Here is a 70,435-nt window from a genome sequence, read left to right as displayed (position 1 = left end):
CCACAACAGATCGGTTCAGTGTCCGCATCACTGCCCCAATCCATCTGTCGATCGCCTGCTCCCTTCTTCCTTGACTTGTGAACAAGACCCTGAGATACTTAAATTCCTCCACTTGAGGCAGGACCTCTCTCCTGACCCAGAGTTGGCAAGCCACCCTTTTCTGGTCAAGAACCATGGTCTCAGATTTGGAGGTGCTGATCCTCATTCCAGTCGCTTCACACTTGGCTGCGAACCTAACCAGCAAGAGCTGAAGGTCAGAGCCTGATGAATCTAGGAGGACCACATAATCCGCAAAAAGCAGAGACGAGATTCTCCTGCCATCCAACTAGACACCCTCCACACCATGGCTGCACCTACAAATTCTGTCCATATAGGTTATGACAAAGGGCAGCCCTGGCAGAGTCCAACCCTCACCGGGAACAGGTCCGACTTACTGCTGGCTATGCGGACCAAACTCACGCTCCTCTGGTACAGGGACTGAATGGCCCTTAACAAAAGGCCATCCCCATACTACTGGAGCGCCCCCCCCATAGTGTGCCCCTGGACACACATGGTCATTAGCCTTCTCCAAATTCACAAAACACATGTGGATTGCTTAGGCAAACTCCCATGCCCCCTGCATCACCCTAGCAAGGGTAAAGAGCTGGTTCACAGTTCCACGGCCAGGACAAAAACCACATTGCTCCTCCTTAATCTGAGATTCAACTATCGACCGGACCCTCCTCTCCTGTACCTTGGAGTAGATCTTTCCAGGGAGACTGAGGAGTGTGATCCCCTATAGTTGGAACACACCCTCTGGTCCCCCTTCTTAAAAACGGGGACCACCACCCCAGTCTGCCACTCCACCGGAACTGTCCCCGATGTCCACACAATGTTGCAGAGACGTCTCAACCATGACAGCCCTACAACATCCATGAGATACCCAGGATGGCTCCCATCCATCCCCAGGGCTCATCTGCTATGTAGCTGTTTGACTACCTCAGCAACTTCTGCCCCAGAGATCGGACAGTCTATACCCAATCATCGGGACTCCAAAAAGGGTGGGTATTCTGAGCTGTTATTCGGTGCATAAGCACAGACAAAAGTCAGCACCATTTCCTTGACCCGAAGGCACAGGGAAGCTACCCTCTTGTCCCCCAGGGTAAACCCCAACAAACAGGCTGAGCGTCTTGAGGCTAACAAAAAGCAAACGCCTCTAACCCGGAGCAACTCAAGCTAAGGAGAGTGTCCAACCTCTCTCAAGGACTGAGTCCGAATATATCTAGCCGGTACCGCTCAACCTCTTCCACAAGCTCCAGCTCTTTCCCCACCAGAGAGGTGACATTCCATGTCCCAATAGCCCAAAGCTCCCGCCTCAGTCTGCCACCCAACCGGACCCTTCATGTTCCTCTTGCGGGTGGTGGGTCTACAGTTGGATGAGCCCATGTATCCAGTTTGGGCTAGGACCGGGGACCTATGTGCCGGGTACACTGACTCTGATGTTTTTTCCATGAAAAAACAGTTCCAGCTGGTTCAAAACCAGGGTTCTTTAAGAAAATATTCAAGAAAATATGACCACATGGTTCTGAACCATTATTTGTCTCGCCCTTTATCTGAGACCTATTTGCCATGGGAGACCCTACCAGGGGCACCAAGTGCCCCCGACAGCATAGCTGTGGTGGAGGGCTCTCAAACACCTCCACCACGATAAGGTGACGGTTCAAGGAGGAGCAAATGTATATCAGATCCAGCCAAAATAACATAAGACCATTGAGGGATTTACCACTAAATTTCCCTTTTATACTGACTGTATGTGAGAAATGTTGTATTGCAAAAGATAGAAGACAAGCATCAAATAGTACAGAAAATGGTTTTATGCAAAGTTTATATGTCATGATAATGCAATGGGTCTCATAAAAGCATGTCTCAAATATGTTACCTAAGGCATTAAAGGGTTAAATAGCCCTGTATTTTTTTGGGAGACATGTATGCAACTGCAAAAATGATCACAGATCCATACTGGCACCCCACTGGCTCAGCCACTGATGACATGGTGAAAAGGTGACATGATTTGTGGGCTGGAAACACAAACAACAAAAGCACTAGAACATGTAGCACACATGCAGTCAAGTAAGAAATGACAAAATGAGTGAGGGAAGACACAAATTAAATCCACTTTCTAATTACAACTTTCTGTAAATAGGAAAACAATAATGAGTTGGTGTCACCTGGTGGTCCACAAGCCACCCATAGGCAAGACATATCAGTTACTGCAGGAGAAGGCAGGGGTGAAGAGTCGTCACTCAGATGATGAGACAAAGACCAGCTGGTGGCAATGGTTTACAGAAAGGGATGGCAAAGTTGGTGTTCTTAATGAAAAGTAAGATGTTTATTAGTAAGCAGTAATGAACAAATGAGAAATCCTGGTTGAGGAATTGTGGTTAGTAGAGATTAATGAAATCATTTTGAAATAATTTTTTCAAAGTAGGAGGGTAAAGACTGTAGACACACCACAATTGCTTGTATATTTCTGATGTCTTAATAATGTTACCCTGATATTATTTCTGCAAAGAGCTCATATTGTCTGACTGAGTTGTGTTTTAATTGTGCCGGAAACAGACCACCAGCCAGTGGCAGTTCTTGATCATGGTGGCACCGGCATCATGGGCATCACCATTTTTATTGTGCAAGCCCATGAAGCCCTGACATCATGCCGGCACATTACTTGATTGAGGGAAGTGGTTATGGTGGGGGTTTTCACATGTTTTTCTATCACACCCATATATGTGGGAACTGAGCACAAGAACCTCAGTGCGCCTGCTTTCTTCTGCTGCTGGGCTGAAGTCTCACACACAACCTGTTTGAAGGGGAAGGGGCGGTGTTATTCCAAATAGAGCACATTTCATTCCTAATACTGTCAGTCCAAGCTCATTATGTCACAATTAATTTGTCCTGGGTTGTGTGGAATAAAAAACCTGAATCTGAAACTGATCTGTTATTCACTTGAATACTATGCAAACTAGATTATTCTGAGGCTGTGGTCAGGATCATTTTGTTATGTTGTATTATAAATGACAGTGACAAAAGGTCACACTATCTTAAAGTTGTGTTTATTTATTCCATCTCCTCAATATGACAAATGACATTGCCACTGTTATCCCTTTAAGCACTGTGTTGGGGTAAAAATAAAAATTGCCATTCTTTAAGCAAAAAGCTTTTTTTTACGCCAAATGTTTCATGTTTATTCACTGGATTGAATGTCACCTTGTCAAACATGTGGTGGTGCAAATTCCATGGGAGGGCATGTGACATAAACAGCAAGGACATTATCATTATCTAATAGAAAAGGTAACACTAAATAACTGGATCCAATAAACCTATTCCTCATTTTATTCATGTATAATATATCACAATTTTATTCTTGCATTACATTCCAATCCACAGTTTATACTGGTATGGAATAAACTTTAAATCTATGCACCCCACTATATATCTGTCAAGCTGGATGAAGTTCATCACATCTTTAAACTGATCAAGTGTGTTGTAAGTGATTATTGTACCTCTCTGTTTTCCGTTTTTTCTTCTATCTCACTGAACAAGTTCCAGCTGATTCAAAACCAGGGTTCTTTAAGAAAATATTCAAGAAAATATGACCACATCACTCCAGTATTGTCTTCCTGTGCTGGCTTCCAGTTACAGTAAGTACTGTGTTGACTTTAAGATCATTCTTTTTACTTACAAGTATACTTTCTTGTGGATTATCATAGTGTCCCACCTGGATCCCTTTGTGTGACTGGAGCTGGCTTACTTACTGTCCCGCGTGTACGCAAAGACACAGCTGGAAATAGAGCATTTCCTTGCAGAGCCACAAAACTATGGAATAACCTTCCATGGAGTATTCGGCCACCACACACAGTCTCAATATCTAAGTCTAAACTAAGAACACATCTATGCAGTAAAGAGTTTAAAGCTAGTAAATTTCTCCATACATGTAGTGCTATCCTGATGTCTTTTGGTAATCTTATTAACTTTATACAAGTGATACATGTTATACATGTCAATCTTCCTGTTGACATCTGCATGGTCTCTCAAGCCATATGCTAATTTACTACCCAGATGGACTACTGACCTACTGGACTTTCCCACCAATCCCTGTGTAAAATGGGAATTTACAAGCAGGGAATTTCCCTGCTTGTATCTATCAAACTGCAACGCCCCCAAGCAGGAGATGTCAAAAGCCAGTAAATGGCCTGAGGTACCATGATGGAAAAGTCTTGTGGGGGGCTGGATGACCACTGTTTCCCTGTATCTGTTTGGATATCAGACATAAAAGGACAATCTGATTTGTCTGTCTCTCTACATTTATTTCTGCAGGTCCAGGCTGCCTCTCTGAAGCCTGGATCCTGGCTTTTCTCTCTCCTCCTCTATCCCTTTTTCTCTTGTCTATTAATTTGGGTTTTTCTGTAGCATTGGTACCCTTTTATATACAATATTTCCATGTAACTGCAATAGAAATCTACCCGGGTTAATAAATTAGAATCTGTTCATTCTTGTAACTTCGACTGTGCAATGCTTCTTTATGTCCAGGAAACATTCATTTAAATAGTTTTTTATAGCTTTTTTTATACCTGGATGTAGCAAACACTGCACTAGTACATGAACAACCCAAAGTAATCCAGTGCTGACCAGAGGAGGATGTGTTCTCTTTGCTGGGCCTTGGATCCTCTCAATGTTTCTTCCTTGCCACTGTCACCTTTGGCTTGCTCACTGGGCTCCTTGTTCTGATGTGAGGCACTTTGTGCCAATGTGCATTGTAAAAGGTTTTATACAAAAATGGTTTGATTTGTGTATCAGATATGAGAAAAATAATAAATGGAATGTACCTTAAACAGCATAAAGTATAATTAAACCGTTTTGAGAGATTTGAAACATGCATAATTAACTGTTCATTAATCAAAGTGCACTTATTTATGAAAGAATAAATGTTTCATAAAGTGGGATGTTTGAGTGATATGTGTGCACAACCTCACCAATTGACCAAGGGCTGTAAAGCTCACACACATTGGCCCACTTAGGTTAGCATCATTTACATTTACATTTACAGTATTTATCAGACGCCCTTATCCAGAGCGACTTACAATCAGTAGTTACAGGGACAGTCTCCCTGGAGCAACTTAAGGTTAAGTGTCTTGCTCAGGGACACAATGGTAGTAAGTGGGATTTGAACCCGGGTCTTCTTACCCACTAGGCTACTACTACCATCATATTGATTTAGGGGTGATAATAACTTTGGGAGGGTAGGTGGTAGCACGGCAGTTTGCATTGTGACCTCACACCTCCAAGGTTGTGAGTTTGTGTATGTGGAGTTTGCATGTTCTCCTCATATTCTTCTTTCCACAGGTTTTCCTGCTTGCTCCTGTCAGGTCTTCCTATAGAGCCCATCAAATGTTTACTGTATAGACCAATCATTTTATGCTAAGAAAATTTTCCTCTTCAGATCACAGGAGTTTCTTTTGAAGAAGAATTACATTAAAAATTCTATTTACAGAATTCTAAATCGAATCTACCCCTTTGCATCTTTTATCCATGTTATCTGTTTATTGTCTGAAAATATATTAATGAACATCATAAATGTTCTTCCAGTGCAACATATTCAGTCTGACTAGAAGCAACCTGGTGCGATTAACCTTTAAATCGCAGCACTGCTGTTTATGTGGAAGGAAATTAAGCACTTTCAGTCGATAAAGGTCATCATGACTATGTGAGAGTCACTGTTTTTCTACCACATGTTACGTCCCCGGTCTAGGGTCAGGGACATAACAAATGGGACATATGGAGTATCAACTCCAAAACGACGCAACAACACTTAAGGCTAATACTTTATTACAAGCAAAGACATTTAAACAACAAAACAAACACAAAACAGGTCTGGGCAGTCTAAGTCTTATCTTCTGGTCACACTCCTTCACTTCACCAACAACATTCTTCACTCACATCAACATTCTATCTTCACCAACAACGTCCTCTTTTCTTCCTCACACCACCTTCTCCTTTTCACCCTCCTCTTGTCCCAAAGCAGCCACCATTTTGAATCCTCTTCCCTATTACAGCCTACCAATCATGGCAGGAATCATGGGCTGATGAGGAGCCACCCTCATCAGGTTAAGTGTCTTGCTCAGGGACAAAATGGTAGTAAGTGGGATTTGAACCCGGGTCTTCTGGTTCACAGGCGAGTGTCTTACCCACTAGGCTACTACCACCTTGAAAGAGAGAGAGACACACACACACACACACAACAGAAAACACCCATAGTCTGCCACGGGACGTCACACACATGATTTTAAAAATATATATTTTTTGAGCATATATATATATATTTTGAGAATATATATGTTTTGAGTTCTGGCAATCGGCACACGCCTGCGGGCTCGTTTTTGTTGTTCCCCCTTATTTCCCTTTTCGGCCACCGCGCCATTGTTTATTTGTATTTATTGTTTATTTTATAATAAAACCCCTTCCTAGAATGTCCCACCCCTGCGCTTCCTTCCCCCGTCAGTCCGTACGTAGTCGTGACAGGATATCCCAGGTGTGGTGCACCGTTCACTCACAAAGTCACACTTACAGACATATAGTGCCACCATTCCTACCTGTGGAGGGCATCAGAAAATCAGAGAACTCGGAGGGAACCCATGCCAACTCCACACACAGACACATGAAGAGTCACAACCTTTGATGTATGACCAACCGCCATGCCACTGTGCAGCCTTACTTTTAAGTCATAAATGAAAAAACAAATGATTTAGGCTTCAAGCTGAGAAACATTGCTGTGTCATTTCTCAGAGCTTGTATGAGTGCTGAATTTAATTAAAGAGAAGTAGGGTATGATATTGGTGCTAAATTGTTTGATACAGTTGTCCTGTTGAGCTACTGAACCTCCGCATCTGCTGGGATTTCTCAGATGATTTTATATTTGTGGTTTTAAAATTCAATGCCAAAGTCAACTTTATTATCCTCTCCTCATATACAAGTACACAAGATTGTGAAGCTTTGGAGAGTCACAGGGTGAAAAAAGACATGGAATAACACAAAAAAATAGTATCAGATTTAAATGTGAATGTCACAGTTCATGTGTCTGTAATCTATCTTCTTGTTTAAATGAACAGTCGTCAGTGTTCAAGGATACAGTAACTCACCCCTTCCATTAAATCCAATCAACGAAGAAACTGAGCTTTTTGGAGGCAGCTACCTGTGGACCTTCTATAAGCACTGTCTCTTTACACTTTTAATGTATATTGTGCAATATCAACATACACAAATTGTAACAAAAATAGTAAATAGGACTGAAGATTGGTGAAATTCCTCAAATTTTCTCTTCTAAACATTTTACTTCTCTGTTGTTACATGTCTATGCACACACTGTTCTGCACTTTACCTGTAATGTGTTCAACCCTGACAGGGAGGTTCAGGCTAATTTGCCTTAAATACACCTGCTAGCTACCAGACCTCAACACCTATAATCATCAGAAATGGGCTGTAATATCACAGTCAGAGCACTTTTTTCTCACCTCAGATCACCCTGGATCCACAGACAGGGTCATAGACCACTCTGCAGGAAGAAGATTGAAGAAGTCACATCACAGATTCATGTCTTTGTTACTGAAATGTCTTTCATGTCAGTTTCAGTCTATGTACAGTTTTTGTCCTCTCTCATACAACACTATGCACCTCTGACAGAATTTAATGAAAGGTCCAGAGTGTAATTGTGTTAAAATGTGAGGTATTCTATTCACCTTTGTAAAAACACGTTAATCAGCCATTTCTAATTGTTCATCCTGCAATTGTAATGAATGTTAATTACAAAAAGTTATACCTTAAGGGTGGTTAATGCGATATGTCACAGTGACTATAGTTTTTGTTTGAGTTCATATTTGAGGCTGTCTTTAGTTACCACATGATGGGATGGACAGTTTAAAGATAAATGGCCAGAGAAACTACCAATGCAGCCACTAAAAAGGCATCCATGTATGCATCAACTTTACTCTGTGCCGTTACAGAAATATTATACATTTGTATCACAGGCTAGGACCTGGGGCGCAAGTGTAGCTGGTGCCAGATTGTAAGAGGTTGCTCGGGAGCAGGAGATAGACAAAGGAGCAGGACGTACAGTGGAGAACTGGTAGCAGAAATCAGCAGGACATAACCATGTTGGACAGGCATAGGTTGGGCCAGGAGTGGAGGCGTTGTCAAAGAATGAGAAGAAATCAAAAACAGGAACAGAATGGGCAGTCGGCAACATCAAGGTCAAACAATAATCCAATGGGCAATCCGGAGAGCATAGTCAGGGGAAGAAGGCAGTGGGTGTGACATAACCCCAGATCAGAAGAAGCATCTTACAAAAAACATTATACTGGATTGACAAATGAGTTTGCCTTGTTGTGTCATCTTTTCATGTCTGTATTTCACCTCTGGTATGCATCAGGGTTGATGTGGTGGTGGACGGGAGGGTAATGGGGACCCAGTTTCTTATCATTGTAAGGCATGAGCAAGCAATGGGTGGACACCCAGACCCGGTCACCTGGATGTAGGACGAGGACGGGACGTCATCTTCGGCATGTCTTGGTGTTACGGAACCCTGGGAAGTATGAGAGGGTGTATTCAAATCTAGAGAAGAATAGTGTCCACCTGGCTTGCCTAGGATTGAGACAACATGCCTCCTGAATGTAAATTAGATTCTCATGGTCTGTGAGTACGAAGAATGGGTGGGCTGCCCTTCCAGCCAGTGGTGCCATTCCTCCAGGGTCAAGTGGATAACCAGCGCTTATCATTTGCTAATTTCATAGTTCCATTTAGTTGGGCTGAGTCCCTTGGAAAAGGAGGCTGAGGGGTGCATTTTGATGTCCGACGGTTGTCGCTGAGAGAGGACCGCCATGGTCAAATGTGTCGACCTCTGCTACAAATGGAAGCAGGGGATCAGGATGACTGAGAATAGGGGCCATGGTAAAATATTGCTTGAGGTCGTCAGCAGGGTTTCCATAGAAGTCAAGTGGGTATATCTTGCAGCAAGAAGGTGAGGGGCTGTGCCACCTGGCAGTAGGCAGAGATAAAGTGGCAGTAAGAAGTCTGTCACTGTAGAGGTCTGAGCTGAATCTATCGTTACCCCCTAGGGACTGAGGATGAATCCCAAAAAGGTTGTATGGGTCACGTGGAAGAAACTCTTCCCTAATTTGTTGAACTGGAGATAGGTATTAGGCATAGGCATAGCTTAGGTCAAGGGCGTGGTTTGGTCATGGGAGTGGCTTGATGGAGCGTGGTTGTCTTGACATGTGTCAAGTTGTGTGGTTTTGCAGGGTGGCACTAAGCAGGTCATTGGTCTGGGGGCGTTGCCTAATCTGACCACAGCAACCTCATGGGTGTGCTCTTGGGGTGGTTATCATTGCAGCTGGCACCCCACTTTTGGATTGAACAGGTGGACCATTGGATGTTGGGTTTGTGGGTTTGTGGGTATCCGAGAATGATGGGGTTGTGAGGGGTTGCCATTAGGTAGAACAGTTGTCTTTTTGTGTGTGGGTTCAATGTGCAGTTGAGTAGGCTTGGTTTAAAACAGAATATGTCCTGTGCCCAGCGGACAGCCATCTAGGCCCATAATAGCGTGAGGAAATTCACAACAGGTGGTAGGAAGGCAGAGTCGGGTGGCCAGGTTGACGTTGCTGTTTTCCGTTGATGGGGGTTTGGGTAATCAGCTTGGACAATTACAACTGAAATGATTGCTGCCCCCACATTAATAGCACAGGTCTTGTTCCAGTATTTGTCATTCCTGTGGGATAAGAAGGCTGTGGGCATGCTCGAGTTGCATGGGTTCCTTTATCGTGGTTGGGGGGGTATGGCGTGGTGAGTCGTTTGAGCATGGTTGCTGGGGGTGTGAAGTTCGAGGATGATGGTTGCATTGACACTCTGACATTTAATTTATAATGAACCTTATCAGGGTTGGTCTTTATCATGTGGAAAAATATCTACTTAATAAACACATACTCGTCCAAAATGTGTTCTCATATTTACTTGCTGTTGAAACCTGACAAGTTCAGCTGTCTGGCAGAAGAAAGATGAGAGACCAGCGAGAGTCTGGAAGGAAGTAACTGCTGAACCTCCCAAGGCAGTGGCATGCACAGGACTACTGTGTAGCCAGCCATGGTATCAGGGTCCTCCTTTTGGACTGGATAAGTGGAACCTGGGAACTCTGAGTATCTCTCTCTGCTATTCTAGGAAACTGGTTCCCCAGACCTTTAGTACATGTCTTCTCTGGTTTCAGGTCATGAACCTGCCATCTCATTGGTCCAGCCTTCCCGAACTACAAGGCTGTCTGAGAGTTTAAACAGGGAACCGGAGTAATACAGACCTCCTTTCCTGCACGGAGACAGGATATGGACAGATGGAGAGAATAAGATGTCATAGAAAAAATGGAGACAAACACATTTTAACACTTACCTGTTTTCATTAGCTCTTGGATCTGCTTGAGTATTAGTTATTAATCAATGTTAATTTATAAATCCTGATAAATTAAATAATAGAAATAAACTTTACCTATATAGGATGCAACGATGCATTTTCCTGCGTTCAGCATTAAATAAGTTACATGATATTCAAATACATGTTCATTTGCATTTCATGTTAATTTCCATTATATTTATTATTCTATTTACAACATGTTTTTTTCGTAGTGGTTTTTGTTGTTAATTTAAATAAATATTTAGACAGTTTTTGACATATAATGTGTTAAATATGCACTAAAATTTATTTTTATTTTACATATTTATTTATGTATTGCCAACCATCAACATTACATTGCTTTACACACATTACTGACAGACCCTTTGACCATTCCTATTAAGGTCATGACTCTGGAACCATCTTGCATGTAGTGCAGGAGCTGAAATGAGCTGCTGCATATGGAGAAGACATCTTTGTCAGCCACTCTAGAAACTGAATTCAGAGATGTCAGCTGATGGACGACCCACCCTGCTCCTCCGGCCAGATCTGCCCACCCCTCATAAACGTTATCAGCAGCTGAAGGTGAATCTGATGATGACTCACACTGCTGCTCATTTGACTTGAGTTACTGCAGTTCCTTTGCTCCACCTCTTTACCTCAGTGAGGAAGAAGTGCAGGAACGGAACAATAATGATAAAAGCATGCATTTGAACTGCCACACCCTACAAGTAGGCATGGTTCACCTGATGTACACTTTTGAACCTTAGATGGAGAGTTGCACCCGAGTAACAAATTGTTATTGACATTGTTAATTCCTGCATAACAGTGCGGGATGGTGATAGTGGCGGCAAATTGTGATTCATGCTTTCCAGAGCGCGCATAATGCAGTACTCCACATGGCATGAAAATCAGCATCCAATTTCCCAGAGTAAACACCCCCAGCTGCCTGGTCCAGAATAACAGAGGTGCCCATCATCTTCCGTCTGTGTCGGAATCAACATGGGGGGAGGTGCAGCCGCCGCGTACATTGGCGGCGATCTTTTCCCATTGTGTGTGTTTTGGTGCGTTTTTCTGTAAATCACTGGGGGCTGCTGGCAGCGAGAAAATCACCTCTAATGCAGGCTGTTGTTCTGTGTTCTTCTGTCCTTCTGCGTGGTCCTGCTTCTGTGGAATTGGCAGAGCATGTGCGTCGCGTGATTCTTGCTGTGAGGTCTGTAGTAAGAATGAAGTAAGTAGCATGAGTGAATATAATGGTTGGGAGGTCTGTGAATGGATGTCTGATTTTGACAATGTGTCACTGCCATCTAGTGTTTTCAACATCAATACTTCCTACTATACATTTCTCCTGTCAGGACCAAGTTGCTCAGCTCTGCACCTTCTCTGACTTGATGTTTTCAGGTTGTCATCCTTCTGTCCTATTCTAATGTATATGAATGTTTTGACACGTGTGCATTTGAACAGGTTAGATTTTGGTGACAAAGGGTTAAAGCTGAAGAAAACCATGACTTCATATGCATCCCATTTTTGAGAATGCAATATTCCAATAATGCAATTTGGAATAAAATTTGGTGCAGAAGTTTACTCTGACTCCAGGCTGAACTGGTGAGATGAGATGCTGGTGCTGGTGCTGGTGCCAGTGCTTGGCTGGTGGTGAGATTGGGAACAAGTGAGGACTGGCCTGCATTTCCACTGATTTGATGACAACACTGCACACGCTTCATACACAAGGCCGCAATGGCTGAATATATTCATTCCTTTTAACTCTTCCATTTCCTTTAATGCATTCATTTTTGCTGCATTCCACTGTTTTCTTCAGCTGCAGTTACCTCACCTATTACACCCACGTCTTGTGATGTCACAAGTTCTTGGTTTCCGAGCAGAAAATTGCTGATTCCGGTTCTGAGCATTTCTTTCTCAGTGGAGAAACGCAGTGCCAAATAGGAAACAGTTACCATAGACAATAAGTAGATGACCTCACAATACATCAATGCAATTGAATCATGAATTGCCCCAAACTGAAACTGGTCACCTTTCCGAATGTTCTCAGAATGACTATCTGGAACTGGAAAATGAAGTGCCAGCTGCCACTGCAGGTTATGCGTGAGCCATTGTTTACACTGCGAGGAGCCGCATGGCATCACCCAGTTGTTTGTGGACCACAAGATGATTATGCAACTTACTCACGCCTTGCAAATAAGCAATCACAATCCATAATTCACACTACGATACTACATAAGCTGATGGCTGGTGAATCATTGAACGCTGCTGCTGCATTCTGGGTACAAGTACCAGCACCCACTCCTTTGAGGGCTCTTGTTGTGCCTGTGGGCAGTTCTGCGTTTATTTTAGTTCATACTCTGGACCCTCTGCTAGAAACACCAGGCGGATGTTATATTTGAGCACTGTTCACACAGTGGTTGTGTTGTGGTGTGAAGAGCAAATCCCTCTTTGAGTGGTTCAACAATTCACCTGCATTAACACAGATGGTGGAAAATGAACTTTGTGCCACGGTGCATTTTGGTGACCACATTTAAAAGTGTCATTTATCAGATATCTTTCTGCATGAACACTACATTCTGACAAGTTGACTTGCTACAGTATTACATGAGGCATTTTGGAAAGAAGGAGATCAAATCAAAGTCCGCTGAGCCACAGTAACCTGCAGTTACTTATTCTTCAGTTATCATTGTTTTGTTAAAACTTCATACTGGGGGGATTTGTGATATCTATAAAGCATCTTTTTTTAGCTTTTGCACTGCTGGTAGTGCCATTTTAATTATTTTGGCTTGGAAAGCCAAAATCTTTTCTTCCACTTCTTAGTTTTCTTATTCTACTGACGTTTTTTCAAAGAACACCTCCAGTTTTCACCCTACATCCTCCAAACTTCACACATGTATCAGGCCTATGGCCATGGGGTGCGCTTGTGCTTTTCTAAGGGTTATGTGGTTCTGCCCACCTGCCACACCCACTTTTCTGACCCATTTTTCCCATTGACTTAACATTGGACCACTTTTTGACAGGCTCTCACAACCACAATTTTCACCCTAGACACCAACATCCAGCATCTCCATGACTCTCCACGCCCCTGACGACAACCACGCCCCTTGCACAAAAACCACGCCCCCCAAAAATTTACCATGGGGGCCAAATTCAACAAACAACATCCCCCATGAGAGGCAACACCCCCTGGCAAACCACGCCCCCTTGAACAAAAAACACGCCCCCAGAAACTAAAAATGGCCAAATTCACTTTGCTGGACAGCCAAAACTCAACATGTAGCATCTCCATGACCCCCTCTTTCCCCAGTGGCCACGCCCACACTCCTCCCATTCACATTGGCAAACCACAAACGTGACCACGCCCCCAGCAAATCGCAAATAGCCCAAACAACTTTGCCAGTCAACAGACAACAACACTCAGCAAAAACCACACCCCTTTGCTCTCTTTGTCCTTTTCTCTTTTAACCTTTTTACGCTTTCCAAGCCAAAATCGAAGTTTGTTCACAAACTTCCCTTTTCTTGTTTGGACTGTGTTTACATAAGAATGTGAAGAGATTTCATAGAAAAGACTTCATAACATTTTATTATGTTAAAACTTATGTTATGCAATATGTAAGAGTACTGTATTGCCTGTTATACAATACTAGAAAATATACAGTAGTTTGATTTGCAAGAAAAAAACATTACCAGCTGAATTCAAATGAGCAACAAGGCAATAGCCTTTGATTTGTTAATTACTGCATTGATTTATTTCAGCTATTGTATCATCTGATGCAGTGAACTGTGGTGGGCTGGTGTCTCGCTGTGAGTGAGTCCATGCCCTGTGCCTGATGTCCAGAGTAAGGAGAGAAGTGTATGAGGTGGCATGCCCATCATGCATAGTCTCGACTGTACAAGCCTGTTGAGGCACTCTGTTGCTATCTGGAGCTTCTACATTTGATCAGATCTGGGATCAGCAACGTGACATGATAATGATATAAAGTCTACCTGCATGTACTGAGCGATCACACTTTTCCAATGAATCAATCAATCAATCAATGGATCCCTCTGTGAAAAATGAATCCAACTCTGTCCTGAAATAAATGTGAAAACATTGCATATGTTTATTAAAATGGTGCCACAGTGAATGCATGCTGTAATCCAAATATTTTGTGCACATTAACATTAAAAGCATTTATCAGACATCCTTATCCAGAGCAACTTACAATCAGTAGTTACAGGGACAGTCCCCCCCTGGAGCAACTTAGGGTTAAGTGTCTTGCTCAGGGACACAATAGTCGTAAACGTACCAGGATAATTTTTTTACACATATTTTTTGTGCATAATAATGGCACAATTGTCTGAAATAGTAGATATGGTCTTTGTCCTCTTTTATTAGATTGTCTCTTCAAAAAGCACATTAAGGCAATTGCATTATGTGAATCCTTCCTGTTAATGTTCATCTGCTGTCCTCATGCAGATCAGTTTGATCAGCCAAACTGGCAGGGCCTAATGGCCCCGATTCTACCACTGTGAGCGTGGCCTCCGACTGACTGGTGATGTCTGTTTCACCCTGGCAATGTCTGCTTATTTGCATGAGCAATTAGACTGTGGAGACGCCGACGCGGCTTGGATATTAACGACACTCAGCTCAGCCACTTGGCATCTGATGCTCTTCTGCTGCCTTCTGAGCCTCTGCTCTGCTCCTCTGCAGCAAAACTCAGGAGGATATTATGGCTCATGAGATCCTGTCCCCTGACAAAAAAGTAAGGATGTTTACACACTGAAAATATGTTTTTCACCACTTCACACCACATCTGATGGAAATTAACATTTTGTTCTTAAGGAATATTTTAGGGTTATGAATAGACCCATTATATTAATCCCAGAGGATCTGTGATAAGACATGTGAAATATGACATGGAACATATGTCGGTGAAGTCACACTAGTTATGAACTGGACACAACCCGCCATCTCTTTTCTTTTTTTTGGAACCACTGAAAAGGAGTCGTATCGGTTATATTTGGCATTGGTGCTTCTTTCTTTGCTAAGTCTATGGTTTAGTGGATCAGCTACATGCTGAAAATTGGCTTCTGTCACCCCTGAGGTCAGGAGTGGCACCCGTAGACTGGTAGTATTTACTAAACGTGTGTCAGTCCTGCTAATGACAGCATGAGCAACAGTTGGTGGGGGGAGTTCTGAAATGAGAGCATATTCAGCAGCATATATCATACCTTCAGCCAGCCATGTACCACGCCCAACCACACCCTGTTGCACACATGGAAGCCTCTGAAAATGGCTGTGAATGAACGGACTATTGTGCAACACTGCCATCTACTGTTCAAATCCAAGAGACACGTCATAAGTGCCCGCCCACATCCAACAGGTCACACACCCACTACTTCATTTGGGTGGCTTTTGAATAGAATAGTTTAATGTATACTGTTCAACTATAACCTTTCACACCAATTAACATGAAAACCGGAAGACGATCATTGATCGTCACATCCGTAAATGACAAGTGTTTAGGGTCATATTATTAGCCCAGATGTAGATGTTGATCTTTGTGATTTTTATAGCTATACGTTTAGAATATGAAGGTAATTTTTTTATTACAATCCTCTAAAACAATGCTGTTCATGTATGTATGTTTTTGTGTTTTCTGAATCTGGGTTCTGTGCTCTCTGCGGTGTTGATTAACCTGTTTCAGTCTTACAGGTTATGTCCTGTAAGTGCAATAAGAATCGTAGGCCTGCAGCGCAGTTTCATGACGTGTATTGCCAGTTGAAACACCATGTGTCTCTGCTGCTGCATGTCCTGCTCTCCCTGCACCTCTGGTTCTGCAGTCAAATTTGCCAAGATGATTCAGAGATGATTTGAGTGTGAGAGAATAAATAAATGCATGGGTGGGGATATAGGGGACATTGGGGACAGATATATTTTTAAATACCAAACATGTTGTTTTGCTAATTTTTAGTAAAGACTACATGGATACAACCAAACCTTGTTGTTTAGTAAAATGCCATATATCAAGAAAAGCTTGCACGTACACCACATTTCCTCGCACATGTACATAAAAAGCTTGCACATACACTACCTTTTCCTCACGCATATACAAAGAAACCTGCACATGCACCACTTTTGTTTTGTACGTGCATACCCCCCCACACACACTATACGCCTCAATAATGTACCGTGAGATGTGCACGATAAATGAGGTGAAGGTAACATTGTAATGAGGGATCATGCAGAGAGCATTGTCATTGGCGGCCCGCACTTAATGGTTGTGGAACTCCAGAGAGCACAGCGACAGCGACAGCGACAACTTTGCAGGACCCAGTCGAGAGGAAGCACTGAATCAAGCCATTGATTTAATTAATAGCATAACGACAACTTAACGAATGGCACCTTAAATGCCTCTTGGCGTGCTGCAATGCCCTTTTTTTCGCCTGCAGGGGTGTAAATTCAATGAGAAATACCAGAAAATATCGTTATAGGAAATAAAGAACGTATGTGGTGATAATCTGTGTCCTTTATGTCCAGAATCCTTTGTAGATTAGCCTTTTTATAATCGAATATGTGTAAAAAAAAATACTATTAATATCGAAAGGATTGGTACAATTTTTTTGTATATTGTATTTACATCACATTCAAAGCTCTTCCATTGCGCCAAGCATGAGTTGAATGTAAGCGGCATGTAATTCCCCAATTTGTCCAGTAGGTGGTGGTAGAAAACTCTACTCATCTGGTGTACGGTACTGATCCTAAATTTAAATTTAAAGACAAATAACTGCATTTACATGGCCAGATGAGATAGCGTGACATTAAAATACATCCGCAAGCTATCTGGATTTACAAAATGTTTGCCAGATCGTGAAGGGAAAAAAACAAAAAAAATTAGCAGAGGATGGTTTCGATCCATCGACCTCTGGGTTATGGGCCCAGCACGCTTCCGCTGCGCCACTCTGCTCGAAAGATAAAAGGGCTCAAAATTATATTCAGCCTTAACTAATTAATTTATAATTATTTTTAGGCATTTTACACAACTTTAAATTCGCGCTAAATAGCTGTCAAGCTCATTTCTTGTGACGCTTTACATTTTTTTTTTTTTTTTTTGGTGCAGTGATTAAAAAAAAGCTTTGTTTTTAACATACCAGTAGTAAAGGTTGGAAGTAAAGGGAATACGCAGCCAGCTAAACGCCGATCAAAAGAGATTTACTCTCCACTTCTCTTTCCTTACCATCATATGGAACATTTTAGGCAGAAATGTAATTCAACTAAATAGTGCCAGGCGGTAATATTACCATTTACAATATTACAATCATCTGGCTTGGGTGAGAAATTAAACAATGTGCTTTTGCAGCCACAATCAAGAACACACATTTTATTAAACAGATACCATTTTACTAAATACTGTGGTGGGTGCCAGCTCTGTCTCCCAGGATGGCAGCCACGACCCTGTTAAGGAGAAAGAGTTTTTACAACATTGACTTTTTTTTACTAAATATTGTGTGTTCCTGACAGCCCTTCAGTGTCAAAATTACTTTAAAATACCCACAACACATTGCTGACCAAAAAGCTCAATTGTGAACAATGGATCCAAAAACCCACTGACTGTACTGGATGAAACGGATGCAAAATAAAACATTTCAGTGGTGTTTCAACGTATGCTGGTTCTCAGTCTTTCATTTGCCCAAAATTGCAGTTCCCATGAACTGGTCACATGGCCCGCGAGGACAGACACTGGTTCACCACCTCCAGGAGCTGAGAGTTCTCCAGAGCCGCGGCGACTCTTTCTTTGTCAGCAAGCTGCTTATTAACTGGAAAGAAGAAGAAGAAGTGTGCAATTAAGATCGCTAGATTTTACATGCAGCAATCCAGCCTTCTGACAAGCACGCACCTGCATCCTCTGAAGCGTGTGTTCCGGGTGTGATGTGCACATCAATCTGGAAAGAATGACCAGCCACATTTACATGGTGCTATTGATATTTATTGCACGGGCAGTGTGCACTATGTATCAAAGCACAGATTGATCATCTATCTGGATGTTTGATTTGATAGTGGAGGTGCTCAAGATCCCACTTGTTGGCCCTTTTGCCTTCACTCTGTGGTCCAGCTCACCCCAAACCATCAGGTCCGGTGACTGTGGAGGCCAGATCTCCACTTTTTGTTAAGTACATAACTCCACATGTGTTCATTCATAGTTTTGATGCCTTCAGTGAGAATCTACCAAGGTAAATGGTCATGAAAATACATTGAGTGAGAAGGTGTGTCCAAACTTGTGCTGTACTTTTACTTAGATTTTTTCAGCAACCCTCATCTGATGCCTCCCAGAAACATCCAGACTGACTCCTCCTACTAATTACTAGATCCAAAATGGCAGGGTGGGTTATATATTAAGCTAGCAAGTATGACAGTGTGACTGCCGGCCACCTCACCTTAAACCTGCCTGGCAGCGAGCGCAGTAGCTTGACTTTGATGGAAAGTCCTATCAGCGTGGCCATGCTGCAGTGGGGGATTGTAGGGGTGAACTCCACCGCCACCGTGCTGTCCTGGTCATTAACCTGGAGTTTGTGTCGCACACCAGGTTAGGCCTCGGGGGCCATGTCACCAAAATGAACAGCGTAACTACAACACTCTTCCGACTCACGTTAACGCGCAGCTGCTCCACAACATTCAACTCTTCAAGAGACAGAGGGTGCTCCGGGTCATTAATCGACCTAATAAGATGTAGGCAAAATTAAGGACAAATATATATACCAACCGGTCAGGGTTTCCTGTGTACTACAGGGCAACGCGCGAAAATAAAAACTGCACAATGTGCACGTAAACAGCCTGCTATCGTGACGTGCCAAGCCATTTTCACAATAAAACCCTCCGAAATGTTAATTATTTTAACCCACACTGGCTAAGAACTGTACGTATAAGGATATCAAAAATCTCCCTGTCATCAATGGGGTCGGCGACGTTCTCGTCTTCGTCGGTGGCGGTCAAGAGTCTCTCCCCTGATCTCTGAAAAACCAGGGGATTCGCGTTTTCTAGACGAGTCCCCCCAGACATCTGGAGACCAGGCGCGTTTTTAAGAAACGTAAAACACAACGACACGCGTCCAACGTCACAGCGACGGCTCCCACCGTACAAAACGGCCACCGGAAGCGGATCGGTACTTCCAGCAGGTCTACGGCAAGCAAAAATGGTCAAAAAGTTTCAGTATTGTCGAAGCGCTTTTGCGGTGATTTGAAGTGCTCGGGAAGAGAGGGCGAATTGTGTCGTCTTCGCACATGTGTATAAGTACAGATAACAATATTACAACAACAACATTTATTTCTTATAGAGCCCATAATCACATACAGTACGTCTCAACGGGCTTTGACAGGTCCCACAGTTGACAACCCCCACACTTGACCTTTCTGCACACAAGGAAAACTCCATAAAAAAAAACTCTAGGAGAGAGAAGAAAAAGGAAGAAACCTTGGGAAGGAGTGATAAAGAGAGGGACAGAGCAGGGTTGGTGATTATTTGTCCAAGAAAAGAAAAAAAGTCATTCAGTAGTAGTTGTGGAAAAGTCCAAAGTCCAGTGTAGAGGAAAGTAATGAATTACATTTGAATTGCTGTAATTGTGTGTTTTTTGTGAGTAATTTAAAGTTGTTTTTAAAATAGGTAATTTTACTTTTACCCAAGTGCACTGGGTAAAACATTGAAAACCCCCGACCCCCTTTCCCTCCCCCGATACTGAGTAAAACATTAAATGCCGAGGAATAAAACCTGCAAACTGAACTGAAAGGAATATTTCTCAGACCGCGGACAGCAGCGCCTCACAAGCACAAAGCGTTTCCTGTGGGTCATAGTGCCGGTCGAATATCGGCCAATCAAAAAAGAACAGGTCTACACAATAGCCAATCAGAACATAGCAGTGCTGTATCTGGGCTCGACTCATTGGGTGTACGGTACTGATCCTAAATTTGAATTTAAAGACAAATAACTGCATTAACTTGGCCAGATGAGATAGCGTGACATTAAAATACATCCAAAAGCTGTCTGGATTTTCAAAATGTTTGCCAGATCGTGAAAAGGGAAAAAAAAGAACCGTTGGCAGAGGATGGTTTCGATCCATCAATTAATTAATCAATTAATTAATTAATTTTAAGCGTTTTACACAACTTTAAATTCGCGCTAAATAGCTGTCAAGCTAATTTCTTTTGACGCTTTATGTTTTTTTTTGTGCAGTGATTAAAAAAAGCTTTGTTTTTAACATACCAGTAGTAAAGGTTGGAAGTAAAGGGAATACGCAGCCAGCTACACGCCGATCAAAAGAGATTTACTCTCCGCTTCTCTTTCCTTGCCATCATGTGGAACATTTTAAGCAGAAATGTAATTCAACTAAATAGTGGCAGGCAGTAATATTACCATTTACAATATTACAATCATCTGGCTTGGGTGAGAAATTAAACAATGTGCTTTTGCAGCCACAAACAAGAACACACATTTTATTAAACAGATACCATTTTACTAAATACTGTGGTCTCCCAGGATGGCAGCCACGAGCCTGTTAAGGAGAAAGCGTTTTTACAACATTAACTTTTTTTACTAAATATTGTGTGTTCCTGACAGCCCTTCAGTGTCAAAATTACTTTAAAATACCCACAACACATTGCTGACCAAAAAGCTTAATTGTGAACAAGTACATAACTCCACATGTGTTCATTCATAGTTTTGATGCCTTTAGTGAGAATCTACCAATGTAAATGGTCATGAAAATAAAGAAAACATATTGAATGAGAATGTGTGTCCAAAGTTTTGGTCTGTCCTGTACTTTTACTTAATTAGATTTTTTCAGCATCCCTCATCTCCACACAATAAAGAACGAGGGCCGATAGAAGACAGTTGATTTCTGTGGAAAGGAAGCTTGGCTGGAGAGGGAAGGGAAGTCCTGTCCACGTGGTCCGGCGGACGTCAGCAGCAGCAGCGGCGGCGGCGGCTCAGGTGCGGCGGGCCGGACTCGAGTTAGAAAGCAGCGCCAGGTGCCCGACCGACCGCGTTGTGTGTCCGGCGTCATGTTCTCCGCGGCTCTCCGGCTTGCTGCGTCTGGTGTGCGGAGCGCGGCGCGGACGCGGCCCCGCTGTACAGGTAACGCTGAACGCGGCGCGGTCCCCCGCTTTTCTGGTTCCGTGAATGTAGCCAGCAGGCTAACGGAGCAGGACTCTCCGGGCTACTAGAGGTCAGCGCCAGACTGAATGAAATAGTCTCGCATTGTTGTGCGTCGTTTGATTTGGTAGATGTAATGAGTTATGCGTTGACTAGAAATAGTATTTTTTTTAGTATTTGGAGAAATCTCATTATCAAAGCAAACCACTTAACGAATGACAGTTAGACAACTTAGCCTAGCCTAGCTTAGCATCGTGAGCAGGTCGGTCATCGGTTACTGTCAATGTCAAGTTGCACCACAAAACACAACTCTCTTCGGGCAAAATCGTGTTGCGTATTGTTTCGATTTTAAATTGTTAGCAAATATGCTTTACGGAGCCCTGCATTTCTGGTTATTATACTGGAGGGGTGTGTGCCCTTGCGGTGACCGGCGGCGTTTCGCGGTTCGTCACCACCACAGTGGCCGTGTGCAGACGTGCTAGATAATGTGCATTCTGAATATTTGCCTGCAGCGCCTCTCGCTTCGCGTTGCTACTCTCATGCCAAAGCAGAGACGGACGAGGAGTTTGATGCCCGTTGGGTGACCTACTTCAGCAAACCTGACATTGATGCCTGGGAACTGAGAAAAGGTAAGAATTTTGTTGTTCAGATGAAAGAAAGAAAGTGAAGTGATTGTCACATGTGATACACAGCAGCACAGCACACGGTGCACACAGTGAAATGTGTCCTCTGCATTTAACCCATCACCCTGAGTGAGCAGTGGGCAGCCATGACAGGCGCCCGGGGAGCAGTGTGTGGCACCATGGCAGATCAGGATTCGAACCAGCAACCTTCTGATTATGGGGCCTCTTCCTTAACCGCTAGGCTGCTACTGCCCCAGATGAGTGGTGTTGGAAGTATGGTACCAGCATCTTAAAAGAGAAATTCTTACACACGCAATATCCATTCTGAAAATCTGCTCCAACGACACGAATCATTGACTGTGCATATTATATTTTATAATGCAACTTGTACCTACAGAACAGATCATGTTCAGCAAGGAAACTGAAGCACTGCATTATGGTACCTGTAGTTTGTGTGTTATCAGTGCTTCATGTCACAGGGCCATAATAATATATGACTATATGTTACATCGTGCATTGATTGGCTGTAAAGGCAGGTGAGACGACTGTAAATAAACAAGCCAAGTATGACTTGCCAACCAAATGAAAACAGAGATCTGTACTTTGTATTTATGAAATAACTTATAATATACCCCATAAAATGAAGGGGTAAAATTGTTTAGAATGATCAATTGTATGTTGCTTAGAGGGTAAACTTACGCTATGTCTGGCAACACTGAACATGTGTAAGATCCTTGATTCTCCATCTGTGATACTCAGGCTCTGTCTAGTGGTCTGCAGTGTAGTACAAGTCATAAACCACATTTGTATTAATAGGGAAATTGCCACCTTTGTAATGTTATCAATGTTTTTTTTTTTATTTTTTTTTTATTTTTTTGTTTTTTTTTTATAAATTTGGGCTCAATGCCAGTCCTTCAAGAGCCATGTATTTTAAGAGGTAATTTAATTTACATGCCCTTAAAATCATTAACTGCTGAAAATGGGGTTGATTAGGCTATTCACATAACCTGTGCTTTGTTGTAAACCATTTCATTTAAATTGTAATGTCTTTTTTTTTTTTTTTTCTTCCCCTCGTGAAGGTATGAACACCTTGATTGGCTATGACCTGGTTCCTGAACCTAAGATTCTGGATTCAGCGCTGAGGGCTTGTCGGAGGTTGAACGATTTAGCCAGTGCAATCCGTATCTTGGAGGCTGTTAAGGTAAGGCACAGACCTTTGTAGGTTTACTCTTCGAATGTAAATGTTTTGTGAATGTTTACCCATTTAAAACCCATTCAATGGGGAGTGAAGCATATTCAGCCTAAATTCACTGCATATACTTAATTCTTTTTAACTAGGCATGCATTCCTGATTATTGGTTTTTATATTTTTGCAATAGAATCTACGGTCCTAAAGTCAAGCTTTTAGTTGCAAAGATTTCAACATTCATTATGTTATGAAATTTTATTAAAAGTTTTAAAATGATCAAAGTAGTTGTGTAATAAGCTAATTAATACTCTACTGTATATTAATCAGTAAGGCTTCTAAATTAACAGTTAACATGTTTTTTTTTTATAATTTAAGTAGAGAAATATATTGGGATTGTCTAAACATGTCTGCCATTGGTGCTTTGTGACTTACAATCATGTTCTTTTTGTACAGGACAAATCTGGTCCCCACAAGGAAATCTACCCTTACGTGATCCAAGAACTGCGCCCCACCTTGCAGGAGCTTGGCATCTCTACACCTGAAGAGCTTGGCATTGATAAAATATAAACATGTGTTTTTGGTACGTTTTCATTAATTAACATAGAATTTGGTTTACAGCACCCTGTAAAGTTCTTTATTTCAAAAGTAGCCTATATTGTCAGTATATCATTGACTAAGAGTTAATTTGGGTGTGAAATATATTATAAATTACACTTGATAAAGAGAATCTTTTATATGGGTTCATTTTAGTTTCCCTTCTCATTGTTGCAATGGCCATTTTAGAAATGTGAAATAATTGGAAATAATTTTCTTTTCAGGGCTAGGAGTCTGCCTTTTACCTCTGCATATGTGATGAAGAATCAGCCCGTCTGGTCGTGTTATGTGTAAAGATGGACCTAATAAATGAGCAATATGTACTGAGTGCGTGGCCTTGTTTGTGTTTTTATTGATCACCGTGCACGTCTGCATGTTTACAACCGTGTATTCATGTAAACGGAGGTATTTGGGGGAAAAAAACACCGCATAACTCGCACGGCGCGCAGACCGGAAGCGGAACCGCAGGCGGCTCGAGCGGAAACATGGCGACCGCCGGGCTGCTCAGCTAGCGCGGGGTCAGGGCGCTGGTTCAGCGGCATGTCGCCCCTTCCCGCCGAGCTCCGGGCCAGCATGTGATTTTTGTCCGAGGCGCCGCCATGAACGACATTCTGGAGGAGCCGGAGAGAGGCGGCCTGCTGTCCGTACCCGAGGCGCGGGTGTTGACCGTGAGTAGCGGCTAACAACAAATGTCGCCGGACAGGCGTGCAAACGAGTCCGTTCGTAATGTTCCACTCGTTTGCATGTTGGTGGACGTGTTTACAGTCGCCTGGCCGCTGTGGCCCGCAATAATAACATTAAACATGCAGCGGTGCTGCAAACCACGTCGTGCATCGTTCACCAAATGATCTCAGCGCTGGACACGGTCGTGCATTCGATGCGTGACGTGGCGCATGTGGCGATACGGTCAGAAACGCGGAATGGATCTGGTGCGGTTGCAGTTAGACGAGAGCTACAGGCGCAGGCATGACCACGCAGTCCAGGCGTTTCAAGTGCACTACATACTGCAGGTGCAACAGAATGTTATCCGAACCAGCATGCAATGAGGAATATTTGAACATTTTCTGAATTAATTATATGAAACATCGTTGCATGTGCAAGTTGCTTTCATAATACATCATGTCATCACTGGGACATACATTTAGCCAATGAGTGATCAATATGAGTAGGCATGGAATTCCTAATAAAAGGTATGTTGGGGGGAGTTTGTCACTTAAATAAGGGAGCTGTAGTTGTCTTTTATTAACTAATGTGTTTTTGATGACTTAAGGGAGCAGGCAACAGCAGGCCCAAGCCTATGGATGGGGCAGTCCGGCAGGTAGAGAAGAGGGGGCCATATATCATGTCCAAGGCACCAGCTATTCACATGAAATTGCGTAAGTGACCATGACCTTCTTCAACAATGACTATACTAACACAAGCATGGCGAAAATGGCTTTTCTGTATCTGTAGAAAAACACCGGGAGATGGCCAGGAAAGCCCTGAAGAAGAAAGGCCTGACCACTGGCGCTCCCATCATGCAGCAGGGCAGACATGGCAGCAAGAAGTAGGTGCAAGCCAACAAGATGCATCACGGATTTAAGGACAACTATGTCTCATTTCAGTTCATTCAGAACATGCAATTTTTTAACTAGCGTAGTTTTAAAAATGAGCTCCTTCCCTCTCCACATTTCAAAGATCACCTATAATATCTGAATAATTCTAAAATTGCTATTCCACAAAATAATCAGTCTGTAAATCCACCATGTGGTGGTGGCCTAAAGGGTAAGTAGGCTGCCCACTGCTCACTAAGGGTCATGGTTAAATGCAGATGACACATTTTGTTGTGTCACTGTGTGATGTGCTGTGTATCACAGTGACAAAAACAACCACTTAAAATTTCCAGCTATGTGAAAATTGTCTGCTGGTTCTTAAATGAAATAAAATTACTTTAGATCAACACTGTCTGTTTTCTTACACAAGTCAGCAAGTCAGAAAAAGCAGTGAAGACGGTGTTGTGAATGGCCTCAGTGTCTCAGCAGGATATATATACAGTACAGGCCAAAAGTTTGGACACCTTTTCATTCAATGTGTTTTCTTTATTATGACCATTTACGTTGGTAGATTCTCACTGAAGGCATCAAAACTATGAATGAACACATGTGGAGTTATGTACTTAACAAAAAAAGGTGAAATTACTGAAAACATGTTTTATATTCTAGTTTCTTCAAAATAGCCGCCCTTTGCTCTGGTTACTGCTTTGCACACTCTTGGCGTTCTCTCGATGAGCTTCAAGACGTCGTCACCTGAAATGGTTTTCCAACAGTCTTGAAGGAGTTCCCAGAGGTGTTTAGCACTTGTTGGCCCCTTTGCCTTCACTCTGCGGTCCAGCTCACCACAAACCATCTCGATTGGGTTCAGGTCCGGTGACTGTGGAGGCCAGGTCTCCACTTTTTGTTAAGTACATAACTCCACATGTGTTCATTCATAGTTTTGATGCCTTCAGTGAGAATCTACCAATGTAAATGGTCATGAAAATAAAGAAAACACATTGAATGAGAAGATGTGTCCAAACGTTTGGCCTGTAATCTATATTTATCATCACTTTGTAGTAGTTCATTATGTGTGCAGGGTTATTGAGAAATGTTGGTTCAAAAAGTTATTGGTTTATTATTGGAACAATTTAAATAACATTATTTACTGATTATCTAGAATTGAAAATCCAGTTTTCATACTGGAACAGCTCAAATTGTATATGTCCCTGTTTTTCATTATGTTCGTTTTCGTATTTTGGGACTATTTTGAATCCCTGGTTAACGGATTTCATGTCTACTCTAGTCCTGTTACATGTTGTAATAGATTTGTCTAAATCATGTCTATATTCTTTGTTTATTACTTTGCTACTTACGCTTTCTCTTCCCTTGTGCTTCTTCTTCTATATAATCATAGAAGTGTTAAGTTCAACAAGGGTTATGCTGCTCTGAGCCAGAATGCAGATGAGACGCTGGTGTCTTTGGACTCAGACAGGTAAATCAGCCGCCTTTGGCTGGGATAAAATAGTGTGAAATGACTTTGCCTCGGGGATGAGTTGTGTTGCGGTCATGGCAAATGAAAGAAATGCAGAGTAAAGCCTCTAACGTTTACAGCTTCAACATATCTGTACTTATGCACTGCATATGTTGACACCTATCAGTGTCCCATTTGGGGACATTGTATGCAGCTGATTAAGCCAAGGGGAGGAGTTAGCCCCAACGTTCTCTTTCCTATTGTGGTTTGTCTAGTCAGTGCTGCATTCTGAAAGACGCCATTATTGCCAGATAACTTAAATCTGTTACTCGGTCGCACTGTTTACCAAACAGCTATTGCCCTTAGGGTGCTGGATAGTTCTAGATAGCCTGGTCTCTTAACTTGCAATTTTCAGTTCTGAATTATTCCATGAATTTATGTGCATTGTTCTTCCCCGTAGCGACGCTGAGCTGGAGTCCCAGTATTCATCTGGATACTCCTCTGCAGAGGTTAGTCATGGAGGAGCACAGATCCTATCACATGGTGGCATGCAGAGGTCAAAGGGGGCTCTTCCTGTCATCGGGCTGTACAGCGGCATTTGGTGCAAATATGCTGCTACATCAGTAATATGAAATACACACAAAGGACAAAAGGTCACCATCAGTTCAAAACTGTTCCAGTCAAGGATAATATGCAAAACTAACAGTTTAATAAGAAAATGTTAGTTTTTTCTAACCAGAACAGAATTGATTAGGTGACCATCCAAAAAAAGTGTCGTGTTAAGTGGTTAAGTGTCTTGTTCAGGGACACAGTGGTAGTATTCCTTGAATTCACAGTTTGTTTGTCCTTTTAACTAAATGTATTCAATTCTCTCAAAATGTGCATGTATTAGTACTTTGTTAACGTTCGCTCTGACAGAGACATGCGGGGCAGTGTTGGCCTAGTGGGTAAGGAAGCAGACCCGTAATCGGAAGGTTATGGGTTCAAATCCCAAACCGCCATGGAGCCCATGTCCCCTTGAGGTACCATTTCCACACCCTGCTCCACCGGGCACCTGTCATGGCTGCCCGCTGCTCACCAAGGTGGTGGGTTAAATGAAGGGGACACATTTCGTTGTGTCACCGTGTGATGACGATCACTTCACTTTCACTTGATGATACCATACAAAAAAACATGCATTACATTTTTCAGCTACCACTCTGTTGTCGGACAAACTTGTTCTTATTCAATTTCTTTTTGGGTTCCAATTCTGTTCTGCTCTCCAAAATAGATTCATCCAGACCTTAACCGTCAGCTCCTCGAGGATGGATACCATCTCGATGAGATTCCCGATGATGAGGACCTGGACCTCATCCCACCAAAGGCAATGGGCTCCTCCATCTGCTGCTGTGGAGACGTCCCATCCTGCTCCATTCAGTGACCACTGTTCAGGGCCTGGTACCTGACTTTCAGACTCTGGCAAAGCCTGCGACAACAAGCATGGGGCCTAATATCATCCCAGGCCTTAGTACATGCAGACGTGAATTACTCTGAGCTGCTACAAGCAGTGCCTCCTCCAGCCCCCGCCACCCTGTTCCAGGGTTGGGGACTGTCCTCCGTCCTGCACTTACTAAGGTGTCGTTTCGAGGTGCACCTCGTCGCCCCGCTGCAATGGTCTGATCTTTCACCCCATTCTTTTTTTAAAGCCAGAGTGAAATCTGACCCCTTCCCTGCTTCAGGACGAAGGGTATGCGGCCTATTTGTGGACGCACTCGGTGGCCTAAAGGAAAATGCGCTTTGACCCAAACATGTTTACTCTCACCGAATCAGCAGTGACACAATAACAAGACATGTTTAAATATGGGGTCTTTTCTCCCTCGTTTTCTCCACAAAAGCATTTTTTTTACACTTATTTTCCTCCACAGTGGAGCTCTGTATTTCTCCCAGGGATTTGTACCCAGTGGGACCCCCATAATGGCGTCCCATCAGACACCCAAAGGCTTTAATATTTAATACCACAAGCGTTTACCTGCGGTCGTTTTTTGGGGTGAACCAGAGCATTTCATGGTCTGCACTATGGCCGAGACAGTGGTGGAACAGTGAGTGAAAGCACTTAGTTTAGCACTCGTGTGTGTGTGTGTGTGTGTGTGTGTGTGTGTGGTCAGTCGGTCCTGGTTGAGACAAAGGACCAGAGTGGCTGGTGACATTTGTTACTGTATTGGCGATGTTACTATGTGAGATGTAGGTGGGGTGAAGTCTTCATTTAATGCGTGGAACCATAATTTATGACAACCCATCACACAATTTTTCTTTTCCTGACGCTTGATTTCAGTCCCACATCCTTACACAACAGTTACTGTTACTCCATTTGGGCAGTTTGCGCTTTTCTTTTCCTGAACTTCCCACAACTTTGGTCGAATTTCCTTGATGTGACTTCTCCTACACGGAGTGCATCAAACGTCCAGACTTCTCATTTCTTGTTTAGGTTGTGTGCGTTCGTCTTGCTCAATACAGAAACAGAGAATAAAAGAAGTGTCCCTGGTTGCTTCACTGCAGATGAAACGAAACAGAAACCTCCAGACTGGACCGGGAATCCATTTTTACGGTTTCTTTTGGAAGCGTTGAGCGTGTCGGTCTGCCTGATTGGCTGTATATATATATATAGGCTGATGATATACGAGCAGTACGTTCTACACTCGGCTCTCAGGCCAGACTGGCACCGCACTTGCCTGTACAAGCTATGCAACTCACAGGATAATCTGTTTACTCCCTATATATATATATATATATATATATCTAGAAAAAAAATACACTAGCTGTTATCGAGTGCAACAAAAGTTTTGATTCCAAGAAACAACACTAACCTTTGTAACGAAGTACAATAAAGATCCATGTATATGCTACCAAATGTGTCGGCGTCTCTGTCTGTTTATGGCCATTTCTGACCGGCGGGTGGCGCACTTGTTCCTCTCCACGGTCACGTTCCCACGTACCGAACGAAGCACAACCGGGGACCCCCCAGCACGTACTTTAAATGCATTTAAACCCAGAGCAGCACCCCGATATACTTCCCGATATACCGTGTTTAATAGTAAACGCGTGTCCACGCAGAACCCCGACTCCGTTTACGGGACGATGCGAGTCGCATCTGCATATGAATCATCCTCGTGGGGAGAAAAACAAAAAGCCCACAAAGCGGTGCCGCTCATTTGCATGCTAATTTGCACTTGTTTTCCGTTTTCGTCCGAATTTGGAGCATGCACAGGCGGGGACCGGGGGACCTGTTGCTGTCACCGCGCGGGACGTGTCGATGTTGCGCGCCTCCGAGGAGGGGTAGATAGGTGGAGAGGTGTGTGTGTGTGTGTGTCGTCTCGGGATGTGAAGCCGCGTCTCTTCCCTCCTCTCCTGTCGCAGCGGCGGAACAGAAAGAGTCGCCGCGAGTTGCCGCCGCGCCTTCGGGGTAAATTTAAACCGGGCGGCCGGCCCGCATGCGCAGTGCTCCGCGGCGCGCCAGAAAAGAGGGGGAAAGGGCCGCCCGCCCGCCGAGCCCCGGGACGAGAGGGATGGTGGACAATTCCGGCAGCAGCAGAGCGCAGATGGTGAGTTGGAGTGACCCGTCCTCTGGCGCCTCGCCCACTAGAACATTCTTTTCTCCCGAAAACTCGCGGCTCGAGTGCATGTTGCCCCGCGCTTGGTGAAGCAAGGTAGGCATTTCCGTCTCGGATTTACTTCTGATTGCTTTAATTAGAATTTTTATTTTGGGGGAGGGGGCGGGAAAAAAAAAGTTCATGGCGGCGTGCGGCCGCTCCCGGTTAATACCTTCATTTAATCATCAAATCGGCACAGTTAAGTTCGCAGTAAAGCACAGAACCGCTGGTCTCCAGTCGCCCTGCGTTTTCCATCTCCGCGCCGGAGCTCGCAGGGACGCGGCGGAACCTCCTCACCGCGATGCGGGTGTCTGGAACTCCGCCATAAGCGTCCAAAAAAAAAAAGTTCGCTTTCCAGTCGCGTGTCGGCGTTTCCGTGCATCGCTGCTGCTCATTTTAATTCTATTTTTTTTAAGGAGTCGGACATGAACAAATTAAGAGCGTTTCTGTCTTTACGTTGCATACGTTACAGTGTAACGTGCACGCAACGTTTTAACAACGTCACCCTCAAATCTCCGCGACTCGCCTGCGAAACACCGCCGGGTGGTTGTGGGGAAACGTTCCGTCTAGGTTTTGGACTTTTTTTTTTTTTTTTTTTTTTTAAATCCGTTTTTGTTCACAGCAGTAAAGTCCGGGGGAGCTGAAGGCCTCGCATTTCCGCAATTTGAGTTTATTTCAGCCGCCTCGACTTCAGCCGCACGACGTTCTGTCTTTCTGGTTTGACGGAGTTGATAGATTTATATTTTGCGACATTCGTGCAAGGAGAAATATTCTTTTCCTGACTGGGGGTGTGGTGTTTTTATTACAACTTTTATACTTTAAAGAAAAGAAACGAAATACCACCAATGTAAACTTAAAAAAAAAAAATTATTACAAAATTAAAAGTCAGAGAGATGTTAAGTGAGACCTTTGGTGCTGACTGAAGTTGGCGGTTTATGGCCGCCTATTGATGTCTTTGTCACTCGCCCCTTTTTCCCGGTAGACCAGCATGTCCCAGGAGGGTGGTCTGGGGGGTGGCTTTCCTCAGGGAGGTGCCGCGGGGGTGAAGCTGGAGGCCGTGATGGAGCAGCTGCAGCGCCAGCAGCAGGCCCGGCTGGAGATGGAGGAGAAGGAGCGGCGGCTGCGCGAGTCCCACATCATGTACGCCCAGCAGGTCGCGGCCCAGCAGGCCATTCTGGCGGCCGCCCGCGCCCAGGGCGCCGGCTTCATGGGCAAGGCCCTGGGAGCGGGCATGCCGGGCGGCGTCGGGCCCCTCTCCAGGGCCTCCACCCAGAGCAGCGTGGACTCGGAGCGCGAGGACGAGGAGGAGCGTGGCCGGGACTCCGGAGAGGACGACGACGACGACGAGGAGGAGGAGGAAGAGATGATGGAAGGCGATGAGGGCAGCGAGGAAGAAGACGGGGAGGCCAGTGGGCTGGAGTACCTGCGGAAACAGTCCTTGGCCCTCCAGCAGGGGGTTGCCAGGCTGCCACCCCGTCCTTACAACAGCTTCTCCGGCTCCGCTCCGGCCACGGGCCCCCAGCGCGCCCCCTCACCGCCGGTCAGGGTTAAACAGGAGCCGGAAGAGAGCCTCTCGCCCGCGGGGCCACATTCATCTACCTCGCCGAATGGACAGGCTGACTGGGGCTACGAGGACAATTTTAAGCAAGTAAGACCTTCCGCGTCCCTCTTTTTCCATTTTCTTCGTCCCCAAAGGGACAATTCAGTTTTTTTGGTGAATGTTTGTTTGGTACTGACTTTATTTATACCCTGCGCCCTAGCTAGGAATTCTGGGCCCCTTTAGGACGTGTCTCTGTCCCGCTGTGAGCCCCTTAGAATTATGACAACCTTTGACCCCTTTTTTGTGACCGCTCAGTCCATACCTGTATTCAGGTCTAGATCCTTACCCAGAGTCACGAGACAAGAGTACGGATTTGAATGAAATGAGATTGGGTTCAGCCACTTGTTGAACGTCCCCGTGTCAATCGCGAGCCTTGCGTGCGTTCGGTGTGTCGGAATGAGGTCCTCGACTCCCGTCTGTGCGCGATTTGGCGGCTTAATGGGCCTCAGTTTCTGCACGGCGCCTCGGGAGAGGGCTTCTGTGGTTTGAGATCCTCCGAGTGTGGCCTGGCGGCCGGCCAGTCGTTTCCTGGGGCCGGCCCTCCCTCGCTCTGGCTTCTCTCGCGCGCTTCTGACGAGTTCCCGCGGACCTTGCCGGGCTCCAGATGACGGAGGGGTTTTGCGGCGGGACTGCTGCCAGGTGAACCGCCCGCGTGACTTGTTCATTTAAACGCTGCGTGCTGATAAAACGCCCGGAGGGTTTACCGGCGGTTTGAGTCGTGGAGTCTTCTTCCCCCCTCCTGTCCGTAGAGCAAAAGTGTCCGTTGCTCCCACAAACCCAAATTTAGATGCGACTGGGTGGGTTCGGGGGGGGTTGCAGTGATTGGTTAGGACTTGGAACGAAGCATGAAATTGATGGTGCTCTGAGCTTTGAGGCAGAGGAGACAGTAGGATGCCACAAAGGCTATATTGGGAGGGTAGAGTTGTTCTACAATGACAGGGCTGAACAGAAACGGCTTCCCAGAGGCAGACTGTAAACAGGACCTGGGCAGGGACGTGAGGGGACACGTGGCATCCGGCATCCAGTCAAATACTGAGGCTCCAAACCCATTGCAGCGGGTATCTATTTATTTATTTATTTGTAATATTATGTTTTTTGAGAGAAACTCATTTAGTAACCTGTCATGGTTCAATATCATATATTGTGATTTTGTATGTGTGCTGATTTGCATTTATTGCATATTGATTTCGTGTGCGTGTAAAGGAAAAAGAAGTCATTACATGAAAATGAGAAACTGTGTGGCCCATATATATATATATTCTGGGACGCCCGGCCCCTGTTACACACAGCTGTGTAGAAGCTCCCAGTATTTCCCAGTCATTACAAGTTACAAAGCCATGACTGAACAAATTACACATATTACACCCAAATGGAGTTCATCCAAAAATAACCAATGTAAAGAGAATGTTAACATATTTGGTTTAATTAAAAGACTGAAATCCATTTTCAAAAGCCAGCTTCATTTTTGGGAATTTGGTGTTGGAATATATTTGTTTGCGTTGTTTACATTGAACCCTGTGTGTGTGTGTGTGTGTGTGTGTGTGTGTGTGTGAGATAATACCAAAAGGAGAGGGTGCAGGCAGGCACTATCTCCCTCTTTCTATCTGGTTTTAAGTCCAGGGGTCTGTGGCGTGGACGTGGGGGTGGGCGGTGGGATGAGTGGCTGTGCCCTTATTTGTTTCCTCTCTTTTATCTCTCCTGTCATTATGTCAGCTGTGCAGTATTTAATGATGGCTCATCTCTGATGGCAGTTTCGGGTTGCACTGCTGAGGTGGGGGAGGGTCCACTGGTGCCATTTGCCAGAGGCGTTGAACATCAGATACTAAAAATGCTGGCTAAGAGCGTTTAAAGAGGGGGAAAAATAGAGTTAACGAATATATCACATGGAGTGTTTTTTGGCATTGAAGAATTGAAATCTGTAGTATTTAGTAATTTTTTTTTTTTTTATGCACATTAATAACTAGACTGTGGGCCTCTGGCTGCCTGGCATTGATGTATGTGTTCTGACCTCTTCCTGCCCTAAACAACCGAGTAAATAATTGTCAAACAAGGGAACAGACAAAGGCGTCGCGTGCCGGGACGTCCAAGGCGAGTGGGGTGGGGGGGTGCGGCCCTCCTTGTCCGATGGGCTCCACAGTGGGATGTACAGGGGCCAGCTGACCCCTCTAATCCTCTCTCTGCTCCCTTGGGCCCTACAGGTCATCCACCCGTGCGCCGGCCAGCCCTGCCCCCACCTGTCAGCAAACATACACGCCCCGGCTAATCCAGGGGTGATTAATACGGTTTCAATCACGCTTGCGGGCGACGCGGCAATGCGCTGCTGAATAATAGTGCGAATAAAACACTTTTTTTTTTTTTTTTTTATTGAGCAGGTGGTTTGTAGGTGGCTTTTTGGACGGGAATTACGTGACATTATTTGTCGTGTCTTCTCAGGGGCCAGCCTGTGGGTTTGGTGAATTCACTTTATCCACGAGCCCCGCCCAGTCGGGTTTATTTAATATCTGCTTTGGCTGATGGTTGATTGCCACTTGGCTGCGACCAGCCCCGCAGAAACCGGCGTCAGCGCCGCTACTCGGCCTTTTACAGCTGCCTGTGGTATCAAGGTCTGTTTTTTTTTTTTTTTTTTTTTTTTTGCTGAGTGGTGTTGCATAATTTAGCTGTCGCCCCAGCAACACGAGTGCCGGTTGCCGGGGAGGAAGTGGCGAGGAGGTGCACAGCTGTAGCCCGGATCGATGTGGATGGTGACAGTTGCCGGGGAGGAGGGGTGATTGGCCTCGTTTACCGCTCATGCATGATGAATGAGGCTCTGGCCAGTCTCTGATTGGCCGGCGGCGGGCGCGGCACACGAACGAGGAACAGTACGGGAAAGGGGCACGTCTCCGTGTACAGTTTCCCCCATGTCGTGCGTAGTGTTTGACCCGCAGGTGCGCCCTTTGACCTCGTTGCGTTGCCTCTTGTTCTTGCAAACGGCGCCCCGTTTTTCACTCTGTTGGCATAAAATTCACCTGCTTCCTGTGTAATGCGCCCCCCCCCCCCCATGAGTCACGGCAGTCTGATAATCATGTGATCTCATCTGACTGCTAACAGAGGTCCTGTCACTCGTGACCTTTTTTCCTACAGAAGGGTGGTGGTGGTGGTGGTGGTGGGTGGGGGGGGGGGGGGGGGGGGGTGATCTGAAGATTCCACCGTCCTTCCTCTGTCCTCAATGCATGGAAATGATTTGGCTGTCAGCTTCCTAATAGGCTTTGTGATTTGGTTATTTGGCCTGCGTGCCTTGGGCAGATAGTCCCGCAGCATTGGATTAGGTGGAATGTCACCCAAATTGATTTTGTGGCCTTCAATACAACAATTCTTATGGATTTTATAGAACCGTGACAAGAACAGATTCTATACATTCAGCGTTTCTTGTTGCCAGGTTGTATATTAAGACAAACTGGGAGCTGCCACTTTTTTTTTTTTTTTTTTTCTTTTTTCCCCTGTTTTTTTTCATGAAAATATTTCATGCAAATCAAGCCAAAACTAATTTGTATCAACGGGAACATGTCATGCATTAGTCCTCATGTTCTCTGCGGAGGGGCTATAATATTTTGCTTTCCAAGACCCTATAAACCCACCGAAGTCCTACTGTAACACACACTGTTGAAAACTTTCAGGCTGGTCATGGTAGAATGGTTCATTGACCCGTTTAGCTTTTTATTGGGATGAAAAAGCAGGATGAAAGAAGGCACGATGGTGGTGATGTTCTGCATTACTTTAGTGCCTTCGTGACCACGTTGTCTTTTGAATATCAGTCTTCCCGTAGAATAAAGCCTCTACTGCACAGTAAAAAAACTTCAAGAACATGTACCTCAAACCAACCAAGCGTTGGTGGAATGTACCAGGGGAAAAAAACCATTCTGAATCATGCAGACAACTTGCAGGACTTCAGGCATCTGCTACTTACGGCTTGGTGCCAGATACCACAGCATACCTTCAGAGGTCTAGTGGAGTCCATGTCTTTACCAGTCAGATGTTGGGATGCCTTGATTTGGTTTTAAAATAATTATATATTTATTTAGATGCTCATCCGGTTGGTTTTTAAATAGACTATAAGCAATACGAAATGATCAGCCATACCAATATTCTGCTTCTATAAAGAAATACACAGGTTCAAATGTGACATAGGTATAGAACAACTTTTAACTTTGTTTAAAAAAATTATAAATACATTAATTTATAATGCACCATTTTGGCTTTCAAACTTTTTACTGGATCCCATACACTCTTTCCATCTATTTGAGTAGAGTGTGGTTTATGACAGACTCTGGTTTAATTTGTGGTCTTAATATATGAAAACGCTGAACAGGAGCAGAACAGACTGGGTTCAGACCACCACAAGCATTTGTCTGCTAATATTTTGCATTATTAACATTTTTCCTATTTTTTTTTTTTTTAATGAATTAATGTAGTGCCCCATGATTCCATGCAGGTCTTTAAAACTTTTCTTAAGACCAGTTTTCTGTCTTGTGAAATATGACCGCTCACTCAATGAAAGTTTTGTGGACCTGCCATTGTTGCATGGAAGTTTAAGAAACACTCAACACACCATGTGACGTGCTGGCAAGTTCATGTTGTGTCTTCACATGTTTCCTGTGACTTTCCTGCTCATTCGATTTATTTATTTATTTATTTTTCTCAAAGTATTTGTGTAGGTCACCGATTCTCTAAAGTTATGGCTCCTGAATGTGTATGTATGAAGGTATTTTCTGGTAAAGGATCTTTCTGGTAAATGTAAAAATGTATGTTCTGTGTGTGTGTGTGTGTGTGTGTGTGTGTTTGTGGATAGCCAATGCTGGTTTTGCCTCATTAGTAAAAATCCCTGACAGGGTGATGGCTTTGTTATGAGCAGTGGGCCACACATTCTGCTGCCATTTACAGAGTGACTACAGCACTGTTCAGCTCTTTAACATACAGGGTGTGTGTGTGTGTGTGTGTGTTAATAACAATGGCCAAGGCCTACACGTCCGTGCTACCCACACAAAAGGCTGCTGTCAGTTGGTTGTATCTGCTGAAATAATCTAAGTGTGTGTGTGTGTGTGTGTGTGTGAGTTTAGAATCCTGTTTTAGGATTAGCACATACTACCCTGCCCCTATCAGTCAAGTGTGGAAGATTCCACCGTGCCCTGAAATAGAGGTATTGAATTTAGTAGAGTGAGATGAAGGGTGGGGGGCGGAGGGGTGTAATTTGGGTATGGGAAGGGAGGGGCGCCGGAGACTTGGTGCACCGCTCCGCCCCACCCAGAGGAAACATTCCAGACTGAATTAAAGAGTTAACTCTCTTCAAACATCAGCGAGCGAGCGGGGGGTGGGCGCGGCCTGGCCTCCACACTGTAGCCTGTTTCAGTCCGATTGGTGATCTTTCAAGTCGTTGATAACTGGGGCTTTATGGGAGGGGGAGGTAAGGTAAGAGTCATGGGGGAGGGAAGAATTTTTTATGGTGCGGTCCCAAAGGGCCCTCACATCTGCTGCTGATGGTTGAGCAGGGCCTCCTGCTGTTGGTGGGTGGGTGGGGGAGGGGGTGACACTTAGCTGCTAGATCTTCTCCTAACATCTCAAGATGTGCACCACCTGAATGCAGGCTAGTTATACAGGCCTTCCCCAACTGGAACAGTGTTGGTCTGTATATACTGTACTGGCACCCCTGCTGATATTAAACTTTGTTCCGGAGAGATTTTTTTGGTAATAATTGTTGAGAAGTACATTGAGTTGGTGGGAATTTTTGAACCTGCAATTTTGTGGTGTTTATTCAAAATGCTCCGATCAAGCAGAGAGAATAAATTTGCTGTATTAACTTGACACAAACATGCAGGGCTCTAGGCTGGGAGCAAAGTTGAGACATTTAAAATGTTTACCTCGTCTCATGGAAGTGACTGATTAGTTCTGGTGCGCTTCAGCAGCCTTTTCAAGGCTTTTATAATGGAAGGTAATTGTGAGTTTCACTGCTTTTAGATGGGTCTTATATATCTGTATCAGAAGTCTCTTTCTGAAATTCGGTGCGGAATGGCAGCCACTTCGAGCCAGTCCCACAATGAGATTTACCCAGGATGCACCGTTTTGCTGTCTGTAGCTTTAAATGCTAATGAGGAGGAGAGCAGCCTATAGAATTAGCGCTGGCATTCGCGGAAATAACATAATCAACACCATTCACCAACCACAATGTGTGAGACAGACAGGAAACCATGTCATTTTTTCCAGAAGAAATAAAAGGAACCCACTGGTTCTTCAGAGTCTTGTGTGACTGAACATTTATGCTTATTTTTACATCCAATCACAGAGCAACTGAAATGCTTCACATGTTTGGAAGCCATGGCGGTCTGTGGAGAGAATTTTTAGGGGAGGGGTGGGAAATTCTCTTACCAGAAAAAAGCATATGAAGCGGGAGGCAACCTTTCCCCTTATGGCGAAATAATAGGGGGACAAATTCTAGATCCGACCATCTGAGTTCCCGCTCTGAACGACAAAGCAGAATGACCAAAGCACTCTTTACACCTAACACCATTTCTAGCCACTGCGGGACCATAGATAGGCTAGGGGGACTCATTTTAATGTTCAGTAATCTTACAAAGTCACATCTTCACAATGGGGACCGATTTAAAGCAAAATGATTTAAGCCGCCGAAAGTGCTGTTATTAACCACATTGGAGAAAATGGTGGCCCAGGTGAGAGGTACTCGTACAGTAGCCTAGTGGGTAAGACATTGGCCTATGTGGCTCAAACCACACTTATTCAGATCAGTTGCACATCACTTGTAAAATGTATTGTATTTACTTCAGCCGAGATTTGACAGTTGCTTTACATTAACAGAAAAAGGAGAAATGTGCCTCAAGACTCCCACAGGGTGGTTGCCAACATTTTTTAATTATACTCCTTTGAAAGCCATTGAGCAAAATTAATGAATAAATAAAATAAAAGGTTTGAAAATGGACCCGACCCAGAATACAGATCAGAACAGTGAACACACCTTCACTTCCGAGTGGAGCAGGCATCAGTTACTGTGACCAACACCACCCCTCTGTCATGGAGTTCTCATGTTCCGTGTGACCTCAGACTGGCTTTGTGGAACACTATTTCTGCTGTTATTCATCATGTATTATTTGGGTGTTTTTATCCCCCTGACTGCTTGAGACTCATTTTCATTTGTTTTATTATCTGGAATTAAAACCACAAGTGGAAAAACCCGGTTAATACTGACAAAGTAGTCTATAGCTCCGTCATCTTATTCAGTATTATCTGCAGATTCCGTTGGCCCTTAATTCCCTGCAAGTTTCTTTTGTGGGTCCCAGAGAACACGCAGTTAGTCCGAATGGCCGCTTGTTTCAGGCTTTTGTGTGTGTTGCTGCTAAGTGGTCCTTGTCCTCTCTTTGTCTAATGGAATTGCGAAGCGCACCCCTGAAGTTCCGAGACTTTAATGCAAATTACGTGTCCATTAAGCTTGTCACACTTTTCTCCGAAAATCGACCCCCAGAGAATTGACTTCCTTGCCTCTAATGGCAGCCGATCTCAGATCGCGGCTGTAACCCGATCAGTCGGAGGCCGGCGAACTCTGACAGCGACCTTCATTCATTCCCACCAAACCCTTACGGCTTCTTCTCAACACCTGCCCTCTAATGAAACGACGGCCAAACCAATCAAAAGCCGGATGAAATGCCACCCCTGCATGGCCGGAGGAGGCCGGACCGCTTGTAACCCGCGTGGTGGTCTGGCCACGAATACAAATACCCATCATCTCAAAATCCAAAACTACTTGCAAATGGGGCCTGCCAGACAGTGCAGCCTAACTTGAACGGTACTAATATTAAGTAGGGCCCTATGATTCTCATGATGCCGAAAAACGTGAACAGGGTTGCGGAGTTAGTCAAACAAAATGTAATTGTTGTAAAACGCCGAATGGTGAATAATTTTTTGACATCTGTGTGTTTTTTTATATATATCTGGGCAAAAAGGTTTTGAATTAATTTTGCCCCTCGGCAGTACCCTGTACGTGCCTCAGCTTTCCGCGAACAAACGGGGGAAAAGTCAACTGTCTGCTATGGTGACTTTTTGAGCCCTGAAAATTGCGTTCTGTTGGATTTTTAGATTGGTCCAGGTAACTGGAGCTACTCAAACGTTACGGCATTCTGCACGCCTATTCACTTCCACTCGCGTTAATGGACCGCTCTCCTGCCTCGTCAGTCCCACATCCACTGCATAATTAAACACAGTTTTTAAGGGAATAAATATCTATGAAGTTTAGGTCAAACTGATATGGGGGGGTATGAGTTCTCTGAAATAGTTTAAGCTCAGAACAGCTCAGTCACTGAGTATTTTCAGACGGCAGCTCAAGACCTTCCTCTTTAGAGAATATTTAGATGAACTTGTAACCCTCTGATGGTCTTACTTATGTACAGAATCTACAACGAGTGAATAAAAAGATTGTATTCATAGTTGAGGGTGAACCAGAACTGATCACGTCATCGATGGTAACTTGAAAGCACGTTGTAAGTCGCTCTGGATAAGGGCGTCTGCCAAATGCCTTAAATGTAAATGTTAAGCTGATAAAAGTTCTGACCACGTTCCACCACCTGGGAACCCTGGATCATAACATCTGATGCTGGGATTGGCTCCAGTTAGTTGAGGCCCATCATAGATGGAGCATCGCTATTATAAGACATTAGAAGTTGCGTTGCTGCATCTTGACATATGCCTGAAGCAAATTGCCCCGTGTGTGTGTGTGTGTGTGTGTGTGTGTGTGTGTGTGTGTGTGTGTGTGTGTAGGCTTCTATTGTAACCTGGACTTTTTGTTGGGGAAATTCTTATACTGACCACTTCGGAACACTTTTTCAGCTCTGGACGGAAGACTGAGGCGAATGAATGAAGGAACGGCGCTCTGCTGTTAGTCACCGTCTCGCCGCCTCCGGCTCCCCCCCGGGCTCCTTGGCTGGTCTCCAGGCCAGCGGCTGACCGCTCCCGCCCCCTCCGCTCCCCTGCAGAGGTGCTAAATGAGTGACTGTCTCGGCGAGGCGTTGGGTAAACACAGGGCCGCTGTCTCATGCCTGGCACGGTGCCACGGCCCAGCCGAAATTCACTGCCGAGCCCCTCCAGCGCCGCCGCTCTTTCGCTGCCAAGTCTCACGTGACGCAGCGGTCCCGCTGTACGGCTGCCAAGATTTCCCTTTCGGAGCCCTGCGTCACCGCGCGGCCTGCGTGCTTGTGCCGTTCGGCAGCAGGTGGAGTGGGGAGCAGCTCTGTTTATTTGTGCGGTCCCTGATGTAAAAGACATGATGATTATAAAGTATTTCGTTTACTGCCGTCGTGAGCGTTCGGCCTGTCAGAAATGTCTCTTGGAGCCACAGCAGTGTAACCGTGTTCATACCTGTTCCCAGTTATCGCCGACTGAGTGCTTGTAGGAACGTGAGCGAAATTGTTCAGCTGCACTGAATGCAGAGGACATTTCAAGCGCACAGATCCCAGCTGCTGCTTTAAAAAATGGGATCTGATTGTTTTATTTTACTAATAACCAAAATCTTAATCTTTTCTCTGCCTTTTTACAGCGTTGGATTTGCTGCCCAGTAATATTCCTTTTATTTGTGTTTTCAGCTGTAATTTCCCTTCATTTGAGTCGCATTGACTGTGAGATGAAAGGTTCTTTGGCGCACAACATGAGTTTAAATGTCTCTGCAAGTAACGTGAAACTGGGCAGTGAGGGCTAGGAAACTGAGGTAAAGGGTAGGTAGTACATTACAAACTCTTATAGGAGGGGTGACATTCCCTGGTTAAGTCTTATGGCCTGAGGATAGAACCTCCTTCTTAGCCTGTTTGGTACTCGTGCAGCGTTTGCAACGCTGCAATATGGTGCACCATGCATGCAGCAGCTGAAGATTACGGTTAGCCGTGGTATGTTTTGCGGTATTTTGTAAATACATTGTCAGTTACGTGCAACTCCCATACTGTGCAGGTGGCGCGTGGTCTGGGAGGTGATCTCCCTGATAGCAGTTTGGGGGAAAAGATGCATGCACTTTGTGGTTTTGCCGATTTGTGGTTCCTGGGAATCTGCATAGACAGTAAAATTGGACACTGAACCATGTCAAGTGGTAAATTATTTGATGAGTATAATATATGCATCTTTGGTGATTTGCTGATATTTCTATCAGCTAAAAACAGCTGTGAACGAATGAAAATGTAAAAATTGGAATCTTTCTTATAAAATGGCTTATTGGTAAAGATAAAGCACAAAGTGTTGTCAAACATTTATTGTCCCACCCCATCATACAAGCTCAAATAATTGATTATAATTAATGATGCTAAACATAGAAATAGAATGCACTGCCCAAAATGCATTTTAATTTAAATCTGCGTATTACCATTTAAAATGCTGGTTTAGATTTTGTGCCTTATTTTATAAAATTCATTGTAGGGAAATGCTTTTGAGTCCGAGGAGCTGGGTGTGGTCATCTGTGATTATCTGAGCTGATACTGTTTGTCATCCGGTATTTGCAGAAAGCTTTCTTTGTAGGCAAAGTATAAGATAAATGTATGTGTGTCACGTAGACAGCAGAATAACCAGCCCCGCCGTACCCATTGTCTCTGCGCACGTTATAGACGTGGAGGAGACGCTGCACTGGGATTCTCGAGAAACAGGTTTCAGAGTTTCACACTCTGAAAGTGAGCATATAGTTATTTTTATTTAATTGATTTTAGGAGTTATTCAATAACCAATTGTCTGTGCTTGATAAAAGATGTTTCAATTTAGTGCTGTCAGTGTATAAAATTTGCAATCGTGTACATAAAAACAAATTGCACGTTCATGAAATATATGTATGTAGAACTAAACTGGGCGAAATGCTTGCTTAATGAATTATACGTTTTTTCAATTAAATTTTCAAATACATCCAGATCCATTTAAAGTCAGTAAGCATTACAGACGGGCAAATGTCCCAACTGTTTATGGAATTTTGACTAAAAATTTAAATGAAACAAATTCCAATTTACCATGATTCTACTTTTACTTGCATTACCATAATGGTCCACCTCAGACATAAGATTTGAAAGCATGATTTTTGTTGATGTTGATATTCAGTATTTTTCTTTTTTTTTTTTTTTTTTTTTTTTTGCTTTGTCTAACTATCACTAATGAGAATAATTTAGAATCATTCTACAACAGTGTATTGGCCCTAATTTGGGAATGTTTTATCCTGAAATGTATTTGTCCCTTTTGCTGTCCCTTTATTGGATCACTTGATGTCGAGTTTCAGTGTAATATGGTTCCGCAGGCAGGCTTTGTTGTACTGTTCCTCTTCCCTTGTCATTGGAGCACAATGAGCAGCACCATACTAAGGAGGGAGGAGGTTCGTTGAGACGTCCCCAACCTGTTGAGAGAGAGAACTTGCCCCGGGGTGCATTACAGACTGGCCGATCAGTAATGGTCACATGGAGCTGTGAAATGACTCTACAAGGTGACCTCATCACCATGTTTCCTCATTGTCATCTATCAGGAAAGAAACACTGAATCCTTTCGCTTCTGTGTGCCATGTATGACTGGCCTTCTACAGATGCTGCCTGAAGGTCATGAGGTCACCTCCGATGGCAGAATGTGTTGAATGGCGTGGATCCACAATACACCGACACCGTGTCAGGGCCACGTCACTCCTAATGATGTCTTCATTGTTGGCAGAATTTTGCTCTGGTTGTAAATGAGAGAGCGTGTTTTTATGGTGGCCGAAGCGCACCGGCTTCCTCCCCTCTCCGCTGGGTAGGATTAGTTTAAACGCCGGTTCAGGAAGGGCCGTCACCTCGCGCGCTCGCTTTTAAGTTCCGTCCGGACGAAATGACCTGAGGCGCCGCAGCTCTGCTTTTCTTGTTTCGGGAGGGGGGTGGGGGGTGGAGGAAGGGGTCCCCGAGTCCCTGAACTCTGGGCCCCTTGCACTGTAAGCACAGCACAGTACGGTTTGGGAGGTGGGTCGGCGGGGGAGGGGAGGCTGTGCCTGAGGAATGTGGTATCTTGGTGAAAGGGCTTGAGCAGAACAAACGCCGCCAGTTTATTTGGTGAAGCAGAATTGCAGTTTTTTTTTTTTTTTTTTTTTTTTTTTTGTAGCTAGGGTTAGTCCTGAGTCACTGGGTCAGTATGTTACTCCCACCCCTCCCTCCCTCCCTCCCTCCTTCTCTGTAGTAATAGTTCGGAGTGGTGCTCTGCCCTGGGGTCTGCAGGGGAAACACTGGGCTCACACGGGGCAGGTAGAGACATGCAGACGTTTTCCTACCCCCAACCCAGACCCCCGCCTGTCTGCACCGAGAGGGGACGAAAAAGTCACAGTCTGCTCTGTTTCACCCGCCTGTAGGGAGTAGTACACGTAGTAAAGGGTGCAACCCAAAACATTCCAACACCTCATTCGATGGCATTGCTTGGAAAGTAGCGTCCAAACTACACTTTATTGTTCACTACTAATGAAGAGTTTATCAAATCATTGGCTTTTTTTTTTTTTTTGCTGTCTTGTATTTGCTAAAACACTAACATTTTCTAAATGTTCTCTTACATGTTAAATAAAAAGTTACTGACATCCACACAATCAAGTAGCATTATAGTATCATAAAACCTGCTCTACTGCATCTTTAGAATGTTTTTGGTTTTGTGTGTGTGAGATATATATATATATATATATTTTTTTTTTTGTGTGTGTGTGTTTTGGTAGGTGTACTAATGCACAACTTTGACTAGGTTTTGTACTGAGTTTGCACAGACCCACAATAAAATAGTTACATTTCTGCTGCCATTCGACTTCATTCCTATGAAAGGTTCGTCATTAAAACGCAAAACCTTCCCACAGCCTGTAATTTTGAATATGTAACTCATTTCTGAACAGTCAGAGGGCTGCGCCCCCCTTAGTCAGCCAATTTCACGCGCTCCTGCACTTTTAATTCACTTCAGCTCAGCCGTGCTTAATCGGCATGACAAATAATTGTACGTTTTTTTTTTTTTTTATCCACGTGTGGTCTTAATTAATAATAATAGAATCAGGGTTCTCTCCCCAGGGTGCAGCGTGTGATGGGAGCCGCGCTCCGTCGGATAAAGCGTGCGACTCCGCTCGCCCCCCCACCGGCTCGCTGGCGCTATAAATGATTCCGGGCGCCCCGCTGGGGGATCAAGTCGGCGTATTTGATGGGGATTAAAGATTGCCCGCTCCCCCGCAAGGCCAGTTTTGGTTGGCCTGCTGAGAGGGAGCCAGATTTTCAGGGTTGCGGGGCGTCACGCCATCAGTCAGACACGTCGACGGTAATCTTGTACGCAGCATTAAAGGGGCATCGCATGCGAAGAGGTGGAAGGACTTGGGGGGGGGGGGTTACAGTACTTTCCCCTCCGCGTTTAACGCTTAATAATGGCCCAGTGGGCATTGTAGGCTTTGGCCCGGCTCCAGGACTCTCATTGTCTGGGTGGTCCGCCCTGTTGCGGCACGCTTGTTCACGGAGTCGGGATGTTTTTAGGTTTCCCCCTCGTCCCACTGCATCACTGCCGACAGCCGGTAGTTTTGAAGGAGTGATGAGTTTAAAACGCACGCTGGAATGTTGCTGGAGTGTTTTGTGGCGCAGACCCTGTTGTTGTGTGAGGGAGGGCAGCCCACTCTCGTACTTTGTGCCACCCAATTGCAGTAAAAAAAAATTTTTTCTTTCTTTCTTCCAGCCCTCTTGTTTATCTGGATTTTATTTTAGTTTTTAATATCTCCTCCTTACCATAACGTAGATGGTGAAGGCTTGCCAGATGATTAGTATCTGTTATCACTGTGGTTTTGTGTCTTGGGGGGGGGCGTCCCTCCGCTTGCGCATTCAGAGGCCATTGATTCGGCCTTGGCTCGATCCACTCCTCACCCAAGGGAGCACCGTGAAGAATGGAGCTGTAGGAACAAGTTGAGAAGCTGTGTGCAAGTGTGTGTGTGTGTGTGTGTGTGTGTGTGTGTGTGTGTGTGTGTGGTGGTGGGAATGAAAAATAGTCCCTTGGCGGTCAACTTGTTTTTCCACCGCTGTAACCGCAGTAATTGTGGTTCTTTTGTGTCCCATGATCACTTTTTTTTTTTTTTTTTTTTTTTTTTTTTCCTGTTTCCTTTTCAAACCGGTCGACTACTGTTTTGCTATAATATGCTTCTGCGCTGTATGAAGAGTCGTATTTTCCGGTTCCATTTTTTTTTGCCCTGGTTTGTCTTGTGCAGCGTGAGAAGGATCGTGGAACGGCCAGGTGTATGGCGCGCATTTCCACGTCGTAACCCACCCCCACCCCTCCTCAGCTCAGCTTTTTTTTCGCATGTTGGACGTTAGACCCGCGTCTGGTCTGAGGAGGGCAAATCGCGCGCCGATCTTCTCCCGAGTCCTGCGGCTTTCGGGTAATAAAAGGCTACTTATCAAAATCAGAGCACCGCTGTCAACGTCCAACCCCACGACCAGCAATCAATTTCATCCCTCCCCCGAGGACCCGTGCAGTTAACCCTTCCGGAACTGGCTCCGGCCTGGCCGGCTTAAGCGGCAAGCCTGTATTAAACATTTATGGGAGCGCCGTAAAACACTTTGTTCAGAAGACATCAGAAGGGCTCAGATGTTGATAATCATCTCCGAATTGACTTGAGTTCCATCGCCGGGATGTTTGGAAGACTAAAGCTTGTGATTCGATTAACCCTTCTTTAGCCTGACCAGATAACTCTGTTAGCAGCTTTATTCTCGGCCTACCGGATGGGGACGAAGCAGCTGGTTGGCCTGCTGGAGACCGTGGCTGTACGTTGTGGGTTGATTGGGGTCATGTGGTTGGAGGTACATTTATGGATAAAGTGAGGCAGGTCGGGGCGGCCCGGCGATTGGGCTTAAAGGGGAGGAGGGGCAGGAGGGCGTGGTGCTGAAAAAGACAAACAGCATAGTTTTTAACATTCCTCGACTGACCACAGCCCCTCCACAAGAACAGGCATGCCTGCACTGAAAGCGCAGCAGCTCGGCCAATTTCCCATCGTTTGGTTTCTCTTTGTGTGCATTTGGGTGCGTGTTGCCGGAATATCTGTGGAAACAGACACTCTATATGGGTCAACGGATCCCAGGAGCCCCATGGTGTGTGTGTGTGTGTGTGTGTGTGTGTGTGTGTGTGTGTGTGTCACACGCTCTCATCTCCGTAATTGTGAGGTGACCGCACCAAGGGAACAAAGGTCTGTGCAACGTTCAGCCCATATTGACCTGATCTCCTGGTTCTATAGACTCTACTATAACGTATGGGGGCCAATAACCCCTCGTTCGCCAAACTCTAACTTTTCTTTATCAGTGAGGCAGATGGGTTTCAATTTAAAATGAACCAAACCTGAGCATATATAACTAAACCATACAAACCCCTCACGTGGCTTACAAAAAGCATGAGATAGTATTACTAGTTTTATGTAGACTGGTCAAAGTGCAAACTACGGACCTGTTGACCTACGTCTCCATAATCAAACTGAATCTTGCTTCTTGTCCTTTTGTGAACATGTTTAACAAAAAACCATTTGATTTGTTGAGTTTTGTGCGTCACTTTGAATTTGTCACCTTGTGTAAAATGTGTTCCGTGACCCCTTTGAATTGTTTTTGCTTTTATGGGTAAAGATTTACCGAAATGGTATAGATAAGGCCCATGAAATGTAACATATAATCTTTTGTAATAATCATTCGTAATAGTTGAAGTTTAACCAAACCCTTCAAATTGTGGGCAAGGGTCAATGGTGGTATAGAACAGGTTAATTGTGCACAAAGGTGTTCTGACGTGTTCTGACCCAGATTTTCAGAAAACGAAGAGGCAAATTAAATTCTTGCTGAATTAGTCTCATAAACTCTTTAAACCAGAGAGACTGTAATGGAAACGAGCATATGTTTAGACATTTTAATATATTGTCTTTTTGTGTGTTGGTTTTTTTTTTTTTTTTTTTTTTTAATTCATCAGACTTTGCTGGAAGCATCCTGTTTTCAGGATGGCAGCTATTTTTTCCTTTTAAGTGATTTTTTATTTTCTGTTTGGACTGACCAGAGGCCTTCCTGATGAAACCAAACCCTGCAGCCGCTAATGGCTTCCCTCCATGCCACCTCTGTTGTGATTTGCCAAAGCTTTTATAGGTTCTCCATGTGAGCTTGAAATTCCTCTTTGGCACATACCGTGCAGCCTTCTGGCCGCTATTTTCCTCTGGTCGGACCACTGACCGTCCCCTCCACCTCCGTGCCCCTGTTTTCTTCCCCTCTCACACTGCTGGTTGAACTTGGCTGTGCCGTGCAGCTGTGCCTGTTTTGGGTTGGATGGCTGGGGGGGTTGGGAGGTTTGGAATGGATGTAGTACTGTGGGGGCGTGATGTTGGTCTTAAACCCTGATACAGATGGCCCAGGTCAAGGCGAGTTGGGGGCCACAGGCAGGGAGAAAAGGGGTAAAGGTGGGGGTGGGCTGCCTGAGAGGCACAACTTTATTTAGTGTTTCCTGGAAAATGGGACCTGTGTGTACATCTGACCTCACTCTTTTCCCCCCTTCTGTCTCTCTCCATGTGTAGAATGGGAGCTCAACCTGGGCAGATGACACGGACAGTCCAAGAGGCAGAGGGGAGGCTTCCAGAGACTTTGCTAAGGTGAGCATTTGGCAGATATATTTCAGACCACACAATCAATAAAAAAAAGAAACAAAAGGCCCAACTTTTTAATGCAGATTCGTCAGTGTAAACCAGTCTACACTTGTGTTTTTATCATATGCCCTATGGCTACATATACATTGTGAATAGGTCTAAAGAACTTCTAAAATAAGTTTTTCTGACAAACAATATTCACTGAATATTAACCAGCAACTGTGCGTTAGGATCCAGTGGCAGCATCCTTTTCATCTTTTTTTTTCGTAATAGTGTTTCCTTCTGTCTCTTTAAGTGGATTTGTGGGTAATAAATTACTTTCAGGACTTCCCTCTTCCGACCAATTGTTTCATTAAAGTGGTTTCTGGCTCTGTCCCACAGCTGTATGAGCTGGACAATGACCCAAACAGGAAGGAGTTCCTGGATGACCTCTTCACCTTCATGCAGAAACGAGGTAGAGAAGCAGAAAGCCACTTAATTCCAGTTTTAACTGCTAAACACACACACACACATCCTCCTGCTGATCCTTGTTGACTGGGTTGAAGCATTAATCCGAACTGCTAACAGCCTGAAAACCCCTGGTCAACACTGGGCAGTGGTGGCCCAGTGGTTAAGGATGCTGTCCTGTAATCAGAAGGTTGCCGGTTTGAATTCAGAGCCGCTGAGGTGCCACTGAGCAAAGCACCGTCCCCACACACTGCTCCCCGGGCGCCTGTCATGGCTGCCCTCTGTCTATATTAGAGACGCAAACATTTACCGGTCTCACGATTAGATTTGATTGCAATTATTGATGCATCACAATGCGTCCCATAAATGTTCTACACTGCTTCTTGGCCCATTTGGCTAAGATCAAGTGTAGTATCTGTTCTTATCGGTTTAATATCTGATATGTCAACCATCTTAAGCGGCAAAGGGGCTTGCTTCTTCTGCTCCATGCATCGACCCAGTATTGCAGTGCCTCTGGGAGAAAGTCATTGTCATGGGCAGTTGTGGCCTAGCAGGTAAGGAAACAGACCTCACACAGGGGATGGGTTAAATGCAGAGACCACATTTCACTGTGTGCACTGGGTGCTGTGGTGTGTCACATGTGACAATCACTTCACTTATTCACTTAAAAACTATGTTATTGTGGAGTGGGTGGGGGGAAATGACATCACATTTAATCAACAAAGTGCTTGGGCTCTTACTCTTTGCTTTTGTAAACCATTGACACATATGCATTTCATCCAAATAACTATTTCACAATATTACACATTCTTCCTTTTTGTAAAATGTGTTTCACATCGACCTAAACATAGAAAACATAGCAAATAAATATTGGGGAGATCTGGAATAAATAGTCATCGCTGACTGCGCGTTTACATTGCGTTGGTGTGTGAAAGCCCCGTCTCACCCAGAAACATGTGTTGTGGGCTGCAGCGGCCAGAAACAGGAATTATACACACTTACGCCTTTCATAGCTGATTCCTTTTTATTTGTTTTATTCGGTCCGTGTTTTCCACACCGTGGAAATCTTAGGGCCCTACAGGTGAGCACAGACTGAATGTGTGTTCGCGCTTCTTCTTAAAAAAAGAAATGGCCTTGGTTTTCTAAACTCCTGGTAAGACTATAATGTCATATTGTAGATCTCGGGCCACTCCGAGACTGATAAGATCAGTTTTTTCCTCCATTCTCGCTTTGTGTGCATGTTTCGAAGGGGAAGACCAAACAAGCCTGCTTTTATTCCATTAGTTGCATGAAAATAAGTCATGGGGCGCTGCAGTCAAACTTCAACAAATTTCGACTTTGACGGCATTGCGCTCACAAGGCCACAGTGTCACGTGGAGCGATGCTGTACTGTTCGATCTCATTTTAAGCAGAAAGGGGGCAGAGCCTTCTCAAAGTCTGGGCCCCGCCTGTGGAAGCAGCTACCACTTGACACAAAACTTTCCCCTACAACCCCCTGCTTTTATATCCTGCTTTTTAAACTCATCTGTTCTCTTCACACAGACTTTAAGTCTGTGTTTTTATTAGTGGTGGGCCGTTATCGGCGTTAACGTGCTGTGTTAACGTGAGACTCTTATCGGGCGGTAAATAAAAATATCGCCGTTAATCTATTCACAAAGTTGGGTTGGGAGCTGGGTCTATACTACGCAAGCTATGATGACTTTCACCTTGATATTTTAGCGCGGATGTATACCTACCGAATTGCACTGTAGGGGGCGAGAACGAGTCTTCGAACTGTGAAATTACCACATCAAACGTGACGTGGTAACATGGATGCAGCTATTTAACTGAATAAACAGTTAGTAAATACAAGTACATTTTATTGAACATAATTTATTTTCATCACCAATTATCATAGTAGAACAGCTTTCTCAAGCAGTTTGTGATTCATTTTGGAAACAGGAGATGAGCCCCTGGTCTAATGCGCCACCTGGCTTGAGAAACCCGTTCTCAAAGACTTACTTTTAGTCATTATTTGGGTAGCACACATATTCTGAATGCCTTCGGCAGAATTCAAATGAGCCATTTTAATCTAGATTAATTCCAAGATTACAGTGAAATAATCTAGATTTAAAAAATTAATCTATGCCCACCACTAGTTTTTATTTAGATCTCTTCAGACCTCCCTATCTTTTACATTTTAAAGGTTTGATCCTATTATTATACTTTATCTTCTTTTGAATAAATATTTATAGATTTATTTATCCCTATTTGTCGCTTCTACTGTCCATGTATTTTACTGTGTTTGTCCTTTTATGCCTGTACATCACTTTGGTGCAGTGGAACTGCTGTTTTTAAAGTGCTCTAGAAATGAAGTTGACTTGTACTCAGATCAGGCAGCCACAGTCGCTACTTTTTTACAAGACTTTAACAGGATTGTCTCTGCACAAATCTGGTTACAGAAAAATTTCTTTTCATTACATTCTGGATGCAGTGTAAATGCAGCATAGCACTATATCATTGTTATTATGATATGTACATACAGCGTATGTGTTTATGCATTTAGTGAGCAGATGAGCCGGTTTAGAGTGACTGATGAGATTGAGAGGCCATGGGAAATGCAAAGTGACCAACTGTCACATGCACGTTAACATCTCTGAAATCTGGACACGGTGGCTCTGGTTACTTGGACGGATAGAGGTATTTGTCAAACGGGGGTTTTCCATCATGGAAACGAAGCAGGACTATGTGGGTGAGGAGGGGAAATGAGTGAGAAATGAAGAGAAATGTGGATTAATGAGTGTAGAAACTCGTTTGTTGGTCATTTGGTCTTGCTGAATTGCTGATGAGTTTAAAAATGGTGTAAACCATGTGACCTTCACAGTCATCAGAGTTAGCGGAACATTGTGTGAGATGACTTATTGGAACTCTAAATGAACACCTAATGCCTATAGTTACCTGTGAGTCAGCTGTAGTGCACTGGCTCTCTCGCTCTCATTCTCGCCATAGAACTTAGACATTTTATATTCATTCATGCCATTTAGCAGACGCCCCTCTTCAAAGCAACTTACAATCAGTAGTTACAGGGACAGTCCCCCTGGAGACACTCAGGGGTTAAGTGTCCTGCTCAGGGACTCAATGGTAGTAAGTGGGATTTGAACCTGTGACTTTGCGGTCACCTGGTTCACAGGCGGGTGTCTAACCCACCAGGCTACTACCACCCCAAGAGAACAAATTGCGTGGCTGACTTCCCACTCTGTCACTTGAGTGTGAATGTGTGTGTGTGTTTTCCTCTACCAGTTTCAAGATTCACTCTCTTGCCCATTTATTGTGAAATAAAATTAACACGTGTGTGTGTTTTTATGTTTTTTTTTTTTTTTTTTTTTTTATTTTAGTTGTATGATCACAGAACCAACATTCCTTGGTCAGAGTTTACCTTCTTTTTGTCACCGTGTTCAGAATATGGGCCGGTGTGTGTTGGTGCCCACCCCTCTCCACCCCCACCCCGAGAATGCCAGCAGCCATCCGTCGTTGAGAAACAGGAAATAGAGGAAGGAAATGTGTGTGAGAATCCTGCTTCCTGCTTTTATGTCATTTAATGTGCGCGTCTGTGTGTTTCATCGTTGTGAGCCGTGTTCTCGGCTCCTCCACGTCCAGGCAGATGGAGGCGTTGGCTTTAGTCTGGGGGAGGGCGGCAGCGGTGATGGGACTGCAGGCGGGGATAAGAGGGTCTAGCGCAGCAGCCTGTGGTCTGTCAGCAGCGACCACTTCAGATGATTAATGAGCAGGGCTGTGATGGGCAGAGTGAGTGTGAGAGAGACTTCTGTTCTGAGATTTTAAAGGGGACTGGTGGGGGGGTGGTGGTGGTAAAGGAAGATTGACAAGAGCCACGGGGGGGGGATAAGACGTGTGTTTTAAAGCGTTTTAAAACCGAAGAAGACCCCCATAAGAAGTTTGTGTTGACGTCAATGAAATGTTCGTGCTGACATCAATTACTGAGGTAATGGGTGTGGCATGTGCACGTAGAAAATGAATGCTGAAAACTATTTTATCTCTCACATACACACACATATGTATATAATCCATGAATTTATTTTCCCTGTGGGGAGGACACTGACTGGGTTCTACATTTCAGGAGCACCATGTAGGACCATTTCAGGTTTTAATATTTAATATAAGGGTCATTATTTATTTGCAGAATCAATTAACAAGTCAGGGATTGTTATTACCATGTGGAATAGGATTTGTGAATTATATTGCTTTGGTATTTTACGTAATATACATTGGAGGTGGACACTGTTATTGTAGAAAATGTCTGGAAGCAGTATGGAGATGACTCGATTTCTTGACTCTCCGTACTGTTCGAGTGAGGTGACTGCCTGGTTTTTAAATCATTCCCAGGCTGTCAGCCATGTTTGCCAGCTAGAGGCCACATGTGCATCGCAACGGTAACTGAGGCGTGGGAACAGTGGGCGCCCAGCGGGGAGACGCGAGGAAGCCCCCAGAGCTCAGCACAGACCCTCCACTCTGTCCTCACCAATTACACCATGAATGGACTCTGGGGGATCTGTGTGTGTGTTATGCTGGCCAGTACACACACACACACACACACACACACACACACACTCACACACATACCATGGACTGTACAATGGGAGTGTTTACTCATCCCTCGCCTTTGCCGTCTTGTTTAAAGTGTCTGTTACAATGTGAGGAAATGCCAGAGCATCTGCACTTCAGTGTCTGGTGTTCTGATGCCGCCTGGCAAAAACGCTTCTAGGAATGTTCCTACACATTATTCTTTTTTTTCTATTTAAGATTTGGTGAGTGTGTCTTTTTGTCTCTTGTATTTGGAATACCAGATGTACACATGAAGAAGGTACAACCACCCAATCCCATTTTTACTTATTAAATTCATGCTAAAACTGGAATCGTAAAATACTTTTTACTTCAATTAATAATAATTTAAAAAAAACAAAAAAAAAACCTGGTTGGCCAGAAAACCAAAATTGTCAATGAGGTAAAATGAAATAACTCGAGCTTTTTGTTCTCATTTAATTTACCCTAATTTACTCAGAAGAATAAAAGATGAATAAATCTGTCCTGCATTCTTTCTTTTACTTCAGATTAGTAGGTTACTGCTTTTGTAATGACCTCTGACCATTTGAAGCTCAGTAAATTTTATCAGTTGTAAAAAAGTAAAACTTTTTTGTGCGTGTGTTCTGTGAGGTGGGTTCTTCACCGTTTTTTTTTTTTTTTTTAAATGACTTTTGTCATATCAGATCCAAAACTCACCGTTTCTGGTTTTTCTTTCTTTTGTTCTGTTTATTGCGCTACAGTTACAGAGACTGAAACCTGATAAGAGTGTGAGGGCAGGGCTGGTGGGTGGGGGTTGGGGTGGTGCAGGATTAAGGGTCCCTCTTGTCCTGCAGGATGATTAATGAGCCCCCCTAAAAACTCGGAGGCCGCGCTGACGGACGGCAGACGAGGGGGAGCGACTGCCGCGTGTCTGTGGAGTGAGGAATGAAAAGAACAGACGGGGAAAAATGAGGGAGATGGACAGGGGAGTGAGGGGAGGCAGCAGGCCGGGCCGAGAGGAAACTGGCCTTCAGCCTTTCATTCCCGCTGGCTGCAACAATACAGCAGGTCAAGACTGACCCCTCAGTAGCTCCCCCCCAACACACACACACTGTAGTTCATAATACACCCTATATCATTTTTTAAATAAGAATCTGTGTTCTCTACGAAGTCGAGTAAGTAATAAAATTAAGGTTGAACAGGAAAGGGTCTTCATCCCATGCAAAATAACAAAAGATGCCAAGTGGGCTTGAAAAGGATCAGACTCAATTATAATCTTATTATAAAGTGATTTTTGTTTTTGTGGTACATCGTGGTGCACAGCACACGGTGACCCAAAGATGTGTGTCTTCTGTATTTAACCAATCACCTTGAGACCAGTCCTGACAAGTTGTCGGAGAATGTCTTTTAGGCCACTATTGTGTCCAAGTAGACTGCAGAAATAAGGTGGTGGGGAGGTGCTTGTCTGAACTGAAAGAATGATCAAGACAAAGGACTTGAATGACTGCTGCCTGTTTTCCTGAAGTAAAAAGGAAAAAAAAAAAAAATTGAGTTTTACCATGTACACACACACACACACACTCTTTCTCTCTCTCGTGTGTGTGTGTGTGTGTGTGTGTGTGTGTGTGTGTGTGTGTGTGTGTGTGTGTGTGTGTGTGTGTGTGTGTGTGTGTGTGTGTGTGTGTGTGTGTGTGTGTGTGTGTGTGTGTATATATATATATATATATATATATATATATATATATATATATATATATGAATCTCACAAATACTCAGAGAGAGAGAGAGGGGTGATTAATTGAATGTAATGATTCACGTGACCCAGAGGAGGCATTTTCCAGTGTGCTGCCCCAGCCCTGACCGATACAGTTACGCAGCACAATGCACTGTTTATACCGGGGAGTTATGGCGCACTGAGCGCCGCATGGCAAGATGAATGGCTGCTGGGATAATTGGCTCCAGTGTTCCTGGCTGCGGCTCCGACGGCAGTGTGGGGCTTGGTTTGGCCGATGGAGCATGAATAGTGCCCTCCGCTCCATCCATATGGTGCTTTTTTTTTTTTTTTTTTTTTTTTTTTTTCCTCTCTGGCCAACAAGCCGGGGCTATTGATCACCTCCGCTTGGGTTCGGATGGTCAGCTGATGGCTTTATCTGCATTGATTTTGGAGCAGTGATCTGAGCTAATGACAGCAGATGGGGACGGGGAGCATGGGGGTCTCTGCCTTCACCTGTCACCCACTTTTATCCACCTGTGCCCTCTCCTAGTCCTTTCCCCTCTTTTCATCTCTATGGTCACTGCTGGAGTTACCATAGCAGCGAGTGAGTGGACCAGCTCGGGTTTCCTGATACTATCATCTCGTCAAAGCCAATCATGTGTTCACCATCTCTCCTGTTCCCTGTCTGTCTATATTATCCACATGTTTTTTAATTAACTTCAAATATAGTCATCGTGTGTCTGTCCCCCGCAAAGTAGGGGTGTCCGATGTGTATCGCCTACACACGTTCAGCACAACACAAGCTAAACTAGTTACAATTAGTAAACACGAAGGGAATAAAACCACTTTAAAATCTGCCCCGTGCTGACTAGCAACTTTGTGCTTTCATGTGTCTTCTTGCTGGCTGGGATTTTGAAGCCACTTTCAGACGTGAGGAATAAGCTGAGAAGCGATGATTAACATGTCTGATCGACATTCGACTGCTCCCATTAAAGGTCGCCACAGCGGATCAACTGGTGTAGTTTTACGCCAGATGACCTTCCTCGGGCAGCCCTCCCCGGGACTGGCACCAAGAAATACACTGTCACATGTTGTCCCCGTGGAATAAAGCTTTGGATGTTGTGACATTCTGTGATGGGACTCATTAACATTTTGGTCTGGTCTGATATTCCTCTAAAATAGTCAAAAGAGCCAAATGATTGCAGTTCTGCCATTAAAATAGTTTGGTTATTTGCCTAGTGAGCGTGCGACTCCCAGAAAATATTGGCATGATATTTAACACCAATGGCAATGTTCACTGCTGGTCAAAGCTGAGGGACGGAGACTTGGATTACTGTCTCACTTTCCTGCCATTCACCCCCCCACGCCTCGTCCCTCTAGATGACCCGTCTTTATGACCCGAGAGCGGAGAGTCGTGTTTCTCCCTCTTCAGCCCTTCTCCTTCACCTCACTTATCTAATCAAGTCTAATGCCATTAAGCTCTCGCCATCTCATTTGCAGACATCCATCTTTTTTAGCGGTCTTCACGTGCACCGTTCATCTTCATATCCACGATTATGCATCATTTATAGCAGACTGGCGTCTTGCAGGCTCACAGTCTCCCTTTCATTAAATTAAATGACTATGTACATGATTAATAACCTGCTGGTATTTAATATGCAATGTTCTTTGTTGGGGTTGCAGCCTCCAGTGTAAACACATATGCGTGTGCATTTATAAATATTTCCTACCACTTGATATGAATTGGTCAGTCATGTGACTTCCCCCCTCTCCCCCTTTCTGGCTATACATAGCGAATTCCAGAGCACGTTACCTTTTATGTCCCTCCTTGGGCATTAAAAATAAAACAAACCCGCGCTCGCACGGCGGCCTGGATAATGCCTGGCGTACCCTCAATGGCAGCTGTGTGTGTGTTGTGCGTTTGTGCTGAACTGTGGTACGGGACCAGAAAGGAGTCACGTGTTGGTGTGTTGGTCAATGTGGAACACACACACACACACACACACATTACAGTGAGGTGTGAACGACCCCTCCCCCTTCTCATACCTCCACCTTGTTCATTCAGCTTTCATCCTTCCTCTTCCTTATCGCAGGAAGGCTGTGAAACCGCACACCTCCACCGGCGCAAAACATTCATTTCCCGTGTCCTCTGGACTGCTGTCGCTCACCAGACCTTTTAATTATTTACAGAATGTCAGTAATGTGAAATCAGCGATATTTCGTTTAGTAGCCTGGGGGGGGTCAGGGCCAACATATTGATTTATTATAAGCACGTATCATGCGAACAGCTGTTTTGAGCTAAAAAATAGATCAGAGGTCATGTGTAACGACATCTTCCATCCTCTTTTTAGTTTGTGTATGGTTTTAATGTATAATATTTTGTTTGTACCTATCAGAGGTGTGTGTGTTTTTTGCTTTCTCATCCATCTGTCTGTCCCCTTATCTCCTGTATGCTCCCAATGGCAGATCAGTAGCTGTTGACAATGCTGAGATCTGTGGCAGGTCTCTTAGGGTTAAGGTGTTGGACAACTGTCCCCTCTTTCTCTCTCTCTCTCACTCACACACACACACACACACACACACACATACTGAGGAGCAGAGTCTTTCGGCCAAATCACTTCCCACCATCGTGACCCCTGACCTCAGCTGCCATTAATCACTAGGCTCCTGATGGTGCAGTCCCATGGGGAAAATCAGGCCATGCAAAGCATGATGGGAGGCCTGCAGCCGATTACAGTGATCTTCAGGGATCTGATCCCTGCCAGTGTTCAACACAGTTAGCTTCTGGTCGTGGTTACTGATGCCTTAAACCGAAGCGAGTGCGCGAGAGTGTGTGTGTGTGTGTGTGTGTGTGTTGAGAGAGAGAGTGAGAGTGTCACATGCAAACATCTGCATTCGTTGTCATTATTGATAAATGTAAACTGTTATTCAGTATGCAATAGGAGTTACTTCCGCTAATTAATTGCACCAACTTTCAGTTATTGAGACTATCATTTTCACACAGCTGTTTGTGCTTGAAAAAAAAATATACGGCCAATGGGTAGCACAGTACTGGTTTGGAAAAACACTTTTAACACCTCAGTTCTGATCATTTTACCCAAAGGTTCCTGTTTTCGTCTTTGTATTTTTTTACATTTTTTTTTTTTTTAAACTTACTTTTTCTCCTTTAATGTCTTTAAATCCATAAAGCAACCTTGCTTATTTTTATATTATAATGAGTGACTCGCTACTCTGGACAGGATGAATAGTGTTTATATCAGTGGTCACCAATGGAGGCATTTAGTCTGAATTAAAACGCTAAATGCCGGCCTGCCAACACAGCGCTTTGCTCTGTTGTGCATTATCTGTGAGCAGCTCTTTGTCCATTGGGATGTGTGTGTGAGTGAGAGAGGGGAAAAAAACAGGGCTTCTTGCTGACCTGCACTTTAATTCAGACATCAATAACCCCTGGCTGACCCCTGACCTGAGCGTTTGTACTAATTGTTTGATGCAGGATTGATGTATATGTTGCGGGTTGATAGAGTATCGGTACACAGTTATTGTGCCGGACCTCACTGCCTGATGTGGCCCAATCAGGCACTGTGTTTCTGCCGCTGCAGTCACTTCTGTATGACTGAACCGATCAGGAACTTGGTTTGTGTCATTGACTAAATAGACACTTTTTTTTTTTTTTTTTAAGTGTAGTTGCTGGGGGGGAATTGCCGGCCGAACACAATTTTCCTATCATTTAAAGTCCAGCAGAAGCTATTGTTGGACTTCATCAAGGTCTGGTGGTATTATAACTGATATGAGAAATGTGTGATCCAGAATATAGCAGTGTCACGTTTCCAGCTACCCACCAGCCTGCAAAATTACATAAAGATGAAAAAGTGGCTACACACATGGTTAGCTTGTAAAGCTAATTAACTAATAAAAAAACAGTGTAGTATCTGGGTAATTGCTGTATAAAGCAAATCCTGAAATTGCAATACTATGCTTAGGTGATTATTTATTTTTTTTTTATATATATTTTTTAAAATATTTTGTATGTAATTTGACCCTACCATGACAGGGTTGAACAGGTTAGCTCCTGGTTACTCTGGTAATGGATTTAATTTTGGCGTAGGAGGATGTGCCAGTATTAGGCCTCATGGAACAAAAGTGGCTTCCAGCCCCTCCCTTATCACAGGGTGTAAGCGCCAGCAGGTGAGGCTGCTGTGTGAGTGGATTTACTGCATGCAATCCCCTAAATGAGCTTCATTATAGCGGCCTACAGGCCTCAACCCCCCCCAGTCTGAAGATTAGCGGCTGTGGTCAATCCCGGCACCATGCTGGGGCACCTGATTCCGGCGATGATGTTGAGGACCGAATTCCACACATGATGGTGCTGTTGTACACAGATTTACACAGTTTTTGAATAGTAATATGACAAATGAGTCGGTTGTGATTTGAACTGCATTTTTTAATTTACATAATTTGAACTAATATTTCTGTATTACGGTATTTCTGCATTTATTCCTCCTTGTCGATCTCTGTACAATTCTTATGTCTTTTGTTGAATTGTCATATTTAGCTAATTCCGTTTATACTCCATGTGAGACTCCAAGTTATGTTCCCCTATAGCAACAAGATCAAATCTGTTCCGAATAGACGGTGTTAGTAGCTTGGTTTTGTTGACAAACTGGTTATTTAAGGCTGATTTTTATGTTAAGAAAAAAAGAAAAAAAATCCCTAAATTTGCAAATTCCCACCAACTCGTTCCTATCTGTGATCTGTAATGCTAAATATCTGAGTCGTAGATGAGCTGCACCCAGCCAAAGTGCAGAACCTGGGATGGTGGAAAGGGGCGGGACTTTTAAAATTACCCGTAGTTTGAATTTAGCCGTAGTTGTGTTTTCTACTAAAAAACTACATCCGATTTGAGGGTCTCAAGTGTCCTCGTGTTCCCCCAGGCACCCCTGTGAACCGCATCCCCATCATGGCGAAGCAGGTGCTGGACCTGTACATGCTGTATAAACTGGTGACTGAGAAGGGCGGCCTGGTGGAGGTCATCAACAAGAAGATCTGGAGGGAGATCACCAAGGGCCTGAACCTGCCCACCTCCATCACCAGCGCAGCTTTCACTCTCCGCACACAGTAAGGGTTCACACACACACACACACACACACACACACACACACACACACACACAGAGAGAGCTATATAATCTCTCTTGTGTTACCTTCGTTTGTGGCCTTCAGCCTTCCTGTCTTTTGTTTACCCCTTTTTTTCTTTTCGCATTCCATCCATTACATCACCAATGTGAGGATGGTATTGATTGCATTGATTTATTGATTCAGGGGTCAGGGTTCACAATGTGCCCCCACCCCCCCCACACACGCACACAGACACACACACTTATAATGATTTGTTTTTGTTTGATTTTACTTATTTATTTTCTCCCTGTTCCTCCGTAATCCTCCACGCTCTCTATTTCTCTCCCACTCTGACTCCCACAGTGCTCCACAGCATTATTTATTACCTGGGTATTGTAAAGCCACTTTATGTATTTTTAATGCCAGAGTCACTCCTTATTCTTGTCTAATGGACTGACCTGCGCTCAGCACATTGATTGATTGGAAACGTCCTCTCCGTTATGCGCACAGCGAGCGTTCAGGAAACGCCCAGGCTGGGAATTGGGCCTGGCTGCGGTGGTGTTAATGAAAAACGCAAGACAGAATTGCAGTTTCTTTTTTTATTTATTTATTTATGTATTATTTGCTATCCTCCCCACTGTAGGGTTATTAGCGTTGTGAACGTACTGAACGCTTGTTGTTTCCGTGACTACCTGTTTGACCCCATGCAGATATATGAAGTATCTGTACCCATACGAGTGTGAGAGGAAGGGCCTGAGCTCCCCCAGTGAGCTGCAGGCGGCCATCGACAGCAACCGGAGAGAGGGCCGCCGGCCGAGCTACAGCAGCAGCCTGTTCCGCTTCTCCCCGTCCCCCAGCGCCGCGCCCCACATCCTCTCACCTCCCAAGATGCACCTGTCCGGCCTGAGTGCCGGAGCTGCAGGGGCCCTTAATGGCCTCCAGGTGTCTGGAAATGCCTCTCTTAAAAAAGGTACAGTTTCATTGCAAAGCAAAGTGCTATACTGGATATTACTGGGCATTTAATTATTTTGTTATTAATAGGGTTTAGAGTGATTAAATACCGCCCCCTAGCGACCAAACAGTTTATTGCTGCAAGAAATTATTTTACTTCTAGATAATTTTTAGTTAAATTGCAGGTATATGGTGGGTCCATCATTGTACCAGCACTTTCCAGCCTCACATCTGCTTATTGTGGTTTAATTGGCAGGTGTCAAGAGCTGTAGCTGTTATATTTCCCTATATTAACTATTAAGATGGACTTTAGTTTGATTTTAGAACTGTGTACCTTGATGTGTCCATGCTGTAACAATTAGTGGCCTTGTCATTATGTTGTCACAGATTATTGAGCTATCAGCGCCACCTAGCTGATGTTTTTCACACTTGTTACTTTGGGGAAATTAAATACTTTTTGTCTCATAACCTTGTGTGTGTGTTTTATATATATTAATAAAATTTTTTGGGGGGGGTTCCTGTTTGTCTCCTGTTCACAGAGGAGGTAAGCCCATCCTTGCTGGCCACTCGTCCCTCTTTGCCCATAGCCCTGGGTCCACAGCAGGTGGCTGGGCTGGCGCGTGCCGCCACGCTGGAGCAGCTGCGGGAGAAGCTGGAGACTGGCGTGGGTGAGGGTCCCGAGCGGAAGATCGCCCGCCTGGCGGAGGAGCAGCAGAGACTCATGCAGCAGGCGCTGCAGCACAACCTGCTGGCCATGGCCTCACAAATGCCCATGAACCTGCGTCTGGGCATCCCCCGCGGTTAGTGGCCATCGCCCCAACCTGTCCCCACTTCCACACCCTCAAACCTTCAAACCAGTCCTCATACCAGCAGATATAGATTTAAGGGTTGCATGGCTCTAGAAGAATTTTGTCCAGATTAACCTCCCCAACGCTTTTCAGTTGTGTTGGTGTGTGTGGCCCCTCTGAAATGTATATTGGGGGATAGTCTCAGTTCAGTGCCCTTTTCAGTTTGTTTTTTTTTCTTTGGAAATGGGTTTCCCTATAACTGCTTTTTACTATCATCAAAACAGGAGGAAATGTTTTGATTGTAACATCTCTGACAGGGAGTTTCATGAAATAAAACCATGTGGAAATCGCATGTGGCAACTTCATAAATCCCTCCTGTGTTTGCAACTCACAGGCAGATTGGTTCTTCACGTCCTTACATTTGTCTCAAATTTGCTGGTAAATAGTTCCCCGTTTTCTGTGCTGCCTAGCTGCTTAACAATAATCTGATAAACTGTCTCTCAGAACCGCAGGGTCCCCACATTGAGAACCTTTTGCTCTGCATTGTGTAGTGCAGAAAAATGTTGAGTTTGCCTTTTTTCTCTGTCTCTCTCTCTCTCTCTCTCTCTCTCTCTCATCGGTCCTTTCCAGATGAGAAGCAGGATTTGTCTCTGAGCATCACGACCTCTGGAGCGGCCAGCATCAGTGTGTCTGTGGAGGTCAATGGGACCATCTACTCAGGTACTACACACTTATAGGTGACATTCCTAATGACTAATAGTGACTGATCTCTTTCTACAGTCTTTCTAACCTCCTTTTAGATGTGTATTCACACTTTTAACGTTCACTCTCCCACCTCTGTAGGAACTCTGTTTGCCCAGAGGTCTGCAGCTGCTTCCATCTCCACCGCAGCCACGGTGCCCTCGACCGTTCCCAGCTTCAGTTTTCCCTCCTCCACCCACAGCCCCACTTCCACTTCCTCCGCGAAGGGGCCCAGTTCAGCTGAGCCTTCCACCAGCGGCTCCCCCTAACTTCAATCGGAGTCCCATGCTGATCCGGCTTCTCTTTGCAGCCTGGTACATCCAGTTATTAAGAAACAAGGAAAAATCTGAACTGTTGCACAACCAATACCTCAGTACTCCTGTCAAATTTGGCTGTTCACAGACGCACAAAACGACTACAAAACATCTGTGGGTATTATGCATGCAAACATTCTCACACATTCTCTTATCTATTGGTTTCACACATGCACGCACACACGCACGCACGCATACTCAAGCCAACAGTGCACGGTCTGGAGGAAAATGCTTAACACAATCAGTCTATTCAGCCAAATCACACTGACAGGTGTTCATAACTGAACTTGAAAATGTTTTTCACTTTTTTTTTTTTTTTTGCCATTTTGTTGTCTTTTGCATTTGTGTTTTTAAAATGATTTTAAGACTTTAGAAAAAAAAAAAGTAAAAAAAGATCTTTTTACGTACCTCAATCAAATAATCTGCAGTGCTTGAATAATGTGTATCTTTACCTCAGGAGCTGTAGTGTACTCTAGGTGAATTAACTTTATTTTTTTATATCTCTTTAATCTTTTGGATTCAGGAGAGTGTTTTTTTTTTTTTTCATTTAGTTTTCGTCCTCTCTCTTTTTTCTATGCACCCACCTCTGCAGTGGTGGTGTTACAGACCTCATGTGAGCAGGTATAATAATGCAGTGGGACTTTACATGTAACCCTACTGTGGAACATTTGGTGACAACAGGGGTCTCGTTCTGACTCATTCTGTCTGGAACGGTGGCTTTTCGGGAAACACTCGGACGTTGCAGAAAGGGTGTAGCCTGAGGGGCCTTTTTGTGTCTTGTGGCTCCCTGACATGGGCTCTGTGACATTCTGTGACTGTGCAGCATGGCCTCTGTAATTTACCCACCTCTGTCCAGTCTAGGCCTCTCAGCCACCAATCACCAATCTGCCAATTTGTCAGGTGACTATTTACCTGACTCTATACTTACCAAAAACGGAAGGTCTTTTGACACCGAAGCACAAACTTCTCTTTTTTTTTTTTTTTTTTTTTTTCTCTCTGACCTCATAACCTCAAACCCATCTCTCTGCAGAGAGAGGAGCCTTTCTCAGGAAGAACCGTAGCAACACCTTCAGTGGAACCTGCTGCGGTCGTAAAGAAAGTGGGAAAGATAATCATTGTAACCGAATAATGCACAAAGTCCGTGAGACTTCTTCACAAGAGAATACCTCAGACTCTCTGTAAGGAGACGCACACTACATACCTCATGCTGCCAAGCCGAGCGGCTGTGGCCTGCCGCTTCCAGCCCCCGGCGAACGCCGGTGGGCTCCGATCAACAGCGGAAATCCGACTGGACTGGGAAGGGCCTTTTTTATTTTTTATTTTATTTTTTTTTCTGTGTGTGATTGTGTGTGCGTGTTTCTGTTTTGTATCACATTGAATGAGAACTCTAATGATGTGATCTTGCATGTGTACAATCAAGGCGACCTGTCTGTCTAAACCCCTCCCCCTCTTCCTGATTTGGTGAGAATTGCAGGCTTCTTCATTTCTTGCACAGCTGAATACCAAAGACCAGGTCCTGAAGGGCACCCACCTGCACCCCACCCACCCACCCCCACCAGTGCCACGGTGGCGTCGCCAAGTCCAGACTGTGGGATGAATGTTTTCTTGTGTGTGTGTGCCTGGGCGGTCTCAGGCGATCTTCCTCTGTGCCATTCTGCGGAGGCCCGTGGTTCACACCAGCCTCACCTGGCAGACAGCTGGTTGACTGCTCCTTTCTCCTCCGCAAGAAGCGGACAATTATACATATTTATACGATTTTACAATATTTATGTGTTGGCAGATTTTAAAGTTTAAAAACATATATATATATATTCTCATTGGTCAGGTTTGCTGCCATGCCCCCTTTTAGTGGAGAAATATATAAAGCTGAACGTTACCATTTTGTTGTACTAGGATCTGTGTTTTTTTTTTTTTTTTTTTTTTTTTTTTTTTTTTTTTTTTTTTTTTTGTAGTATTATTATTATAAGAGCTGTAGTCACACATTTTAAGTGTACAGTGTTACACTGCATACTTACATTGACACCAAATGTACATGGACGATGTAGTTTCTGCCTTAAAAACTGCTGGTTTAGCTGCCATTGAACGTTTTGGTGACTTTACCAGTCAGAATGTTTGCAGTTTTTTTTTTCCATTTAGTTTTAAGTCTGATACCATCTACAATCAACCTTTTTACAGTCAGCTTTTTATTGAGTGTTTTGATTTGGTTTTTATTTGACATTTAGAGTATGAAATAGCCTAAAATATCGATCTCTTTTTTTTTTTTTTTTTTTTTAAATGTTTCATGCTTTGGTCTGTGTTTTTGAGTATTATAGGACATTTATTTGGTCCTTATAGCGATAAATACTTCATGGCTTTGCATGTCCTGTGTGTCTATGAGCAAGTGTGTGTGTGTGTGTGTGTGTGTGTGTTTTGGAGTGAGTGTGTCCTGTTATGGTCATGTCACTCAGGAAACTGTGAAATCCGCAGAGGTTCGTCTAAAAGGGTTTTGAACTAACCGGATCTGTGATTTTTCGCTACATACAAATGCCATCGGTGATTGTGATTTATTATTAAATACCTCACTTCCTTCCTCTTTTTGGTTTGTTCTTCTTAGCTTAAAGTTGTACAATGCTCCATTATGCGGAATACCTTTTGGAGGTTTGTGCATATTTTTGTACTGTTATTAATATTATTACTATTGACACGATAATGACATTGCTGATATTATCATGTTCCTATTGGCATCAAAAACATTCTAAGGACAAAACCCACATGAATTCTTGTTAAATTAGATTGTGCTGATTGTATTTAAAAGTGGAGCACTTTTTCCTCAAGGTGATACACATCCAGGTTTTTTTTTTTTTCTTTCTTTCTTTCTTTCTTTTACCTCCACGTTACTCATGTAAGAATAAGGTTCTCAGGGCTTCAGACATCTATGTCAGGTTATTAAAAATTACTTTATATCTTATGCTCTTGTGTCCTGTCTTTTCTGTCCTGTCTTCTCAGACCTAGAAGTCTAATGTATGGATCAGTCCTACTGGAAGCTTCTCCTAACTTGTGACTTTTGCAATTACCTGTGCAAGAAGTAATGATTTAAATGGGGACGAGGGAAATAAACGTGTGACCCATCTGAGGACAGGCAGAGGACCAAGATCACCACGTATCATACTAATTGTAGGTTACTGGTCTGTAAATGCACAGTTTAGCTTGGGATCTACTACAAGAACACACATCCCAGCCTGGATCCACAGCTTTAATATTCCTTTACAGCGACGGTAACGCTGTAGGAAAGCATTTTTGACCGTTCTTCAACAAGAAGAATAGGCCTGGCTCGCAGTCTGAATGCCGTGTGATGTTTAGAGATTTGTAGCTGTTGACCACTGAAAGTTGGTGACTCCAGAGTTTCTGCTTTTACCAACTGCTTCCACTTTATAATACGCTGTTAGTGTTTGAAGAGGCATACTGTAGGCCAAGGGGCTTTATTTTATTCACATGTGGCCATGGAAGTGACTGGAACACCTGAATTCCAGTCCCAATACTTTTGGGAGTATAGTTTATTTTTCTCCTAAAATGTGAATGTCAAATGTTTTTATTTTTGTTGTTGTTAAGACCCACAATCCATCTCTGTGCATCAGGGGTATCTGAAGGAATTTCTCCTGGAAAGAGACCAGTCAATGGCCATATAAGGTCTGTTTAAAGTGTGTGTATGTGTTTTGAATGCAAAAAAGAGCATATCAGTTAAAATCAATAACTGGAATAAATTTAGAATTGTTGAAAATGTTTCATTTGATCTGTCTATGGAAATGTTTCGATAACCTCACTGTCTTTTAAAGCCCTTCCTCCAGATAACTGAAGTTGGTTCGATGGCAAAGATAATGAAAAGAAAAGTTTTATGTGGATATGTTTCCATTTCTCGTTGAAGGGTTTAGTATTTGTGTGTATTTATTGTAAGTCATGTCTTTTTCCCCTTTTTCCAGGAACAGAACCCTGCTCACGCATAAGCAAAGACCCACGAACTCGCCAGCGAAACTAGAGGAAATTTTCTAGTTTCAGGACAGCACCAGCGCAATCACCTGCTAAAGGATATTTGACTGTGTTCCAATCGCAAAACAGGCATTCAGTGTAGTCCTCAAAGGGGAACAGAAACAATGCAATGGGAAACAGAGGCAAGTGACAACACAGCAGGCTGCTGATGTCCCCAGAAGTCACTCAAATAGACTTTTGTTGCTTTTGATATGTTTTATGGGGTTTCTTGTGAAAGTAAAATGAGTAACATCTTGAGTGGGTGGCTGGTTTTACACCTTAATCACCGTTTATGTGGGAGGCCGTTGGTCTGTTGTGAGTCACTCTGTACACTCTACTCTAAATGCAGAAAACGAACGAAAAAGCAAGGTGACAAAAACCTGCCAACGTACCACGTCTCTCTCATGTGGTCAGGAGATCTGTCTAACCGTACAAGCTGTAACATTTAGATCTTCAGCAACATCTAGTTACAACAACTGGCTGGTGAAATGAAAACTCGAATAATCTAATTACATTTACATTTATTAAACAGCTCTGTAAAAAAATTTTTTAAATGATTCTTAAATGTCCAAATATACACATTAAAAGGGCAATTATATAGAAAGATACATACATATATATTACTTTTCATACAGAATGTACTAAAATTCCAGAAATGCAAACGATGAATGAAACATATTTGGATAAAACTAGCTTTTTCAGAGCAGGAGAAAGATCATAAGAAGTGTCCAGCCCAGCAGTGCTGGGCACCCGTTCGTGGCCGTCACTCCACTTTTCATTTTGACCTGGTACGCCACCACTGTCCAGTTGTACCCATTCTCTGAAGCCCTGCACTGGTACTTGCCCTCGTAGTCCTCAGACATGCTGTCGATAAACATGATGATCTTGTCCTTGTCAAAAATAGATGGCATCTCTCTGTGCTGATTATACTTGACCCACTTATATGTTGCATGCCATGAATGAACTTGGCATTGCAGGTATGCCTGGGAAAACTGGGCAATTTCTGTGAGTGGGTCGTCGTGGGGTGAGGATAAATGGGAATTTACTGCGTCTGTAAGGAAGAAAAATTGGCCTGAGATGAATGAGTGACTTGAAAATCTTTTGATGGTGCGTCTACCTACCTGCGGAGGTACACACTGCAGCATTTCCATTTTCGACATCCTGAACCATATTACTGTGAAGAAGAAACATTAACCAAAGTCAGTGCACAGAACGCTCAGTGCACAGAACAACCATAAATACTGCATCCTGCATGTTACTTCTATAGTCTGCCTGTATGTGCCAAGATTCTAAGGATTGTGTTCTTACTGTTTCACTGCTGCTGCAGATTGTGTCCACTGGTCCCAACCGCAGTACGGGTCTCTTGCCATGATGCAATTCTGGCAAGTCGATCCGTAAAGAGCACAGTTCTGCAGGTCGATCATAGCCACCTCGCTTCCTGATCTGAGGTACAGCCTCTTCTGCAAATCAAAAGAGCAACAAGTGATCACGGCTCACTGCCATTTAATCAACACTTAATAGCAAACGAACACTCATAATGAATAAATGAATACATTTAACTTATTCAACCCCTCCCACCACTGTCTTTTAAAGCCCTTTCTCCAGATAACTGACGCTGTTTAGGTGGCAAAAATAATGAAACGAGAAGTTCTGTCTGGAGATGTTTCCATCTGTGTGTATTTATTGTTAGTCATATGTCATTTCCCCCCTCATTTCCTGATTTGAGATACAGCCTCTTCTGCAAAACAAGTGATCACTTATTCAACCCCTCTGGAGGCAATTGCTGTTTTTCAGTCACAGAATTAATAGGAAAACTGACACCAAAATGGATCCCTCCATATACACTTACAGAGGTGAAGGGGTCATATCAACTTCCTCAGAAACATCATCACATATGAGAGGTTTGCTGAATGCAAGTGATGACATGATATGAGGTTAAGGGAGGTGACTGATCTCATGACATGATGTAAGGGAGTAGAAATTCATTTAGGTTCCAGCGTTCATCATTATCTTTTACTATCATTCTATGCTGAAAGTGGTGAGCCATTCTTCATGCAGTTACTTCTCAAGGACTTTCTGAATTTTGTTACTTCTGATCTGGCATTTTAATTGGATGAGGGACAATACAGTAATTCAAATGTCAAAGAAAGATGTCTTTCTTTATATCGTATTCTACCGTATCACAGCGGGGTCGCAATAATTCAATGCAAGCTAAAAGGACTGAATTAAAAAGAAATGTAAATGTATAAGCTGTGGTAGAATCATAATAACGCTTCAATATTGTTGTGCTGGTCCGTGGCACCAGTGCTGGTTGCTCTCATGTTCAAACCCTCATCAATTGGTCTTTAATCTCAGAAAGAAATCATTCACATGCAGAACTGACACAGATCAGAGAGAGATCTGAGAGAGTTGTCACGCTTGCATATCTGTCCTCCGGTGTGATAAGCTCAAATATATGTAACAGCAACCCGATTGTAATTTTATAAAAAGGGAAGAGAGCCGATTGAACTTAAGTGACATTTTACCAGCTTCACAGGAGAGCATTTGCAGTAAAGAGCTGATCAACAGCTTTCATTTCATATCTTATGATTCTCACATCTCAATTTCATCTGGAATACTAACAGCATGCGTTAGTATTGCCTACAGGATCTGTTGAATAAGGGCATATGAGGCCCGAGGGGATGTTGGGGTTGGGTGGAACTGTGTGAAGTAGCCAGAGCAGCAGTGGGTTGTGGGATAGGCCATGGAGGACTCACCGAGAAAAAGTTTAGAAGCATGCTGTCGATGGCGGTTCCATTAAATGCCTGAAACCCTGCGATGTAGAAGGGTTCGGCAGATCCGCTTGGGCTGTAGCTCTCAAGAACTTTGTGAACTTCGCCGTGTTCTGAAGCACACAGCCAACCGTTATCAGTAATAGGCAGAAGACATTTCAGTAACCCCACCCACTCAAGATAAATCTCTCTGAATGACAGCTGGTGGAATTCTTAGCGTG

General features: G+C 44.0%; 5 protein-coding genes, 1 non-coding gene and 1 pseudogene across 6 annotated transcripts in view; 4 read left to right on the top strand and 3 right to left on the bottom strand.

Annotated features, from left to right (window-relative positions):
- Nucleotides 1–17,342: 17,342 nt before the first annotated feature.
- Nucleotides 17,343–17,414, bottom strand: trnam-cau (transfer RNA methionine (anticodon CAU)). Its single transcript has one exon. It is a non-coding gene; the product is annotated as a tRNA-Met (tRNA).
- A 229-nt stretch (nt 17,415–17,643) lies between these two features.
- Nucleotides 17,644–19,617, bottom strand: ciao2b (cytosolic iron-sulfur assembly component 2B). Its single transcript, XM_028956781.1, has 5 exons — nt 19,378–19,617; nt 19,095–19,174; nt 18,883–19,008; nt 18,345–18,390; nt 17,644–18,264 (listed from the first exon to the last, which is right to left on the bottom strand). Exons 1-5 carry the CDS (start codon nt 19,502–19,504, stop codon nt 18,164–18,166), a joined length of 480 nt encoding a protein of 159 aa, XP_028812614.1. The 5' UTR covers nt 19,505–19,617; the 3' UTR covers nt 17,644–18,163.
- Nucleotides 19,618–21,346: 1,729 nt separating this feature from the next.
- On the top strand, nt 21,347–24,323 carry LOC114766399 (cytochrome c oxidase subunit 5A, mitochondrial-like). Its single transcript, XM_028957164.1, has 5 exons — nt 21,347–21,571; nt 22,102–22,218; nt 23,292–23,413; nt 23,855–23,981; nt 24,220–24,323. Exons 1-4 carry the CDS (start codon nt 21,499–21,501, stop codon nt 23,966–23,968), a joined length of 426 nt encoding a protein of 141 aa, XP_028812997.1. The 5' UTR covers nt 21,347–21,498; the 3' UTR covers nt 23,969–23,981; nt 24,220–24,323.
- A 104-nt stretch (nt 24,324–24,427) lies between these two features.
- On the top strand, nt 24,428–29,862 carry fam219b (family with sequence similarity 219 member B). The gene is made up of 6 exons (XM_028957163.1): nt 24,428–24,663; nt 25,266–25,371; nt 25,448–25,541; nt 26,924–27,001; nt 27,441–27,489; nt 28,251–29,862. The coding sequence occupies exons 1-6, from the start codon at nt 24,595–24,597 to the stop codon at nt 28,398–28,400; spliced, it is 546 nt and encodes a 181-aa protein (XP_028812996.1). The 5' UTR covers nt 24,428–24,594; the 3' UTR covers nt 28,401–29,862.
- A 612-nt stretch (nt 29,863–30,474) lies between these two features.
- LOC114766207 (AT-rich interactive domain-containing protein 3B-like) lies at nt 30,475–63,437 on the top strand. Its single transcript, XM_028956860.1, has 9 exons — nt 30,475–30,558; nt 31,589–32,254; nt 48,747–48,821; nt 49,197–49,269; nt 60,465–60,648; nt 61,358–61,617; nt 62,138–62,398; nt 63,017–63,106; nt 63,230–63,437. The coding sequence occupies exons 1-9, from the start codon at nt 30,523–30,525 to the stop codon at nt 63,394–63,396; spliced, it is 1,812 nt and encodes a 603-aa protein (XP_028812693.1). The 5' UTR covers nt 30,475–30,522; the 3' UTR covers nt 63,397–63,437.
- LOC114766458 (uncharacterized) lies at nt 49,638–49,795 on the top strand (annotated as a pseudogene).
- Nucleotides 63,438–67,947: 4,510 nt separating the features above from the next.
- LOC114766355 (semaphorin-7A) overlaps nt 67,948–70,435 on the bottom strand; it is an 8,822-nt gene continuing 6,334 nt past the window's right edge. Inside the window, exons 13-16 of the mRNA XM_028957090.1 lie at nt 70,200–70,327; nt 68,752–68,903; nt 68,565–68,617; nt 67,948–68,494 (exon numbers count right to left, since the gene is read on the bottom strand). Of these exons, the coding sequence (XP_028812923.1) occupies nt 68,142–68,494; nt 68,565–68,617; nt 68,752–68,903; nt 70,200–70,327 (686 nt within the window). The 3' untranslated portion in view covers nt 67,948–68,141. The remainder of the gene's footprint in view (nt 68,495–68,564; nt 68,618–68,751; nt 68,904–70,199; nt 70,328–70,435) is intronic.

The sequence above is a fragment of the Denticeps clupeoides genome, chromosome 16, assembly GCF_900700375.1.
Source record: "Denticeps clupeoides chromosome 16, fDenClu1.1, whole genome shotgun sequence".
Taxonomy (NCBI): domain Eukaryota; kingdom Metazoa; phylum Chordata; class Actinopteri; order Clupeiformes; family Denticipitidae; genus Denticeps; species Denticeps clupeoides.
This window is presented reverse-complemented; position numbering and strand designations above follow the sequence as displayed.

Excerpts from the sequence above, each read along its gene's own strand:
- ciao2b (XM_028956781.1), bottom strand. The coding sequence starts at position 19,504 with ATGTCTGGGGGGACTCGTCTAGAAAACGCGAATCCCCTGGTTTTTCAG. Across the intron at positions 19,175-19,377 it reads TGATGACAGGGAGATTTTTG|ATCTTATTAGGTCGATTAAT; the intron begins ATATCCTTATAC and ends AATTTTGCCTAC. Across the intron at positions 18,391-18,882 it reads CGCTGCCAGGCAGGTTTAAG|ATTGATGTGCACATCACACC; the intron begins GTGAGGTGGCCG and ends CATTCTTTCCAG.
- LOC114766207 (XM_028956860.1), top strand. The coding sequence starts at position 30,523 with ATGGTGGACAATTCCGGCAGCAGCAGAGCGCAGATG. Across the intron at positions 49,270-60,464 it reads CACCTTCATGCAGAAACGAG|GCACCCCTGTGAACCGCATC; the intron begins GTAGAGAAGCAG and ends GTGTTCCCCCAG. Across the intron at positions 61,618-62,137 it reads AAATGCCTCTCTTAAAAAAG|AGGAGGTAAGCCCATCCTTG; the intron begins GTACAGTTTCAT and ends TCCTGTTCACAG.
- LOC114766399 (XM_028957164.1), top strand. The coding sequence starts at position 21,499 with ATGTTCTCCGCGGCTCTCCGGCTTGCTGCGTCTGGTGTGCGGAGCGCG. Across the intron at positions 21,572-22,101 it reads GACGCGGCCCCGCTGTACAG|CGCCTCTCGCTTCGCGTTGC; the intron begins GTAACGCTGAAC and ends ATTTGCCTGCAG. Across the intron at positions 23,414-23,854 it reads GTATCTTGGAGGCTGTTAAG|GACAAATCTGGTCCCCACAA; the intron begins GTAAGGCACAGA and ends CTTTTTGTACAG.
- fam219b (XM_028957163.1), top strand. The coding sequence starts at position 24,595 with ATGAACGACATTCTGGAGGAGCCGGAGAGAGGCGGCCTGCTGTCCGTA. Across the intron at positions 25,542-26,923 it reads GGCAGACATGGCAGCAAGAA|AAGTGTTAAGTTCAACAAGG; the intron begins GTAGGTGCAAGC and ends ATATAATCATAG. Across the intron at positions 27,002-27,440 it reads GTGTCTTTGGACTCAGACAG|CGACGCTGAGCTGGAGTCCC; the intron begins GTAAATCAGCCG and ends TCTTCCCCGTAG.